Source organism: Triticum aestivum, chromosome 2D (genome assembly GCF_018294505.1).
Source record: "Triticum aestivum cultivar Chinese Spring chromosome 2D, IWGSC CS RefSeq v2.1, whole genome shotgun sequence".
NCBI lineage: Eukaryota > Viridiplantae > Streptophyta > Magnoliopsida > Poales > Poaceae > Triticum > Triticum aestivum.
In genome coordinates this window covers 176,707,109-176,778,560 of record NC_057799.1, presented here as the reverse complement: position 1 = coordinate 176,778,560, position 71,452 = coordinate 176,707,109, and the positions used below count along the sequence as shown (strand labels likewise).

General features: G+C 49.8%; 2 protein-coding genes across 2 annotated transcripts; one reads left to right on the top strand and one right to left on the bottom strand.

The window, feature by feature from the left end:
• The first annotated feature begins 36,639 nt into the window (after positions 1-36,639).
• LOC123049129 (obtusifoliol 14-alpha demethylase-like) lies at positions 36,640-38,464 on the top strand. Its single transcript, XM_044472119.1, has 2 exons — positions 36,640-37,099; positions 37,170-38,464. Exons 1-2 carry the CDS (start codon positions 36,686-36,688, stop codon positions 38,181-38,183), a joined length of 1,428 nt encoding a protein of 475 aa, XP_044328054.1. The 5' UTR covers positions 36,640-36,685; the 3' UTR covers positions 38,184-38,464.
• A 7,512-nt stretch (positions 38,465-45,976) lies between these two features.
• On the bottom strand, positions 45,977-65,325 carry LOC123052418 (uncharacterized protein At4g19900). Its single transcript, XM_044475590.1, has 5 exons — positions 63,976-65,325; positions 59,670-59,819; positions 48,362-48,499; positions 47,023-47,214; positions 45,977-46,496 (listed from the first exon to the last, which is right to left on the bottom strand). Exons 1-5 carry the CDS (start codon positions 65,151-65,153, stop codon positions 46,310-46,312), a joined length of 1,845 nt encoding a protein of 614 aa, XP_044331525.1. The 5' UTR covers positions 65,154-65,325; the 3' UTR covers positions 45,977-46,309.
• Between the last annotated feature and the right edge of the window lie 6,127 nt (positions 65,326-71,452).

Below are 71,452 nucleotides of genomic sequence, written 5' to 3'. Positions count from 1 at the left end.
TGCACTTTCCGAAGAAACAATTCCAAGTGAATGGTATTAATGTTAATGAAAAATCTCCGATAATCACTATTGGAAGTTTTCAACTACCTCTATCTACTATTAAAAAGAAATATGAAATGCTTATTGTTGGGGACATTCATATCCCCGTCGAGGTAACTTAGTGATTTACGAAAGTTCTTCGGTTTCATGTTAATCGAAAGTGGTTGTTAATAAGACCTGATCAACCTTATTAATGGATCATTTTTTAGAGGTATGAAGTTGATGAATTTAGTGAACACTACCTTTTGTCCCTACCTTTTATTTTCTGTTCCTACTAGTTAAATAAAATAAAATGCCATGTTTTCTCGGTTTTCTGAATTTCCCGTGCAATAAAAAATGACCCAAAAATAAAAGTCTTAGAATGCCCTGAAAATTTAATACAATTTTTTCTGAATATTTAAGAATTTCTGGTGCAAATAATATCATAGGGAGGTGCACCAGGTGGGCACAACCCACCTGGGTGCGCCAGGACCCCCAGGCGCGACCTGGTGGGTTGTGGTCCCCATGTGGGCCCTAACTTATCCCTTCACACCACATCATCACTTCCATTGCTCTCTCTCTCTCTCGTGTTCTTGTTCTCAAACCCGCGGATTTCGATCTCTTTGCTCGAAGCCCCGTTTCCGAAACTGTTTCGGGGGATTGTTGCTTGGTATGTGACTCCACCGTTTGTCCAATTAGTTTTTGTTTTAGTGGTTTACATTTGAATAATTAGCTACTCTTGGTGCTGCTGTAGATGAGCTTGCATGTTGAATTCTTAGAGTTCTAAGTAGTTTCAATGCTTTCTATGGCCTCTATGTATCCCTATGAGTAGTTGCTATCAATTGTACAAAGTTTTGTTGATAAATTTTTGTCACCCAACAATTTTCAGAAAATTGTACGTGAACATGATGAACCTATTTGGAAGGAGTTCTTCGAGGAGGAGATCCTCGGGGGCATCTTCTAGTGACAACTCTGCTCGCCGGTCTTATGTTGAACCAAGTGAAAGTTCCATTCAAGATGCCGCCACCAAAACATGCCTATGGCAATGCGATGATTATATGGTGTGTGTGGGCATTAAAGAGGAATTTGAGCAATATATTCACAATGCCGGTCTCGGTCCCTACATTTCAGATAAGTGCGATCAACACCACACTCTCACTGAATCATTTGTCAAAGAATTTAAATTTCATCCACGTGAGTCTAGGGTGTCGTTTAAACTGTATGAAAATCCATTCACCTTTTCACTAGAGAGATTTGCTCACCACTGCAAGCTCCCATTCTGGGGTTCGCTTGACGAACCACCGAGGGTTGAGTACCAATCATTCTTGACTAGTCTTTGCTACGGTGAGACGAGGGGAGTGACGCAAGGTAGAATAAAGAGTATTCATTTTCCCGCAATTCAGTACTTTGCTTTATTTAATGGAAAATGTATAGTAGGCAAGCAAGATTGTAGTACACTTTATGCTCCATACTTGAGCCTCATACGCACCGCTCTCACCGGTGATAGAAGTTATAATCTTGGGGCTATTTTTGCACGCAGGTTACAACACAACGCTAATAGTGGCTATTTCTATGGTGGAATTTATGCCACGAGTTTAGCGAGAGAGCTCGGTGTTTCACCTTTTCCCTTTGATCCTATTCTACCCACGCAGTATTTAGACTTTGATGCTATGAAAGGTCATAAGATCCTTAAAGGAGATATTCATAATTTCACCTATAATTTGTTGTTTAACCAAGCATCTGTTATGCACACATATTTGCCTGGGCTTGCTCTGTCTGATTATCACAGCAAGGGAAGATATTTCGTTCTTGAGAGCGAGGCCTGAGCCCACAACGTTGCGGTTGAGGCAGCACGGCAGGCTGAGGCATCTGCACCAAGAGCCTCCATGAGCTACCACTCCGACTACTATCCAAGCTACTGACCGCTTACCAAGTTAGGCCAAAAGCCTAAGCTTGGGGGTGTACGGTTTTCCACCGACATTACATTCATCTTCAAACATTTCATTCCAGTTGTCGGTGTCCACACTTTTCCATTGTATTATCCATGTTAAATTTATTTTCTCGCTTTCTTCTTGTGTGTTTGAAAAACCTTGGAAAAACCAAAAAAAAATAGTTGTAGTTAATTTACTTTATATGCATGTTTAGCTGTAGCACTAAAAAGAAAACCCAAAAAGATTTCCTTGTTCTTCTTTTGCTTGTTGGGAGCTTTCCCGTGTAAATAGTTTTTCTCGTTTTTTCTTTTCCCTTTTATTTGCTTGTTCAAGAAAACCAAAAACTCCAAAAACGTTTCAGTGTGTTTCTCTGAATTTCTTTTCTTTTTATTCGAGTTGTACCAAGGAGAAGACCATGATGAAATTGTTGAGTGGCTTTCATATGAATAATTGTTGATCTAATAAAGAGCCCATATTACCTTGTCTTCTCCTATTGAATAAAATGTTTGCAGATTCCAGCTTAGTCCACGGCACTCTTGCACTATTATTAATTTCCTATCGTTCGGTCGTGCAAGTGAAAGGCAATAATGTCGATGTTCGATGAACTGACCGTGGCAGAGAGAAACAGGTATGAACTCGAATTGTTCTGTTTTTGTAAATATGTTTAATCTAGTATCCATGATTTGGCCCATTATGATTAAACATGTTTGCAATGACAATTAGAGATTATAGTTTCTCATGCCATGCATAAGTAGCTGGGAGTGGATAATGATTTATCTTGGATATCAACATTGCGTTAAAATGATTGTGATGTAGTATGATGATATGGTATCCTCCTCTGAATGTTCGAGTGGCTTGACTTAGCACATGTTCATGCATGTATTTGAATCAAAACCAACATAGCCTCAATGATATTTATGTTCATGGTGTTCATATCCTACTCATGCTAGTGTCCAACGTTACTTATGCATGATGCATGTTCATGACCGTTGTTGCTCTCTAGCTGGCCACTTCTCAATCTATTTGCTAGCCTTCGCCTGTACTAAGTGGGAATTCTGCTTGTACATCAAAAACCTTGAACCCAAGTTATTCCAGATGAGTCCACCATACCTATCTATATGCGGTATTACCCTGTCGTCCTAAGTAAATTTGCATGTGCCACCTCTAAAAACTTCTAATAAATATCCTTTTTGTGTGCCTGGATAGTTCATGGAACGACAGGACATGGTCGGTATCTTCCATGCTAAGCGGGTTATTCTCATGTCGAGTGTTTATTCACTCGCCATAGGGATGCCCAGTCCCAAACTGCAAACAGAAAAAGCTTACAAATAATCAAACAAAAACTCCCAACCGAGTCAAAACCTTTAATTATATCGCTTGGGAACCGCCACTAGCGTGCTTAGCACGGAAGATATTGATAACTGATGGTCGTGAAGTAAACAAGAAGGGTGCATGTCTCAAAATATCATTTACCTCTGTTTAAAAACTTGATCTCTAGCACCTCTACAAATCACTGCTTCCCTTTGCGAAGGGACTATCTATTTACTTTTATGTTGTGTCATCACCTCCTAAAATAAGCGCCAGAACCTGAGAGCATTGTTGTCATGCTGATGCATTGTGTGTAGCTAGTGTTGGGTGCATCATGAATGGATCTTTTCTACCATGAATTACAATGTTTAGTTGCTGCTTGAACTTTGGAGGTGCTCTGCATTTATGTTTTGCGGTCTCAGAATGGGCTAGCGAGATACCACTGTTGTCATGTTATATCATGGTTGTTCTGATAACGTGTTGTCGTTTGAGATATCTTATTATTGCACGCTAGCTGATTATGTCATTGATATGTGTTAATACAATTTTTAAGATTTATTGTCGGCATGGTTAGTTATAATGTTGGCTGAAAACCTGGGTGATGTTTAAGCTTATTTATGAAACAAGAGAAAAAGAGTTCGTAAAAGTTTTTCTTTTTCACTTTCAGTTTAGCAACTGAATTGCTTGAGGACAAGCAATGGTTTAAGCTTGGGGCAGTTGATACGTCTCCATGTATCTACTTTTCCTATTGCTTTTCCTCTTGTTTTGGACTCTAATTTGCATGATTTGAATGAAACTAACCCCGGACTGACGTTGTTTTCAGCAGAACTACCATGGTGTTGTTTTTGTGCAGAAATAAAAGTTCTCGGAATGGAACGAAACTTTGCAAGGATTTTTTATATCAATAAAGAGAATTTCTAGAGCCAAGAGCCACCGGAGGGGGCACCTGGGTGGGCACAACCCACCAGGGCGCCCGCCCTCCCAGGCGCGCCCAGGTGGGTTGTCCCCACCTAGTGGCCCCGCAGACCCTGAAATCGACGCTATAAAATCCTATTTTTCCAGAAAGAATTATCGCGTTCCACGAGACGCAGCTGCCGTCACCTCCTATTCTTCATCGGGAGGCCATATCTGGAGTCCGTTTGGGGCTCCGGAGAGGGGGATCTTCGTTCTTCGTCATCACCAACCCTTCTCCATCGCTAATTCCATGATGCTCCCCACCGGGAGTGAGTAATTCCTTCATAGCCTCGCTAGTCGGTGAGGAGTTGGATGGGATTAATCATGTAATCGAGTTAGTTTTGTTAGGGCTTGATCCTAGTATCCATTATGTTCTAAGATTGATGTTGCTATGACTTTGCTAGGCTTAATGCTTGTCACTTTCGGCCCGGGTGCCATGATTTCAGATCTGAACCGTTTATGCTATCACCATTATATCTATGTTCTATATCCGATCTTGCAAGTTATAGTCACCTACTACATGTTATGATCCGGCAACCCCAGATTGATAATAGTCGGGACCACTCCCGGTGATGACCGTAGTTTGAGGAGTTCATGTAGTCACCGTGTGTTAATGCTTTGTTCCGGTTCTCTATTAAAAGGAGATCTTAATATCCCTTAGTTTCCAATTGGACCCTACTGCCACGGGAAGGTAGGACAAAAGATGTCATGCAAGTTCTTTCCATAAGCACGTATGACTATTTACGGAATACATGCCTACATTATATTTATGAACTGGAGCTAGTGCTGTATCGCCCTAGGTTATGACTATCACATGATGAATATCATCCAACAAATTACCGATCCAATGCCTACGAATTTATCTTATATTGTTTCTGCTAAGTTACTACTGCTATTGTTACTGTTGCACTTGCTACAAAACTACTACTATCACTGTTACCGTTACCATTGCTGCTGCTACTATTATCAAAACTACCTTATTACTTTGCTACTGATCACTTGCTGCAGATAATTAATCTCCACGTGTGGTTGAATTGAAAACTCGGCTGCTAATACTTGCAAATATACCTTGGCTCCCCTTGTGTCGAATCTATAAATTTGGGTTGAATACTCTACCCTCGAAAATTGTTGTGATCCCCTATACTTTTGGATTATCACAAGGTAGTATTTATTGGCGGCTGGAATCTAGATCGACGGGAAGAGTACACACGCCGATCGCCGGAATTTACGAGTACTGTAGTTTGAATTACATAGGATTCCCGCAGCAAAATCCGTGTGTGAACTTAATAGCTGACGGTTTCCAATACAGAATCGTGTCTGATTAATAACCCCCGCCACTCACCTACCAAAACTCGAGGCGTGAAATAGAGTGCCAATCGTGTGGGGGCCGGTTGTCTTGCCAGATCTTAACATTTTGTTTTTTGAACACCAGATATTTACATCGTCTGATGATTTTTTAAATCGCACACAAGTACACAAAAATATGTTTTTTCAAACCATTATGGTTAGCCATTGCATGTAGATGTAGTTCAAATTTGAATTACGGTCATTAAATGGCTAGAAAATTTCTTAAAGGTCAAATGACCCCAGAAAATTTCCAAATTTTCACATGATAGTTGTATTAGTGCACATTAAACATAGAAAAAAATTGAAGGTCGTAAGAGGAAGCTATCTCCCGTTCGTCATCAAACATGCATTGTTCCCTCTCGAAACCACGAGCCTTCTAGTGAGTTGCTCCAGTTTGTGAGGGTGTGTGTCCAAACTTTCGTCAAACAGGCCAATTTTTTAACCACATCATCTTGGTGGCATGACATTACATCAACCAAGTTTCATGTTTTTCTGATCATTTTTTAATTTTTGGAATTAAAATGCCATGGCACTCCATGCATGTGTCCATGCCGTGAGACCAATATGTTTGAAAATTCCTTCTAATTTACTTCACATGGAATTAACTCGCACACAAGTACACAAATATGATTTTTCAAACCATTATGGTTAACCGTTGCATGTAGATGTAGTTCAAATTTGAATTACATCATTAAATGGCTAGAAAAACACTTAAATGTCTTTAAAAGCTCAAATGACCCCTGAAATTTTCCAAATTTTCACATGACAGTTGTATTAGTGCACGTTAAACATAGAAAAACTTGAAGGTCGTGAGGGGAAGCTATCTCATGTTCGTCATCAAACATGCATTGTTCCCTCTCGGAACCACGAGCCTTCTAGTGAGTTGCTCCGGTTTGTGAGGGGTGTGTGTCAAACTTTTGTCAAACAGGCCAATTTTTTAACCACATCATCTTGGTGGCGTGACCTTACATCAAGCAAGATTTCATGTTTTTCTGATCATTTTTTAAATTTTTTGGAATTAAAATGCCATGACACTCCATGCATGTGTCCATGCCGTGAGACCAATATGTTTGAAAATTCCTTCTAATTTACTGCACATGGAATTAACTCGCACACAAGTACATAAATATGATTTTTCAAATCGTTATGGTTAGCTGTTGCATGTACATGTAGTTCAAATTTGAATTACGGTTATTAAATGGCTAGAAAATCACTTAAATTTCTTTAAAAGGTCAAATGACCCCTGAAATTTTCCAAATATTCACATGACAGTTGTATTAGTGCATGTTAAATGTAGAAAAAAATTAAAGGTCGTAAGGGGAAGCTATCTCCCGTTCGTCATCAAACGGGGATCCACGAGCCTTCTAGTGAGTTGCTTCGGTTTGTGAGGGGTGTGCATCCAAACTTTCGTCAAACATGCCAATATTTTTACCACATCATCTTGGTGGCATGACATTACAACAAGCAAGGTTTCATATGTTTCTGATCTTTTTTTAATTTTTTGGAATTTAAATGACATGGCACTCCATGCTTAATTGTGTCATAGCCATTAGACCAATATGTTTGAAAATTCCTTCCAATTTACTGCGCATGGAATTAAATCGCACACAAGTACACAAAATATGAATTTTCAGACCGTTATGGTTAGCTGTTGCATGTACATGTAGTTCAAATCTGAATTACGGTCATTAAATGGCTACAAAATCACTTAAATGTCTTAAAAAGTCAAATGACCCCTGAATTTTTCAAAAATTTGACAAGAAAGTTTTATTAGTACTACAAATTTTCTCGTACATTTAAAACACCATCCGTTGCCACTTTACTCCAAATTCGTCTTTCACTGCTAATAAAAAATATCCACAACGTCACACAGTTTTTTTGTAGGAACCGTTTGCGATGAAAATTTCTAGGTCTATTTAAGTCTTCCTCCTTAAGCTTCGCCGGTCGTCTGCACCAGTGCCGGCAACCCCCGAATCCACGAATACCGATCCCTGTTCCCGCCCCCCTTCTTGCAAAGATGATGCCGTGGAAACGCTTCGTGGAGGCCCATATGATGGCCGCGTCCTCCTCGAGCGTCGCCGCCTGCGCCGAGAGCGCGGCCGCCCGACTGCCGCCGCATCCACATTGAGCACGGATGCATCCGCCGAGAGGGCGTCTGCGGCAGCCGACAGGGCAGCTGCAGCAGCCGAGACGGCTGCAGCTGCTGCTACAGCGGTGGCTGCAAACGCCAAGAGTGCTCGAGCTGCCGTCCGTGCCGCCAATGTCGCCCTGGTCCGGGTCAAGTGCATGCACGCCAAGATCGAGGATGCGTACGCCAAGATATTCCAGGCCACCTCGGAATCCAGCATGCAACCCACGTCCGAAAAGGCGACGGTGGCCATGGAGCACCTGCTTCCTCATGAGATCGTGGATCGGGAGCTGGAGATGCAGGAGGCGACAAAGATCAAGGAGCGCCGGGAGGAGGAGTTGCGCGTGGCCGAGCTCGAGGTAGAGAAGAGTCTGTCCGTCAAGGAATCGGCGGTGGAGTACCAACGCGAGCTCTGGTGCAGCCACTACTACGAGTACTACAACCTTGAGGGCGGCGCGGAGGACGAGGACGCGGTTGACTTCAGCAGGGGGATGTGGAGTCCAACAATGGCGGCATGTCGCCAGGACAAGTCATCGACGTCTCATCTCACACCGGCGATGCATAGGCTGGCGCGGCGGTGGATTTGTTAAAATTATGTGTACTTAGGCTTTGTTTTTAATGCTGGTCTTTTGTTAGAGCACTAAAATTGCTTGATTTAGTAAGTGTGGTCTGTGTGTTGTACGCTCTTTTGGGTGCCCAAATTAGCAAGCGATGTTAAATTATGCAATGACGTACCCGGGGAAATTTCCACCAAAATTTGAATTATCAAACTCATCCCATGCACGTAAAGCAGAAGAATCGTTTGCGATGCACACAATCGTTCAAAGTGAATGGTGTTCGGCGGCACCGCGCGCAAAGTTTCCCTCCACATTTTGAAATTTTTGACCTACCGCCAAAACATCTACCCCCGCCCCCCCTTCTCCACCCCCTTTTCTTCCCGACCAGAAGTCACATTTCCCCTGTTTCCTCCTCCTTCGTTCCTAAGCTATAGCCACTTCCTCGCTTGCTTCCTCGCTCTCGCCGTCTCGCATCCTACCGTCGGGGTTGCCATGGTCTTCTTCAATGACCTCTCTAGCGGTTCCTCCAACGATGACGACTCCTTCACCACCCGGGTATGCCTCTCTTCTCTCTCTCGGGCTATGACTTAGAATGAAGGATTTTAACCCGGCGGTCGATTTGAGTCATTCTTCCTCTTGTAGCTCCCCAGGACCATCGGTTGCAACGAATGGAGCGGGGTGGCTGAAGATCTATCTGCTCGTTGTCACCATCAATCTCCATGCGTGAAGCTAGTTGCGTTTGAATCTGTGGACAGTGGTAGGAAGTTTCTGGCATGTGCAGAGAAGGTTAGACACTCTTTCGTTGTTACAAATCATTTTTTAGATGTGATTCAGACACTGTCACGGCCCCAACCCATTCATACCACACCTTCAACCAAACGCATCCTAAGACAGTGTCACAATTTGTACCTGGTATCTAAAAATGCTGCCATATCATCAGCGGTGCCATTAGAAAATTATTTGGCACCTCTTCAATAGTTTGTGCAGCCAACTTTGGTCCACACATCCGAGCAGCCAAGCAGTAAAATACTGAATCTTTATGGCACGAAGGAACTGGGCATCGGAGCAACTAGGTGCTCCGGAGTCCGGGTCCCTGATTTTTTCTGCTGCATCGGCTCGCCAGTGCAGGGCACCAGTGCGAGATGTAGCAATAGTTGAGTTTACACCGGTTTTGGCATAAATAGTGGACGGCCTTAGTTCTATTAGTTCTATGTTACTAAATTTGTGCATGTACACACCTGTTAGTATCAATTTGTTGTCATCCAAACACTATCGCTATGATGTTGCAGTTATATTTACCTTCCTCATAAAATGTTCAATTTGTTATTTATAGTACATGAGTAAGAACTTGTAGCGTTGTTGTAGTTAATTATAGCTTCTGATGTTTCAGAATTTGGTTGTTGTCTCAGTAGCAATTAATTCATTTGCACTTTGATCTTTATGAGAAGATATGTCATAATTAACCTGTTTCTTTAGTTTTTCAAAATAAGTATTGGTGATTTTCTATGTTGCTATAAACCCATTTCCCCTACAATTGTTACTGGTCTAGTTTTAAATGTTATAGGATGAATGGAGGTGTTCTTACTTGGAGTGGGTTGATCAAGAGTGGCCACAGTCTTTGAAGATGTGCCTAGCAAAGCTCTGGAGCATGTATGAGGAAGAGAACAGAGGTAGGCTTAGGGAAAGTGTTGTCAAAGCTAAAGAATATTTGAAGATGCGGGATAAAAAGAGGAAGGTGGAGAATGAACTCAGATTTTTTAAATCAGACTTTGCTAAGATGGTGTTGGCGAAGGAGGAGGCACTTTCCCAGTTGGCCAGTGCAAAACAAGCAGAGGTGGATAAGACGATCCTAGATGATCTCGATTAGGGAAATGAATATATTTTTCTAATATTTTTCTTATGAAGTTGAACTAGCTATATGTTGTACTGTGTTGTTTTCAGGTAGCTATCGTACTATGATGTTAAAATATATTTATGTGCCTGATATGAAATTGGCAAACAGTTGTTCGATATGAAATGTGAATTTGCGTAATACTGGGATTATTAATTGTAAACTAATAAACCTGCTAAATGGGTCATGGAACTTTGCATACGGTTCTAGAAGTAAAAGTGCTTGTGATGGATAGCCCAATGACACACAGTTTTCTTCATCAAATCGTGTGTGATGTAGTTGATAAAAGCAAATGGTTAACCAAGGCAGAGCGTGTGTGATAGTTACACCTATCACACACGAGCCTATACATAAAACTGTGCGGGATGTACATACGAACGGAAACGTTTTCCCTAGATTTACTGAGTGGGATGTACATAAGACCGCAAACATATTCCTTGGATTGACTGTGTGTGATATACATACGAACGGAAATGTTTTTCTGGGATTTACCGTGTGGGATGTACATACGAACAGAAACGATTGGGTTTCGAGGCCTCGCCCGATCGCACACGAACTCATTTTGCCCTAGCCTGTTGCCAGGAGGGCCTATCCCCGACGGTTTCTGAGTCGTGTGGGAAGGACCCCCTTATCGCCCACACTCACTTGGCGATGGTTCCCAATGTCGTCATGAAAATGGGTTAAAAACCATTTGTATAGCACCGATGCGTACCAGTGATATATCATGTTACTATTAGTGCTAACCTTTCAGAGCATGAAGAAAAGAGATTATTGAAAACCCTAAGGGAGCACTGTGCCGCTATTGGATATACTCTTGATGATCTTAAGGGCATTAGTCCCACTCTATGTCAGCATAAACTTAATATGGAACCAGATGCTAAACCAGTTGTTGATCACTAGCAATGATTAAATCCAAAGATGAAAGAAGTGGTAAGAAATTAAATATTAAAGCTTCTGGAAGCAGGTATAATCTACCCTATAGCTGATAGTAGATGGGTAAATCCCATTCATTGTGTCCCTAAGAAGGGAGGTATTACTGTTGTTCCTAATGATAAAAATGAACTTATTCCACAAAGAATTATCATAGGTTATAGAATGGTAATTGATTTTAGAAAATTAAACAAAGGTACTAGGAAAGATCATTATCCTTTACCTTTCATTGATCAAATGCTAGAAAGACTATCAAAACATACACATTTTTGCTTTTTAGATGGATACTCCGGTTTTTCCCAAATACCTATGTCACAAGAGGATCAAGAAAAAACTACTTTTACATGCCATTTTGGTACTTTTGCTTATAGACATATGCCTTTTGGTTTATGCAATGCACCTTCTGACTTTTGTGAAAAGATTGTTGAGGTTTTCATGGATGATTTCTCCGTATATGGAACTTCTTTTGATGATTGCTTAAGCATCCTTGATCAAGTTTTGTACAGATGTGAAGAAACTAATCTTGTCTGAATTGGGAGAAGTGGCACTTTATGGTGAACGAAGGTATTGTCTTGGGGCATACAATTTTCGAAAGAGGTATTGAAGTTGATAAAGTTAAAGTTGATGCAATTGAGAAAATGCCATGCTAAAGATATCAAAGGTATAAGAAGTTTCCTTGGTCATGCAAGTTTCTATAGGAGATTTATTAAATTATTCTCTAAAATTTCTAGGCCTCTTACTAATCTCTTGCAAAAAGATGTTCCATTTGTTTTTTATGATGATTGTGTAGAAACCTTTGAAATACCTAAGAAACTCTTAATCTCTGCACCTATTGTTCAACCACCTGATTGCAACCTACCCTTTGAAATTATGTGTGATGCAAGAGATTATGCTATCGGTGCTGTTCTAGGAGAAAGAGTTGATAAGAAATTAAATGTTATCCATTATGCTAGTAAAACTCTAGATAGTGCTCAAAGAAATTATGCTACTACTAAAAAAATAGCAGTTGTGTTTGCTTGTGATAAATTCAGATCTTACATTGTTGATTCCAAAGTAATTGTTCACACTGATCATGCTTCTATTAAATGCCTTATGGAAAAGAAAGATGCTAAACCTAGATTCATAGGTGGGTTCTTTTGCTACAAGAATTTGATTTACATATTACTGATAGGAAGGGAGCTAAGAATCCCATAGCAGACAACTTGTCTACGTTAGAAAATATTCTTAATGGCCCATTACTTGTTGATGATAGCTTTCCTGATCAAAAATTAGCTGTCATAAATGCTTCTCGTAGTACTCCATGGTATGCAGTCTATGCTAACTATATTGTTGCCAAATTTAGACCACCTAGTTTTACATACCAACGAAAGAAAAAGTTTTTCTATGATTTAATGCATTACTTCTAGGATGACCCACATCTATATAAAGAAGGAGTAGATGGTGTTATTAGACGTTGTATACCTGAGCATGAACAGGAGCAAATCCTACGAAAGTGCCACTCCGAGGCTTACGGAGGACACCATGTTGGAGACAGAACTTCCCACAAGGTATTACAATCTGGTTTTTATTGGCCTACTCTTTTCAAGGATGCTTGTAAGTTAGTCTTGTCTTGTGATGAATGTCAAAGAATTGGTAACATTAGTAGACGTCAGGAAATTCCTATGAATTATTCACTTGTTATTGAACCATTTGATGTTTGGGGATTTGATTATATGGGACCTTTCTCTTCCTCTAATGGGTACACACATATTTTAGTTGTTGTTGATTACGTTACTAAGTGGGTAGAAGCTATTCCAACTAGTAGTGTGCATCATAACACTTCTATTAAAATGCTTATAGAAGTTATTTTCCCGAGGTTTGGAGTCCCTAGATATTTACTGATGGGGGTTCACATTTTATTCATGGTGTTTTCCATAAATTGCTTGCTAATATGATGTTAACCATAGAATTGCATCTCCATATCATCCTCAGTCTAGTGGTCAAGTAGAATTAAGCAATAGAGAGAAAAAACTGATCTTGCAAAAGACTGTTAATAGATCTAGGAAGAATTGGTCTAAGAAACTCGATGATGCATTATGGGCCTATAGCACTACTTATAAAAATCATATGGGTATGTCTCCATATAAAATGGTTTATGTGAAAGCATGTCACTTACCTCTTGATTTGGAACATAAAGCTTATTGGGAAATTAAAGAACTCAACTATGACTTCAAACTTGCTGGTGAAAAGAGGTTGTTTGACATTAGCTCACCTGATGAATGGAGAACCCAAGCCTATGAAAATGCCAAATTGTTCAAAGGAAAGGTTAAAAGATGGCATGACAAAAGAATACAAAATCGGGAATTTAATGTAGATGACCAAGTCTTGCTATACAACTCCTGTTTAAGATTTTTCGCGGGAAAACTTCTCTCCAAATGGGAAGGTTCCTACATTATCGAAGAAGTTTATCGTTCCCGTGCCATCAAGATCAACAATGCCGAAGGCAATAACCCAAAGATGGTGAATGGGTAAAGAATCAAACATTATATCTCAGGTACGCCCATAATGTTGAAACTAATATTATTCATACCATAGCACCAGAGGAGTACATAAGGGAAACCTTCCAGGACGCTCCAGAACCTTGAAAAGGAATAGGTATGTGGTACCGTAAGTAAACCGACTCCAAAAGTTTCTCAAAAGCAATTTTACTCCGTTTTGGAATATTCAAAAATTTAGGAAAATAAAAAGTAGTCTAAAAAGTGCACGAGTAGGCGACAAGCCTGGGGGGCGCGCCTCCCAAGCTTGTGGCCCACTCGTGTACCTCACGGACTCCATTTTCTCCTAGAATACTTGTTTGGCACGGTAAAAATTCATTATATAATCTCCCAAAGGTATTGACCACCGTATCACGACAATATCATCTATTCTTGTTCCGAGCTATTTCTGCACCAGATTTAGAGCAAGATGTCTTTGCAAGAGTTGGTCGGGGAGAGTCGGGTGTCTCACCCAACACCAGATCCTAGAGCATACAGCGAAGCTAATCCCTTTGGGTGGTCAACGGAGGAAGAAATAGAAGACGAACTGAAAAGAGTGGATGCCATGGAAGAGGATCAAGAAGTCACTTCTCTCGCCCAACTTGGAGCTATGCATTTTGAACTCGATGACTCGATCATCCCAAATTCGGTCAAACCTCCTGGTGCTAAATTTATATCTTGCAATAACTTGAAAAGGAGTGTGTTGCTTCTTCCTCTGTAGCAATGATGCATCCGTGGGTGGACCGTGCTTTAACTGTCACCGGAAAGCTACAGAAGGAAATTATGGATCTCAAACAGCAAATCAATAAGCTCGAGGAGGAAGAGGAAAATCGCATCCTGAGGGGCATCGTTGCCAAGAATATCGCACCACCACCTCCGAAGAAGGATACTTGAGTACATGGGTATGGGCACTTCCCTTGGCTTATGACAAGCTTGGGGGAGGTACCCCGGTATCGTATCACCATCACACATTTATCTTTATCATTTATCTTAGTTCAATCCTTTTGGTTAAATCTTGATCTAGTAGAATAAAAGTTTTTAGTATGATCTAGTTTTTATGTTTTTGCTTTGTGTTCTATCTATGTAATCGAGTGTGAGGGTTATATAATGAAGATTAGTTTTGAGTTGAGGGCTTGGCTTTCTTGCTTTAATCTTGGAAAATAAAAAGAATAAAATAAATATAAAGATTATATAATAATCTTATGGAGAGTGACGACTTCTCATATAAGAAGTATGTCGGATGAAATTTGTTGAGGGTTGACAAACATAGTTTTTGGTCATTGATGCAATTATTAGGAGGTAATAAAGAAAGAGAGGTTTCACATATGAATACACTATCTTGGACATCTTTTGTGATTGTGAGAACTCATTAAAATATTATATGCTAATAAGTTGATGTTGGACAAGACAACATAATGAGTTATGTTTTCTTACATCCGAATACAAGTTATAATGTCCTGGATCCTCCAACATGTTGAGCTTGCTTTCTATCCCTTGCTAGCCAAAAATTCTGCACTAAGTAGAGATACTACTTGTGCATCCAAAACCCTTAACCCAGTTTTGCCATGAGAGTCCACTATATCTACCTATGGATTGAGTAAGATCCTTCAAGTAAGTTGTCATCGGTGCATGCGATAAAAATTGCTCTCTAAATATATATATATATGATCTTTAGTGTGGGGAAAATAAGCTTTATACGAACTTGTGATGGGGAAGAAATAAAAGCGACGGACTACATAATAAAGTTCTCTATCACAAGCGGCAATATAAAGTGATGTTCCATTGCATTAAGATTTCTTGCATCCAACCAAAAAGCGCATGACAACCTATGCTTCCCTCTGCGAAGGGTCTATCTTTTATTTTTACTTTCTACCCTTATGCAAGAGTCATGGTGATCTTCACCCTTCCTTTTATATTTTCTCTTGCTGGCAAACACTATGTGTTGGGGAAAGATCCAGACATACATATCCACTCGGATGTAGGTGAACATAAATTATTACTGTTGACGTTACCCTTGAGGTAAATGGTTGGGAGGCGAATCTATAAGCCCCTATATTCCTATGTGTTTGATTGAAGCTTTGATCTCATAAGGTATCGCATGAGTGTTAGCAATTATGAAAGATTAAATGATGGTTGTGTATGTGAACTTGCTAAATAAGATCTCTTACATTGACTCTTTCCTATGTTATGATAAATTGCAATTTCTTCAATGATCGAGATCATAGTTTTTTGTTTTTAATAAATTTTTTGGTTCATACTTTACCTCGTGAACGAATATCACTTTAGCATGAGAAGTTATATGATAATATCTATTGTTGTTCTAAAAGATGATCATGATGCCCTCATGTCCGTATTTAATTTTATCGACACCTCTATCTCTAAGCATGTGGTCATGATTATCGATTTCGGCATTCGCTTGAGGACAAGCAAGGTCTAAGCTTGGGAGAGTTCATATGTCCATTTTGCATCATGTTTTTATGTTGATATTTATTGCATTATGGATTGTTATTACACTTTAAGAGACAATTCTTATGCCTTTTCTCTCTTATTTTGAAAGGTTTACATGAAGAGGGAGAATGCTGATAGCTGGAATTCTGGACCGGAAAGGAGTAAATCTGAGATAACTATTCTGCACAACTCCAAATGTCCTGAAACTTTACAGAGAATTGTTTAGGAATATATAAAAATATTGGGCGAAGAAACAACAGAAGGGGACCCACCAGGTGGCCGCAAGCCTGGGGGCGCGCCCCCTGAGCTTGTGGGCCCCCTGGCGAGCCCCGGTGTCCATCTTATGCTATATGAAAGGTTTTGACCTAGAAAAAATGAGAAGGAAACTTTCGGGATGAAGCGCTGCCGTCTCGAGGCGGAACCTGGGCAGAAGCAATGTAGGGTTTCGGCGGAGCAATTCTGCTGGGAAAACTTCCCTCTGGGAGGGGAAAATCGAAGCCATCGTTATCACCATCGATCCTCTCATCGTGGGAGGGTCAATCTTCATCAACATCTTCACCAGCACCATCTCCTCTCAAACCCTAGTTCATCTCTTATATTCAATCTTTGCCGTAGAACCTCAGATTGGTACCTGTGGGTTGCTAGTTGTGTTGATTACTCTTTGTAGTTGATGCTAGTTGGTTTATTTGGTGAAAGATCGTATGTTCAGATTCTTAATGATATTCAATACCCCTCTGATCTTGAACATGAGCATGCTCTGTGTAGTTACGTTTGTTCCTGAGGACATGGGAGAAGTCTTGTTATAAGTAATCATGTGAATTTGGTATTCGTTCGATATTTCGATGAGATGTATGTTATCTTTCCTCTAGTGGTGTTATGTGAACGTCGACTACATGAAACTTCACCATGATTTGGGCCTAGGGGAAGGCATTGGGAAGTAATAATTAGATGATGGGTTGCTAGAGTGATAGAAGCTTAAACCCTAGTTTATACGTTGCTTCGTGAGGGGTTGATTTGGATGCACATGTTTCATGCTATGGTTAGATTTATCTTAATTCTTCTTTCATAGTTGTGGATGCTTGCGAGAGGGGTTAATCATATGTGGGAGGCTTGTCCAAGTAAGGACAGCACCCAAGCACCGGTCCACCCACATATCAAATTATTAAAGTAATGAACGCGAATCATATGAGCATGATGAAAACTAGCTTGACAATAATTCCCATGTGTCATCGGGAGTGCTTTGCTTTATATAGGAGTTTTCATCCAGGCTTATCCTTTGCTACAAAAAGGATTGGGCCACCTTGCTGAACCTTTGTTACTCTTGTTACTTGTTACCCGTTACGAATTATCTTACTACCAAACTATTTGTTATCGATTATTTCAGTGCTTGCTGAGAATACCTTGCTGAAAATCGCTTGTCATTTCCTTCTGCTTCTTGTTGGGTTTGACACTCTTACTTATCGAAAGGACTATGATAGATCCCCTATACTTGTGGGTCATCACACATCTCTTGTACGTTGAGAGTTATCGCTTGTCGAGACCTTACGGGACAGTACCTTGTTTTTACTTCGGCCATGCTTCCGTGCGGTGCCCCTCTCCTTAAAATGGGAGCAGGGGAGAAAGTGGACATGCATCAACTCGTTGTTCCACCGACCCCTCTCCGATGCTTGCGTCAGTCGGATGAGTTGGTGTATGGGGGTTGGCTTGGTTTAGGACGAGCAGACGTTGTGGTCTCCCCTAGAGATATAAGGGATGAATCGGGGCCGATCGAGAAGAGGGGGATACATCTCGTAAGCATACACGCGTGTGCACGCACACACATAGTCGTCGGGACTCAATGCAAGCCCGGCGTGGCGTGCGAACAGGAGAACGTTCAATGTTGTGCTACTGTCCAGCACTACCTCAGTGTTGTCTTGTCCCATCGAGGATGTGCCCCATATAGGAGTCTAGTCAAACACATCTTCACGCCAACACGGCTGACATGACAAGTGAGGGTCCCACGGAGGAGGACATGAAACAGAGAATATGGAAATGAGACCTGGTCTGACGACAACTAGCGGAGAGACATGCGTAAGGGTATACATCTAATTTATTTGTATTCCTTACTGGCACAAACCGAGTTTCTAAAGTTTTACTGACAACTGTCGGATTACGAGTTCCGGCGAACCCTAGAGGTTTGAACACTGGGGTGCGCACGAAGATCTCTCTCCCTCTAGCTCGCTCTCGCAACAATCTCAAGGCCTAGCTCGACGAACCCAAAGAACAAGTGACACGAGGGTTTATACTGGTTCGGGCCACCGTTGTGGTGTAATACCCTACTCCAGTGTGGTGTGGTGGATTGCCTTGTAGGCTGATGATGAAAAGTACAAGGGATGAACAGCCTCCTGAGGAGAGATGTTCTTGAGCTCGGTGAGCTTGTGTAGTGGCCTTGGTGGAATGGATCCAATCCAAGATGAGATCGCTACTATGGTGGTGGCTAGTCCTATTTATAGAGGCCCGGGTCCTCTTCCCAAATCTTAGGCGGGAAGGGATCCCACAACGGCCAAGTTTGAAGGGGGACAACTAGTACAAGCTATCCTGACAAAAGGTTGTCTTCGCCTGCCAAAGGCTCTGGTGGTGACGCCGTCATGGGCTCCGCGGTGACCTCCGTCCTGCTGGTCTTGGTCTCGTTGCACTGATATGGAAACCTTTGCCAGATGCCTCGGGACTCCTCGCCTGCGCTTGCCCCTTTAGCACCAAAGAGGAAACTGGCACTCTGCGCCCGCTAGCGCCCGCCTGGCCTTGGTCATCATGGCTCACGTCACGCGCACCTCGCGAGGTGCCCCTTGCCTTGATATCTCCGCTCCTCGGGAGCCAGCCTAGCGAGGCCGCCCCAGAGGAGGTCTTGGTGTCGTCCGCCTCGCGAGGGTCTTGATCGATCGCTGATGAAGATGGGCCGTACCAGGCCGCTGGTGGAGCCACGCCCTGGGCTGCAGGCAGGCAAGTCTGGGTACCCCTGTTCCCAGGACGCAGACAGTAGCCCCGGGCCCAAGGCGTGCTCGGACTTGGCTTCGAGGCGAAGCCAAAGGGCAAGTGTGGAGCGCCGCGGGCCCCAATAGCCTGCGGCCTTGATTGACGTGTGGTGACTGGTGGGTTGTGGGCTTCTTCGCTTCCCCATGCTGCCTCGGCAACCGCCCGACTTGACGAGTCCCTGCTGCATGCAGAAAAACCATCATTACCTGCGATCGTGGAGGCCGGCGGTTGGCCTTCTCCTGGCTATAAATAAGGAGAGGGGTGGAGCCCCCGTTGCTCATCTCTTCCTCCATTCTGCCTGCTTCTTCTTCTTCCTTGCTCCATCGTCTCGCCGCAACTCCCATGGCGCCGACCAAGAGACTCTCGGCTGCTAAGAAGGGGAAGGCTCGCCAAGAGGGGCCTGGCTCGTCGCCCCCGCAAGCACGTCGCAACTAGGGATGGCAACGGGGCCCCATACCCGCCAAACCCATGGGGATTTCATCTATTAGGGGGTGGGGATGGGCGAAAAACATCCCCATGGGGATATTTACCAAACTAATTTATTCCCCATAGGTTACAATGGGGATGGGGACGATATCCTATTCCCCAGACCCAATACCCATCGGGGACCCGGTTAGTAAGTGTGACACTGCGGTCAACCTTAAAATATTCACAAACAAACTTGCGAAGACAGAATTTTTTTCTAAAAAAACCTTAAACCTATCTCACGTCCTCACCTCAGCTGCCACCATGACCAAGAAGTCAGTACGACCTAGATATGCATTAGCAGGACAAGGACAACACCATTTATGTATGTTGATTATAGGGTGTCATATTATGTATATGAGTATTTGTTTATGGGGATGGGGACCCTAATGGGGCCCCGTTCCCCAGTGGGGAATGGGTATGGGGAAATTTCATCCCCAGTCATGTAAACGGGGATGGGGATGGGATGATAGGGAGTAGATGGGGATGGGGATGTTGTAGGTATCCCATAGGGGATTGTCCCCATTGCCATCCCTAGTCGCAACCCCAGCCGTGGCCCCTCGCGGGCGTGGACGGAGCTCCCCAGGGTCCGGCGCCGCCGTAGGCACCCGCGGCGGGGTCTCTTAACGCGGTAGAAGTCACTCGAGATGTGGCAGTCCCGCCCATGAGGGGAGGCGCGCCATGGTTGCCCGGCCTCCTCGGCCGCGCTTCCATTCGGCGGAGGTGCTGCCGAAGTTTGTCGTGTGGTCGGAGAACCCGGCTGGCACCTGGATTCAGCTTCCGCGCTTCTTCGTCGGCGACCTGCCGGCCACAGGTCCTGGGGGCCTCTGGCTGCAGGCCGACGGCTGCTGCAGCAAGGCTTCGTGGGTCGCGGTGGAGGTCTCTGTCGCGGGCAACGTAGCCCTGGCCCGCGGATGGCAGACGTTTGCCCGCGCGCGCGGTCTGGGCAGGCGGTGCACCCTCCACTTTAAGTACGACGGCTGCGCGACCCTCTTCGTGAGGGTGTTCTGGGAAGACGGCCGCGGCGCCGGGTGCTGCCCTGAAGACAATGATGGTGACGAAGTGCTCGGTCTAGGCGACGGCCGTGACGAGGATGAGGGTGAACTCGCCCTCGGCGACGGCCGCGGTTAGTCCGGCTATGGCAGCTCCTCCTCCAGCGAAAGCTCCAGCAGCGGCGGCTACGACCAGCCGCCACGCCGCCGGGCCTGCTTCGAGGACGCCGGTGGGTCGTCCCGTCATCGCGCCTCAGTGAAGCACGAGGAGGGCTCCGGCTGAGTCCGAGGGGCTGACCCTCGTGAGCAGTCGCGTCATAGGGGCCGCTTTTGCCTGTCCTTTCCTTCCCTTTCCTCATGCATCGCAAAACGAGTATGTGGCCCCGCGACGGCGTGTAATGAATTGTAATGCTTATGCTACTTTGTGATGTGTTTATTATTTCCGGGTTGTGTTGTGGAACCAGTGTCTTAAGCAAGCGTAGATGGGTAACTTAGCTGGGTACATCCGGTGTAGCTTCCAGCTCATGAGGGTGCGCGCCTCCTGGCGTCTGGTGGGGCTTTCCTGTTGCCGACCCGAGTGACCTTGCGAAGCTGCAAAATTTCGTTAGGAAATCCATGTCCCTGCTTGCGCGAACCCTCAAGCATGGGCTGATTATGGCCAGACGCACCACATCGCGGTACCCGTGGGGCACGGACCTAAAAGGGGAGTGCAACAATCATAAGCTCGAACGAGGGCGCTCCGCGGAGACCAGGGAAGTAGTGCACACGCACGCACACCCGTCCCGTAGCCCCCGCGCGGGGCGTGCGAGGGAGAGCGTCGGGCAACTGCCGCCCTCCCTGGCGCTATACAAAAACCAAGGAAAAACAGAGAGAATAGGGGGTCCAACCAAGTCCTCGAGAAATGCCAGAACTTCAAATTCCATTAAAAGGGGCGAACCAACTACAGAAAGCAAATGAACAGCCGCGTTCGGCACCTAGTCTAGTCTTCTCACCAGCGCGGAGCTAAGTGCTGCCACTAGGACGTGGGAGGGAGCCCCCGAGGCCCAAGGGCGGCTCTCCGGAGACTCCGGGGCGTGTACAGCCCCTCTCATTATTACGTGAGAGTGTCACGGGCGGAGACCTTCACAGGCACTGGGCCTTGCTTCATGGGTAGAACTTCCGGAGGTGCTGGATGTTCCAGGCGTTCTGGATGGGGATCCCGTCCTGCGTCTCCAGGTGCGCGGCGCCAGGCCTGGAGACACGGGCAATCCTAAACGGGCCCTCCCACATGGGTGAGAGCTTATGCAGCCCTTCCCTGGGGAGCACCCGCCTCAGGACGAGATCGCCCACCTCGAGTGTCCTGGAGTGGACGCTGCGACAGTGGTACCGCCGCAGCGCCTGTTGGTACCTTGCCACTCAGAGCTAGGCTTCACGGCGGCATTCCTCCCCCAGCACCAGGTCCATCCCCCGCATGGCGTCCTGATGCGTCTCATCAAACGCCAGGATCCGCGTGGAGTGATGTCTGACCTCGTGAGGGAGAACCTGTCGGATTTCGGATTCCGGCAAAACCCTTGAGGTTCGAACACTGGGGTGCGCACGAAGATCTCTCTCTCCCTAGACCGCTCTCGCAACAATCGCAAGGCCTAGCTAGACGAACCCAAAGAACGAGAGACACAAGAGTTTATACGGGTTCGGGCCACCAATGTGGTGTAATACCCTACTCCAGTGTGGTGTGGTGGATTGCTTCTTGGGCTGAGGATGAACAGTTACAAGGGACGAACAGCCTCCTGAGGAGAGGTGCTCTTGTGCTTGTGTGTAGCTATGGATGGAATGGCTTCGATCCAAGATGAGATGCCTCCTATGGTGGTGGCTAGTCCTATTTGTAGAGGCCTAGTCCTCTCCCCAAATATTAAGCGGGAAGGGATCCAACAACGGCCAAATTCGAAGGGAGACAACTAGTACAAGTTATCCTGACTAAAGGTGGTCTTCGCTTGCCAAAGGTTCTGGTGGTGACGCCGTCTTGGGCTCCACGGTGACCTCAGTCCTGTCGTCTTGCTGGTCTTGGTCTTGTTGCACCGATATGGAAACCTTTGCCTGATGCCTCGGGACTCCTCACCTACGCTTGCCTCTTTAGCACCAAAGAGGAAACGAGGACACTGTGCGCGCTCGCGCCCGCCTGGAGCCCGCCTGGCTCCAGTCGTCATGGCTTGCGTCACAGAAACCTCGCGAGCAGTCCCTTGCCTTGATCTCTCCGCCCCTCGCGAGCCAGCCTGGTGAGGCCGTCCCTGAGGAGGTCTTGTGTCATCTGCCTCGCGAGGCTCGGCCCCTCGGGAGGGTCTTGAGTGCTTGTTGGTGAAGATGGGCCGTACAGGGCCGCTGGTGGAGCCACGCCGTGGGCCACAGGTAGGCAAGTCTGGGGACCCCCATTCCCAGGACGCCGACAGTAGCCCCCGGGCCCAAGGCGCGCTCGGAGTTGGCTTAGAGGCGAAGCCAAAGGGCAAGTGCGGAGCGCCGCGGGCCCCAACAGCCTGCGGCCCCGCTTGACGCGTGGCGACTGATTGGACGTGGGCGGACCCGCTTCCCCACGCAGCCTTGATATCCGCCTGGCTAGGCGGCCACGGCATCCTACACAGTTATTTCCCCATTGTTGGCGACGCACTCCCCCAACTCCTCCGCTTCCTCGAAACTCGGCTTCTCCTCCCAGTCCGACCCGAGCTCAGTCCCCTCCATCGCCATGGCGCCGAACCGAACGGAGAAAGGGAAGAAGCCACTGTCCTCAGCCAGCCCGCCTCCGGCCGTCGAGCCCGCCGTCGGCCGATCACGGGTGCTCAATCAGGAGGCCATGGACAAGGTCCGCCCTGCGCTCGCCACCAACTTCAACGAATGGGGAGGGACGGTGGCCTGGCCTGCGTCCCGGGCTTCTGTTGATAGAACGACCACCGAGGTCCAATTCTTCATCGACGCCCTGTGGGCCGGCCTGGTTCCTCCCTTCTCCGCCTTCTTCAACGCCGTGCTTTCCCGTTACCAGATCCATATGCTGCACCTAGATCCCCAATCCGTCACCCTTCTTGCCGTCTTTGCCTTCGTCTGCGAGGCCATGGTGGGCATTGCCCCCTCCGTGGCCCTCCTGCGCCATTTCTTCTCGCTGCACCTGACCGGCCCCCTGTAGTCCTCGGGGTTCCTGAGCTTCCAGGCTGTGGCGGCGACGGCCGGCTCGGGGATCGACTTTCAACTCCCGCCGTCTGCGAGCGGGTTCTGGACGCGGTGGGTGTATGTGGATGTCGGAGTGCTCAGCCCCTTTCTCTTGCCTCCGTCGGCGCCCGCTGTCCCCAGCTCTGGCTGGGGCCACGAGAAGCTTGCGAGCCCCCGCCTCGCCTTCGTCTGGCTCCGGTTGAAGAGGCTGAAAGATCTTGGCTTGACTGCGCCCATGGTGGTGAAGGAGTTCCTCCGACGCCGCGTCGCCCCACTCCAGCGCCATTCTCAGCCGATGTGGGCCATGTCCGTTGGCCAGGATCACATGAGGCTTCAGGAGTCAGGGCTTCCGCTCGAGGCACGAAGAACGGTGCTCGAAGTCCTGACGGGCGACCCCTCGCCAGCCGATATGCCAGTAGAGGGCTGTCTCTTGTACTGGTGCTCAAACAAGGTGGAGTTCGCGAGGCAGATGCCCCCTTTCGATGAATGGGGGCTGCGTCCAGTCGGCCACGAGGGGCCCCACGAGAACCCTATCTCCATGGTTCCCCTCCTTGACGTCAGTGCCGAACTTACCCCAAGAGTGGATGCAGGGGGCAAGCACCGCCGGAGGCCGGAGGCGCGGGTGCTGAAGCGTCGACGTCGCTCGAGGCTCCTGAGGTGTCATCCCCGGGAGCCCGCAATTCTTGCCCTGGGGTGGCAGCTGAGGGGGCGACACAATCCGCTGCTCCTGAGGCCGAAGCCCCCGAGGCCTCAGCAGGCCATCGTGAGGCGGAGCCCGCGGTCTCTCCTCAACTCCGTGCTCCCGAGGTCGCCTCCTCGGGAGCCTCACCAGCCGCGCCCTGCGCTGGGTGCCGCTTCCAGCACTTCGGACGGCTCCATTTGGACTTCGACGTGCTCCGTAAGAGGACAGGGTCCCCAAGCTGCAGCAGTAATGCCTTCCGGCCGTTGAAGCAGAGGAAGTATATCGCCATAGACGAGTAAGTACCTTATTTTTGTAATTTCTCGAGCGCTGCTCCCCTCCTGACAGTGGCTCCTCAGGGTCCCTCCTGCTAAGGCCGCGGAGTCTCCCGAGAAGCAACCTCTTCCTACCTCGAGTCCTCCACTGGCCTTGAGCATCTCGAGCCAACTTGCCCTCCCCGGCGCGAGGCCGGTAGGGGAGGCAACCTCGCTGGCCTGGCGCCTTGGGCCCGCACCTTCGCCGTCTCTCCTTCGCGGCCTCGCCTGGGGTGCGGCAAGCGTGCCAAGGGCCCCTCCTCTGGTTGTGGACGGCGGCTGGGTGGCTTCGATCCTGGCTTCTTCCTCGAGCAACGAGCCTCTGGCCGCCCAGGCCTCGGCCGAAACCTGGTCGGCGACTTGGGAGGCGCCAGCCCCCAGCCCCCTGCTGAAAGGGGTGAGCCACTTCATGTCCCGCCTACAACCCCTGCTGTGGAGGACGAACTGGGTTGCGCGCTTAAGCTTGCGCACGAGTGGAGCGCCGTCCGCCATGAGCTCTTTCGGGAGGCAATGGGCGCGATGCGCCGGCTCGACGGAGAACTCGCGGATGTAGACACGCGCCTTGAAACCGAGGGTCTCCGGCTGGTGAAGGAGTGGCATCAACTGAAGGTGGCTATCAATCTTGGGCATCTTCAGCGTGAAGATGCCAATGCGAAGGCCGAGGCGTCCCTGGCAACCTCACGCGAGGCCAGTGCCCGAGCCTTGGAGGAGGTCAGGGAGGCAGACGGTCGCCGCGCGGTTGCTGAGGAGCGCACGCGGGAGCTCCAGGTCTTGAACGCCTCCTTGGAGCAGCAGGTGGATGCACGCAGAGCCGCCTTGGCGTCGATGAAGGGTGCACCGTCCGACGAGGAGGAGATCTCGAGGCGCGAGGAAGCACTGTTGCTGGAGGCCACAGAGCGCAGCCTCGGGCTTGAGCGGCTAGAGATGAGGGAGCGTCAGGTCGCCCAAGCAGAGGATGTTGTCTGCGCGGGCGAGGCTAAGGCCCAGGAGGAGGTCGACCGTCGGGTGGCCGAGGCTCGCGCAGATCTTATTGGTAGGTACGACCTGAAGCTGGAGCTTGTGGAAGCCGAAGCTGTGGGCAGGACTACTGCCCTCAGGTCAGAGTTGGTTGAGGCAGAACAGCGCGAGAAGGCCGCCGCAGCCACCCTGGTCTCAGTGCAGGCCGAGCTGGCCTCCGCCCGTGCCGAGCTGCTTTCTCTTCAGCGGCGGGTCGCTAGCGCCGAGTCCTTCACGCAGCAGAGCAGGGAGGAAGCGCTTCGGCGGCAGACGCTGGAGCGCGTGCACGCCCCCATGCTCCAAGACCTCAGGATTAAAGCCAACGCGGGGCTGGGCGCCGTTTGGGACGAACATGCCCCTCATCCCCACGCGAATGATTATGCCAGTCACCTCCGCTTTTTCACCGACGTGGTGACATGCCTGGAGAACCGATCCGAGAGGGCTCGCGAGCTTGTTGAAGAGAGGAGCCATGGCCTGCTCAGGCGTGCGTTCTCACGCGTCTTCAGCCACCTCCAAAATACCTACCCCAACTTCGATTTTGATGCCGCCATTGCCCCCGTACCCGAGGCCATCCAGGGTGACCTGGCGTGCTGGATGGAAGACAATGTGAATGCTCTAGTCAGGGCCTTCACCTCCGAGGACAACACGGTGGTGGTCGCGGCGGATGAAGGTGACATGGTCGACGATGGTGAGGGTGATGCTGGCAATAGTGATGGTGATGCCAGCGACGGCGACGCCAGCGACGCATCTGAGGGCGACCCGGAGGACGCAGTGAGCGACATGTCCGATTGAACCCGTGCTCCCTTGTCGTCGACCCTGCACGCGACAGCTCGGCACGGCCCTGGAAGTTGTAAGAGCATTTTTGGGAGGGGGAGCCCCTCATGTAAACAGATTACTACTTCTATTCCTTAGGCGAAGCTGGATATGTGTTTTCATGAGCCCGCAAGTCCCGGCACGAGTTTGCTGTTGTAATTTACCTTAGTCACGATGGGTTCCGAATCGACTCGTGAGGTCGTGAGTTTCTGAGGGGCCTGCCGATCCGTCCGAGAGGGCCTCGCGAGAAGCAAGCGCCAGCCATGGCAGGGCGTGCGTGCAGCGCGCGTGCGTTGTGCCCAGCCCCCGCTCGCGAGGGGCTCACGAGGGGGAGGCAGCTGGTGCGAACTCCGAATCGAGGTAAGAAACTAGATCGCAAGAAATCGCACGAACGAGAAACGACACCCCCCGCGCATGAAAATTCAACTTCAAACTTAAATCCAAGCCAGAAAATAGGGCTACAGAAAAGAGGTTAAAAGCAAATGGCCCCGTCCCGGCGCCTAGTCTAGTCTTATGGTCTTCCACCAGCGCGGAGCGTAGTGCCTCCACTAGGACGTGGACGGGAGCCCCCGAGGCCCGAGGGCGGCACTCCAGAGACTCTGAGGCATGTATAGCCCCACTCATTATTACGTGAGAGTGTCACGAGCGGAGACCTTCACAGGCGCGAGCCTTACTTCATATCGCCAAACGAGGGGCCCGCCTTGCGCCACCCTCAACCATCGTTGGGGCGTACGGAAACCAGGACGATGCCAAGGGGCAAAGGAGACGCCAGCGGCGCCCTCGGCGACCACGGGTCCTCTGTCGGGGGGCAGGCTCACCAGCACCTCCCCGGCAGAGGGCCTACCTCCGGGCGATGCCCTGCTCCGCGCGATGCGGGGAAGGGCCTTGCTCCCGGCTCCTTCCCTGCGGGCCCCAGTGCGCTCCTCCTAGTGGAAGGGGGGCTGACGAGCTGGGGCCGCCGTCTACCGCTGTGACCTGATCCACCTGCGACCCATGGTTAGCGTAAGCTTGCTCCTGAGAGGTTAGTGGCAGCTTGTAGCTGCTCTCGCCGGCATGGTTGGTGAGGCTCCCGGGCGGCTACTGGAAGGCCTCAGCTTCTAGCGCCTCCTCCTCCCAGCCTGGCTCGAGGAACGAGCCAGGGTCGTCTTCCGGCGTGTACTCCTGGGCCATCATGCGGGGCACGTAGGCCTCCGAGGCTGTCGCCCCGAAAACCTCACCGAAGTGCCCCACGCTCCACGTTGCCCGGCCCAGCGCGCTGCCCTGAGGATGGTAGGGCAGCATCCCGCCGGGGCCGTGGGTGGCAACGCTCGTGCCCGCGCTCATCGGAGGTGGCGCGGGTGCGACCGGGCGTCCGGCGCTGCTGGTCGCGCCGGTGTCGATGAAACCTCCTGGCGCGCCCGGGGGCACGCAGGCGCGGCGAGGCCCGCCATGCGATCCGGCCGCGGCCTGAGGCGTAAGCAAGGAGCAGAAGGGCGGTGCTCCCGTGGCCGCGGCGTCCAGTAGCTCGGCGACGCGCTCCAGCAATGCATCCCGGCCGCTCTCCATCAGTCGGCACCGCAGCAGCTCCCGTGCCACTGTGAGTGCGGCCCTCATGTTCGCCTGTTCCCGCCGGCTGTATGGCGCCGTTGCCGCGGCGTAGCTGGAGGCTCACGCTGCGGCCCGAGCGCACCGCGTGGTAAGGGTGGACGACGCTAAGCCGCGCCGCCAGCGCCCCGCATCGCTTGGCGGCGCGCGTGCCGCCCGGGGCGCGAGGTCGAGGTCTTCTTGGGTGGTCGGCGCCGTTCGGGCTGGGCAGGGCGCACAGTGGTCGGTGTTGGCCCTCAGGTCACCGGTCATCGTCGCTGCAGAGTACTGGCGAGCCTGCTGATGGAACAGAGGCTCCGGCGCACCCCTACCTGGCGTGCCAAATATCGGATTTCGGGTTCCGGCAAAACCCTTGAGGTTCGAACACTGGGGTGCGCATGAAGATCTCTCTCTCTCTTCCTAGACCGCTCTCGCAACAATCGCAAGGCCTAGCTAGACGAACCCAAAGAACGAGAGACACAAGAGTTTATACTGATTTGCGCCACCGATGTGGTGTAATACCCTACTCCAGTGTGGTGTGGTGGATTGCCTCTTGGACTGAGGATGAACAGTTACAAGGGACGAACAACCTCCTGAGGAGAGGTGCTCTTGTGCTTGTGTGTGGCTATGGATGGAATGGCTCCGATCCAAGATGAGATGCCTCCTATGGTGGTGGCTAGTCCTATTTATAGAGGCACTGGTCCTCTCCCCAAATATTGAGCGGGAAGGGATCCAACAACGGCCAAATTCGAAGGGAGACAACTAGTACAAGTTATATCCTGACTAAAGGTGGTCTTCGCCTGCCAAAGGTTCTGGTGGTGACGCCGTCTTGGGCTCCACGGTGACCTCCGTCCTGTCGTCCTGCTGATCTTGGTCTCGTTGCACCGATATGGAAACTTTTGCCTAATGCCTCGGGACTCCTCACCTGCGCTTGCCTCTTTAGCACCAAAGAGGAAACGAGGACACTGCACGCGTTGGCGCCCGCCTGGCTCCGGTCGTCATGGCTTGCGTCACAGAAACCTCGCGAGGAGTCCCTTGCCTCTTCGCCCCTCGCGAGCCGGCCTGGTGAGGTCGTCCCTCAGGAGGTCTTGTGTCGTCTGCCTTGCGAGGCTCGGCCCCTCGCGAGGGTCTTGAGTGCTTGCTGGTGAAGATGGGCCGTACAGGGCCGCTGGTGGAGCCACGCCGTGGGCCGCAGGCAGGCAAGTCTGGGGACCCCCGTTCCCAGGATGCCGACAGAACCGCTTCTGCTCCATTGACGAGGAAGAACAGGGTCTCGCCTGTTGGCTTGGTGGCGGTGGTGCGGATGGACCATAGCACGGACCGGAGTTCGTCGTGCTAGCCCCTGCCACAGGCCTCGAGCTTCTTCTTGAAGGTCCTAGTCTTGAGGCCCCTCAGGACCTCTGTGTTGGCGTGTTCGGCTTGACCATTGCTCCTGGGGTGTGTGACCGAAGCGTAGGAGATCTGCATTCCGAGGTTAGCACAATATGTCTTAAAGAGATTGCTAGTGAACTACGAGTCGTTGTCGGTGATGATGCGGTTAGGGACTCCGAACCGGCTCACGAGACCCTTGATGAACTTGACCGCGGACCCGGCTGGGATGGTGCGGACGGCTTCCACCTCCGCCCATTTGGTGAACTTGTCGATGGCGACGTAGACGTAACGGTAGCCCCCGGGCGCTCGAGGGAAGGGACCCAGGATATCCAGCCCCCAGACCGCGAATGGCCAGGAGAGTGGGATAGTCTAGAGGCCTTGAGCCGACTGGTGAATCTGCTTGGCATGGAATTGGCAGGCCTTGCAGGACCTCACCAGCTTGGCTGCGTCGTTGAGTGTCGTGGGCCAGTAGAAACCGCTGCGAAATGCCTTGCCAACCAAGGTGCGCGACGACGAGTGATGCCCGCAGTCCCCGGCGTGTATGTCAGCCAGTAGCTCACTCCCCTGCTTCCTGGAGATGCATCGCAAGGAAACATCATTTGGTCGTTTTCTGTAAAGCTCACCGTCCTGAATGCAATATGATGTAGCTTTCCAGGCCACACACTCTGCGTCCTCTTCTTTCCCCGGCAATGCTCCCTGCACTAGGTATGCCTTGAACTCCTCGGTCCAGCACCCCTCTTGAGGCTCGAGTGCCAGAAGCAGGCGTGCTCCCGAGGTCGGGCCACAGGTAGGAGCTCCCGAGGCTGGTGGCTAGGGGAGCTCCTCCTGAGGCGACGCCGGCCCCGCAGACGGAAGAGCTGCTGAAGGCTTGAAGAGTCGTTCTTCGAAGACACCGGGCTCCTGGGGCAGGCGCCTGGACGCCCTTTTGGTGATGTCGTCTGCTTCTTTGTTCGTGCCTCGAGGCACATGCTATAGCTCCAGGCCCAGGAATTGCTTCTCCATCTTGCGTACCCCCGCGAGGTACGCCTCCATGTGCTCGTCCCTCGGCTCATATACTTTGTTGGAGAAGTTAACAAGGAGCTGGGAGTCGCCCCTGATGGTGAGACGCTTCACCCCCAAGGCTGCCGCGGCCTTGAGGCCGGTGATCAATCCATCGTACTCTGCTATGTTGTTGGAGACCTTCTCGCCTCGCTGGAAGCAGAGCTGCACGGCGTAGTATAGCTTGTCTTGGGTAGGCGACATGATCACGGCTCCAGCCCCCGCGCCCTGGCATACAAATGCGCCGTCGAAGTACATGACCCAGCCATCTGGTGCTTCACTTCCCGGCGAGAGGGATCGGCCCTCACCCGCTTCGGGCTCTGGGGTGTCGGTCCATTCTGCCACAAAGTCGGCAAGTGCGGCTCCCTTGATGACCCTGGTTGTGCTGAACTCCAACTGAAATGCTTGTAGCTCGATGTTCACTCTTCCCGCAGCATTGGGGCTCCGTAGTACCCTCTCAAGTGGGTAACCTAAGATGACCTTAATCGGGTGACCTTGGAAGTAATGACGCAGCTTACGCGAGGCCACCAGGAGTGCCAGCAAGAGCTTCTGCGGCATGGGATATCGTGCCCTTACGTCTCATAACACCGTGCTGACGAAGTACACCAGATGCTCGATGAGGGTGGGAGCGTCGACGAAGCCTGCGGCTTCCGGGGGTTGCAGTGCCTCCTGAGGTGGGGGAACCTCCGGAGCTTGGTCGCCCGTCATGGCCTCCGCAGGCCCAAGAACACCGTCTTGGAGAGCCTGATCTTCTGTGGGTGCTGCCGTGGCTTTAGATGCGCCGTCTTTGTGCTGCACCATCCCGGCCGGAGGTACGGGATTACGCGGCGCGTCCTTGGCCTGACGCTCCTCCCGGACGGCTACCAATGCCGCGCTGGCTGAGTGGGGCGTGGCGGCCAAGTAGAGCACAAGGGGCTCGAGGGGACGAGGTGCCACCATCACCGGAGGGCTGGTCAAGTATCTCTTGAGGTCTTGAAATGCCAGGTCGGCCTCAGGGGTCCACTCGAATGGGCCCTTCTTTTTCATCAGCTTGAAGAACGGCAAGGCCCGCTCCCCCAATTTAGAGATGAAGCGCCCTAGCGAGGTCACGCAGCCCGCAAGCTCCTGCATTTCTTTGAGGGTTTGCGGCAGGCTCGTGTCTTCTATTGCCTTGACCTTCTCTGGGTTGGCCTCGATTCCCCGGTGCGACATGAGGAAGCCCAACAGCTTGCCCGAGGGGACACCAAACACGCACTTCTCCGGGTTGATCCGCAGATCCATCTGGCACGGGCTGGCAAAAGTCTCCTCTAGGTCCTGGATGAGGGTTCTCGCTTCCCGAGATTTTACCACAATGTCATCAACATAGGCTTCAGCGTTCCTCCCCAGTTGTTGACCCGGGGCGATGTGCATCAGCCGCTGGAAGGTCGCTCCAGCATTGCGTAGCCCGAACGGCATGCAGGTGTAGTAGTATACCCCACAAGGGGTCAAGAAGGCCGTCTTCTCCACGTCCTCCACCGCCATCTTGATCTGGTGGTAACCCGAGAACGCGTCTAGGAAACACAGCAGGTCGCACTCGACGGTGGAGTCGACGATCTGATCGATGTGCGGGAGAGGGAACGGATCTTGGGGGCAAGCCTTGTTGAGGTTGGTGAAGTCGACACACATGCGTTCCTTTCCACCTTTCTTGGGCATGACGACGGGGTTCGCCAGCCATTCCGGGTACCGGACCTCGCGAATGACACCTGCGGCTTCTAGCTTGCGAGTTTCCTGGACGATGAAGGACTGCTTTTCCGCGGACTGCCGCCGCGCCTTCTGCTTCACTGGGCGCACATTGGGGCACACCCTTAGATGGTGCTCGATTACTCCTCTGGGAACTCCCACCAGCTGCTTTGGCTCCCAGGAAAATACCTCCTTGTCCGCGTGCAAGAACTTTACCAATGCCTTCTCTTGGTCTAGGTCGAGGTTGGCGCCTATGGTGAAGGTAGCTCATGTGGATCCATCCTCCTCGACCAGCACTTGCTTCGTTTCGGCCCGATCCTGAGTGAATAGCTACTTCTTCTTTGTCGGCGCGGCCCCCTTAGCCCCTGGGGCGGCTTTGTCGGCCGGGCGTGCTGCCGCGGCGGCCCTGAAAGCGAGCTTGAGGGCCGTCAGAGCCTCCTTGGTGTCTCCAGCCACGGTGAGGATGCCGCTACTCCCTGGCATCTTCATGAGGTTGTAGGCCGGATGGGTCGCTGCCATGAACTGAGCCAGGACAGGGTACCCAAGGATGGCGTTGTAGGGGAGGCCGATGCGGGCGATGTCGAAGTCGACCAGCTCGGTGCCATAGTTGTCCCGGGTACCGAAGGTGACCGAGAGGCATATTTGGCCCAGGGGGCTGGTGGATCCACTACCAACCCCGGAGAAGGGCTTGTGGGGCGGAGCCTGCCGTGCGGTACGTGAAGCAAGCCACAAGCTTCCACGGAGAGCACGTTGAGGCCGGCTTCGCCGTCGATGAGGGTCTTGGTCACGGTGACGTGGCAGATGGTGGGCGTGCAAAGCATTGGGAGTGTGCCCAAGCCAGTGGTGGTAGCGGGGTGGTCCCCTGAGTCGAAGGTGACGTCGGCCTTGGGCGCCACCCATCCTGGAGGGGCTCCCTGCTGCACAGAGGCGGCGCCGATCTGGCGGAAGAACTTCTTGACGTGACGGTTGGAGGGCGGTGCTTGCGACCCGTCCAGGAGGGCTGCGACGGCGGCAGGCGCCGGCGCCGCGAAGCGTGTGACGAATAGGCCGAGCAGCTCCTCCCAAGAGGCCACTAAGGATCCTGGCAGGCTGAGCAGCCAGGCACGCGGCACGTCAGCGAGGGCCATGGGGAACCAATTGGCCATGACCTTTTCGTTGCCTCCAGCTCCCAAAACGGCCTCCTCGTATGCCAACAGGAACACCGACGGATCCGCCGCGTCGTCGTAGCGAGGTGGCATCTCCGGCTTGAACTTGGTTGGCCACTGCACCCGCCGTAAGGCGGGGGCAAGGGCCCTGAGCCCCATGGCACCGTGGCGGGAGTCCGTTGGTCCAGTTGGAGGAGCAATGCCAGCCATGGGGGTCGAACGTAGAGACGAAGTCGGTGAAGGAGTGAGGCTTCGGCGCACCCCTACCTGGCGCGCCAAATGTCGGATTACGGGTTCCGGCAAACCCTAGAGGTTCGAACACTGGGGTGCGCACGAAGATCTCTCTCTCCCTCTAGCTCGCTCTCGCAACAATCTCAAGGCCTAGCTCGATGAACCCAAAGAACAAGTGACACGAGGGTTTATACTGGTTCGGGCCACCGTTGTGGTGTAATACCCTACTCCAGTGTGGTGTGGTGGATTGCCTCGTAGGCTGATGAGAACAGTACAAGGGATGAACAGCCTCCTGAGGAGAGGTGTTCTTGAGCTCGGTCAGCTTGTGTGGTGTCCTTGGTGGAATGGATCCAATCCAAGATGAGATCGCTACTATGGTGGTGGCTAGTTCTATTTATAGAGGCCTGGGTCCTCTTCCCAAATCTTAGGCGGGAAGGGATCCCCACAACGGCCAAGTTTGAATAGGGACAACTAGTACAAGCTATCCTGACAAAAGTTGGTCTTCGCCTGCCAAAGGCTCTGGTGATGACGCCGTCATGGGCTCCGCGGTGACCTCCGTCCTGCCGTCCTGCTGGTGTTGGTCTCGTTGCATCGATATGGAAACCTTTGTCTGATGCCTCGGGACTCCTCGCCTGCGCTTGCCCCTTTAGCACCAAAGAGAAAACTGGCACTCTGCGCCCGCTGGCGCCCGCCTGGCCTTGGTCGTCATGGCTCACGTCACGCGCACCTCGCGAGGTGCCCCTTGCCTTGATATCTCCGCTCCTCGGGAGCCAGCCTAGCGAGGCCGCCCCACAGGAGGTCTTGGTGTCGTCCGCCTCGCGAGGCCTGGCCCCTCGCGAGGGTCTTGAGCGATCGCTCATGAAGATGGGCCGTACCAGGCCATTGATGGAGCCACGCCCTGGACCGCAGGCAGGTAAGTCTGGATACCCCCGTTACCAGGACGTCGACAACAACCATCGAACAACCGAAATAGTTAGTGGTATGAACCAGATTTTCCTTTTTTTAACCTAGTACAAATCTTTGCCGAGTAGTACCATGGAAAACAGTCAGTAAATTGTTTGCCGAGTTTTGATGAAAAAACACTTGTCAAACATGGCTTTGCTAAAACGGTATACACCGAGTGCGTTGTACCGAATGTAACACTCGACGAACCGTTTGCTGAGTGTTTTTGGCCTTTGTGGAGTGTACCTGCCGCTAGGCAAATAACTTGATTTCTGTAGCGGGAGATTGTTTTATCAACCATCAAACATTTCAGTGACGGCTCCAGGAATGAGCAAGGCCCCGGGCCATGCCCCGGCCTGCTTGGGCCTGGCACCGCCACTGGTACACTCCACCGGTTGTACTGGCAGTTAATTAACCACGTTTTGCTAAAAAAAACTAATTAACCACGTGGTATTGTTTACATGTGGTCGATCTCTTCGAATGCCTAGTGTACACGAGATAAGGACGAAATTAATTAACCCTGCGAACAACGAACTTCCTCCTCTACCTATAAATATCCGCGCCGGGCGTTCCCTACTTCTCCATCTCCCACTGCGTCATTTTGATCGCCGGGTAGCTCAGACAGAGGCTTTTTTCCGAACTGAAGCTCAGACAGAGGTGAGCGAAGAGTACCATCTATAAGGTAAAAACACGCATTAGATCCCTACACCAGCGCTTCACTTGCCATACCACCGGACACTACAAATTGCTTGAAGGCTAGAAGCAGCTGTGTTAGGTACGTATAAGCTCCGGTGAAACCCTTAGTGCATGCTTATATATGTCATGCATCCGTCGAAAAGGGCTATATGCACTCTCTGGGTTTGATGCAGGTCCTTTTCTAAAAATAAAAAAAGTTGGTCGGATTACCGTCTTATATATGTTCCATGGAATTATACCTAAAATGTTTGTGATAGAATTAAGCATGTATATGTAGCTCTCTTTTATCTCAAACAAATTCTTTGAATATTTTCTACCAATCTATATGCTACATAGACAGACCTCACTAGCAAGCATTAATAGCCATTTTTCTGCTCCCACAAAGAGGCAAATCACCAAAAATATTGTACTCTTGGATTCGCTAGGTTGATCTAGCAACCGCCATCTGGTGTAGAGACATGGAGAGCCTCTCTGTCAGCAGCATGTATTCGTGCATTATATGTGGATTTTAAATTTATCTCATTTAGTTATAGCATGTTAACTTTTTATTAAAAAAATGTTTTATTTTGTTCAGCAGAAATTTCTCACATGTTTTGAATCTTGACGGATGAGTTTATATTCAATGCAATATTTTGGGATTAAATCTGCAACTCCACGACTATATGTGGGATATCATCTGGTATATAAATATCTAGGATCAAAAAGCACATACATCTTAAATATACCGATAAGTTGTCACTTTTGGACAACCTCCTGCCTACAAAATATAACGGTGGACACCTATTTCTAAGACCCAATAAATTATAATATTATGAAAATAGATGTTAGCTTTTAGTTCAGCTGTCGGTAAGATACAGTTTGAGTTTATTATTATTTCCCTGGAGGCATAAGGGCCACTAGGGCAATTTACTTTATTGATTGATGGAGGCATGAGGCCATTGGGAAAATTGAACCATGTTTCTGGCAGTACTCCAGGTAGGTACAGAGAAAACATGGGACCACGAGTGCTAATAACAAACGGATGAATATCACCCGAAAAACTCTAAGAAAGTACACTAAAAACTTGCATCGCTATAATATAATGGAAACATTTTATGTCCGCAATATGGATATTCATTTTAGCATGGCAGCAAACAGAAGTGTTGCCATATGGATGTTTCAAAAACAACTTAATTAGTGATGGGGCAAGTACTGAATCATTTTACCATGTTTTTACCAAAAGTTTTAGATAACCGTGATGTAGCCATGCTATAGAGACTTGAGCAGGGTGATGCTAAATGGTATTTATATATAATTGTTTGGTAAAGTTACAAAACAGAGGGGTATAGCCCGCTATACCCGTGTTATACTAGCTGTTTGAGAAGGATGCCACTATTTGGCATAGCTCCTTATTTAAAACTATGGTTTTTATGGATTTTTTCTTTGCCAGAGTTCTTACGGTATTAGCTCCAATATCATCTGGATTGCGAACATGGAATTAGCAATAGTCCTCTGGGTAGCATGTTTTCCTATTTTCTTGGCAATCTTGTCGACAATGATGGCCCGACGACGACCGACGGTCTCCCAAACAACGAAGCGATCACCTTCTCCACCGCCCATGGCCCCAGGGGCTCCCCTTGTTGGGATCCTCCCGGCGCTTCTCGCCAAGGGCCCGCTGCAAGTGATTCGCAACGCCCACACGGAGATGGGGAGCGTGTTCACGGTGAGGCTGTTGCATCGCAAGGTGACCTTCCTGGTTGGGCCAGACGTGTCGAGCCATTTCTACCAAGGGCTGGACATGGAGATTAGCCAGGACGAGGTCTCCCGGTTCACCATTCCGACTTTCGGCCCCGGCGTCGCCTTCGACGTGGACTTCGCTACTCGTCGCGAGCAGTTCCGCTTCTTTGGTGACGCCATGAAGCCGGCCAAGCTCAGGACTTACGCCGGACTTATGGTGCGCGAAGTCGAGGTAAGAAATAAGATGATATGTCTAGTAGCCTTGATTTTCTTGTTAACTATTGCATATGTCACACATGCAGGAGTACTTTGCTAGATGGGGACAGTCCGGCACGGTTGACTTGAAGCAGGAGCTAGAGCACCTCGTCACGCTCGTAGCCAGCCGGTGCTTGTTCGGGGAGGAGGTCCGGGCCAAGATGTTCGGCGAAGTCGCAACGCACCTCCGTGAACTCAACGACGGCATGCGCCTCGTCACCATCATGTTCCCGCACCTGCCCATCCCGGCGCACCGCAGGCGCGACAGGGCGCGTGCTAGGCTCGGCGAGATATTCTCCGACATCGTCAGCTCCCGCAAAGCAAGCTACCCTGACGGCGGCCCCGACGACATGCTGCAATGCCTGATCGATTCCAGGTACAAAGACGGCCGCGCCACGACCGAGACGGAGGTCGTCGGGATGCTTGTCTCGGCGCTGTTCGCGGGGCAGCACACAAGCTCCAGCACGAGCACGTGGACCGGAGCGCGCCTCCTCGTGCGCGCCAACTCCGAGCACCTGCGCGCCGCCGTCCGGGAGCAGGAGCGGATCGTGGCACGGCACGGCGACCGCATGGACTACGAGGTCCTGCAGGAGATGGACACCCTCCACCGCTGCGTCAAGGAGGTTCTGCGGCTCCACCCGCCGGCGATGATGCTGCTGCGTCACGCGCGCCGGAGCTTCACCGTGCGGACCAGGGAGGGTGACGAGTACGAGATCCCGGAGGGGCGCACCGTCGCGAGCCCGCTGGTGCTCCACAACTGTCTCCCGCACGTGTACAGGGACCCGGAGAGGTACGAGCCGAACAGGTTCGGTCCGGGCAGAGGGGAGGACGGGGCCGGCGGAGCATTCTCATACACGGCGTTCGGTGGCGGGCGGCACGCCTGCGTCGGCGAGGCGTTCGCGTACATGCAGATCAAGGTGATATGGAGCCATCTGCTGAGGAACTTCGAGATGGAGATGGTGTCGCCGTTCCCCGAGACGGACTGGAACGTGGTCATGCCGGGGCCCAAGGGGAAGGCCATGGTCCGCTACAGCAGAAAGAGGATGTCAGCGGCCGCCTAAATCACGAGCTGATAGATGCGCTACGTGTATCTACTTCATGTTGCATGTTTACTTTCTCCTCGCACCAATAAATTGCCGTTCTAAAGTAAGTTAACTGTTGCGCTTGAATTAGGAGTACTGTATTTGTTCGACAAGCCAATGATGGAGCGCCTTTCGTGAGAGTGGCATGTATATACAGTGGTGACCGTGTGTGTGTACTATAGCTGAGCACTTTAAGACTTGTCAAGTTTTTTTTTTGCGGGGATGACTTGTCAAGTTATCATACCGCCTCTTGGCAAAATACTAGGTCGATCCGTTTTTATTTACTTCGCATACTAGCTTTGACTGAAGTCAAATTTTGTAAAGTTTGATCAAGTTTGAAGAAAACAGTGTGAACATTTACAGCAAAAATTTATATGACGTGAAAATATGTGGTGTATATATTACTAATATAATTTTCCTACAAAGTTTAAGTCCAAAAAATTCCAGGAATCTCAACACCAAACTGTGGACGCCGATGGTTCATTATTCTCAGGTGGTACAAGTATCTAGTCTGGTTGTATTGATTGGGTCAGCCCGCAATTGTGCTAATGTGAAATGCTCGTAAGAAACATGCAAAATGAGGCAGATTATAGATGGCGTTCCCTCGCCTATAAAAAATAAAAGAAGTTAAAAGGTCGTTTCCGATGTGTGTCCGTTTGAAGAAACTGTGCAAGTTTTTCAGGTGCGAAGATGTGTCATCATGACATTTTTGTAATTAATGATGTGAATCGGCCGACCGGCAGGCTCTCACGCCAGTAGAACGCACATGCTCAACGCGTCTCGTAGGGCCCACACCACTCCCTTTTCTGTGGACCGTGTGTGTGTGCACTTTGTTGTTGTTCTTTTAGGAAGACTATATCTAAACGCTTTGAAGACTTGACAATATATTATACCGTATCTTAGCAGAATATAAGACGTAAATTTGATTATAATTCAAAATTTTCTAATTCAACCAAGTTCATAAATAATATAAACATCTATAATACTAAATAAATGCACTGCCAACACCTGCAATTATGCTATGTGAAATGCCTGTAAAGAACATGCAAAATGAGGCAGATTATAGATGGTGTTCCCTCGCCTAAAAAAACAAAAGAAGTTAAAAGGTTGTTCCCGATGTGTGTTCGTCTGAAGGAAGTGTGCAAGTTTTTCTGATGCGAAGATGTGTCATCATAATTTTTTGTAATTAATGATGTGAATAGGCCGACCGGCAGACTCTCACGCCGGTATAACACACGCGCTCAACGTGTCTCATAAGGCCCACACCACTCCCTTTCCTGTGGACCGTGTGTGTGTGTGCACTTTGTTGGGGTTTTTTTCTTTTTTGAGGGAGACTATATCGAAACACTTTAAAGACTTGACAATATATAACAAAATATAAGACGTAAATTTGATTGTAATTCAAAATTTTCTAATTCAATCAAGTTCATAAATAATACTCTCATTTCTGTAAGAGGTTATTTTCAGGACTTGAACCCATGACCTCATGATCAGAAGACAGCAGCTTCACCACTGCGCCAAGGCTCCCCTATAATAATAAATAAATACACCACCAAAACATATTTCGTGGCAATATCCACGGCTACTGAATTCATATGCTACTAATAGTTTCTCTACAAACTTGGTCAAAAAATAATTTGTGACATTGTACAAAGTTTGCTATGCCTTGAAAAGGAATCCTTATTACCAGAGTTTCATCTCGAACACACAAGGGTTTATGAAGTTGTTTGCGGGGAAGCAGCACCAAAACAGTTCAGAGCACTGAGTTCGAATTGAAGCCTGCGCCAGTTCCTGCGATTAAGTTTTAATCATGTGACCTTCTTTTTTTCGAGAGTACGCAAAATGCGTACCTTAGCTTTATAGAAGATAGAAGGAATAATTACAAGAGGTTATGATCCGGTGCCCAGCCACAGGCCGCTGTCACCACTTCATCCACTCCACACACACAACGCGACTACTCTATGATATTGGGTTCTCCTCTTCCTCACGCTGCTGCCCACCGAAGAAATTCCTTATGGACTGCCTCAGCTACCTCCGCTTCCGAGGCCGTGGTGTTGTTGCGAAACACTCTGTCGTTCCTCTGTTTCCAAATGTTCCAGCATGCCGACGTGCATAGGGTATCGAAACCTTTGCGATCCCTCTTGATGATGCGCTTCCTGGAGGCCATCCACCAATCACCCAATGTATGGTCCCTAGTAGGCATGAGCTCAGTGTCGATGCCAAGTCTCCTGAAACTGAGAAACCATACTTGCCTGGCATACACACATTGCACGAGGAGGTGCTCGACCGTGTCCTCCTCCTACTCACACAGGAAGCAGGGCGAACTATGCTCTTGCAATCCATGCCTTTGCCTACGGTCAGATGTCCAAATCCTGTGTTGAAAAGCTAGCCACATGAAGATCTTACACGTTAGCGTAGCCCAATAACGCCAAACTGCCGAAGCACATTGAAACCGAACGCCTCCATGGCACATCATCTTGTAGGCGGAATTTGCTGAATAAGTGCCGCTAGCCTCCCACTGCCAGATTGGGACGTCCTCCATGTTTGGCCTTAGCTCCATTTGGAGCAATATCTCCCACATTCTTATGAACTGGTGCAGCTCCTCCGTGTTCATGTCACCCCTGATATCCTGGGTCCAAGCATGTAGGAGAAGCGCTTCATTGACCTTCCTCCTATTAACCACTTGCTTGCTTACCTTTCGAATGAGGAGTGGCGCGATCTCGCTGATGTTAGAACCATTGATCCAGCGATCTCTTCAGAAAAACACTTGTGAACCCTTGCCAACATTCCATTTTACCAAGCTATCGAATGCCTTAGTCACATCTTTGCCCGAGCTGAGGTTCAAGCCTTGCCAAGGTCGATCATTATCTGTCCGCTTCAACCACTCCCATCTTAACCTGAGCGCCAGTCCCTGTTTGTAAAGATCCATGACTCCAAGACCTCCCAACTCTTTGGGACGACACACCCTTTTCCAAGCAATCACGCACTTGCCTCCCTGAATCTCCTCAGTCCCAGCCCAAAAGAACGTGCGGCAACCCTTATCAATCTTCTCCAGCGCCCACTTGGGGGCCTCAGCCACGATCAGATGGTGTGTGGGCCGCGCGCGCACCACCTGATTAACAAGGATCAGGCGCCCCGGCCTAGTCACCATGCCACGTTGCCATCCTGGCATTAGCTTCAACACGCTGTCCACAATGGGCTGCCAGTCCGATCTGGTGAGTTGCTTGATCCCCAACTTGAGCCCTAGATATTTGATGGGAGACTTCTCCATCCGCCAAGGTAACACCTGACGAACCAGCTCCTCGTCCTCGTCGTCAGATCGGATCAACACAGCCGAGGACTTAGAGAAGTTGACCCTGAGACCCGATGCTTCACCAAAAATCGAGCGCACATCCTTGACGAACCAAAGGTCCGATCTCCAAGGCCGAATAAACATGATCACATCATCAGCGTACAGCGAGAGTCTTTGCATTGGCGTGCAGCCTGGCATCTTGCTAACCACATTCAATTCCTGTGCCTTGATCACCAGGGACGTGAGGACATCCATCGCAATGACAAACAGTAGCGGGGAAATGAAGTCCCCCTGCCTTAAACCACAAGCATGCATGAACTTCCTGCCTGCGCATCCATTGACCACCACTCGCGAGCTGGCAGTCCTGAGGAGAATCGAAATCCAGGATCTCCAAGTACTCGAGAAGCCCTTTGCCCTTAGCACCTCGAAAAGAAAAGGCCACGACAAGGAATCAAACGCGCGCGAGATATCCAACTTGAGCATTACTCCCTTCGTCCTCCTTTTGTGAAGTTTCCTTGCCATCTGTCTCACAAGCAAGAAGTTGTCGTGAATATTCCTTCCCTTGATGAAGGTCGATTGGTTCACGTGGACCAACTCACTCATACGCGGCCGCAACCGCGTTGCCAACAGCTTCGAGGCCATCTTCGGGATGCTATGCAGCAAACAGATTGGCCTAAACTCATTGATCTGGCAAGCATCCGGTTTTTTTGGAATTAGAGTGATCAGCGCCTGGTTGAGCCTCCCAAATCCACGCCCATTGTTGATAAAGATCTTGTGCATAGCAGCAATCACATCCCGCTTGACGATCGTCCATGCTTTCTGGAAGAAAATCCCAATAAAACCATCCGGCCCCGGCGCACGATCCGAGGGCATGTCCTTCACCACATTCCAAATTTCCTCCTCTTGAAAAACCATGTCTTGGTCAGCCAAATCTACTTGCTCGATGCCCAAGAACTCCAAATCCAGCGTGTGCTCGCGAGGCGCACAGGTGCCAAGGAACTCGCTATAAGCTTCGAAGAACGCCTCCTCCTTCCCAGTCTGATATGTTATAGTGCGCCCATCCACTGAGATCGCGGGTATGAAGTTTTTTGCCTTCCTCCCATTCGCCACCAAGTGGAATAACTTGGTATTGGCGTCGCCCTCCTGCAACCATCGTAGCCGGGATCGTTGCCTTGCTATAGTTCTTTCCAGTGAGGCCAATCCCAACACCAAAAGCTTCAGAGTTTGACGCAACCATCGTTCACCATCCGACAGCAAACGTCTCTCTTGAGCGCAATCCAAGCATAAGATTACCATATTCGCGAGCGCAATCTGGATCTTAATGTTCCCGACTTTCCGCTGCCCCCAAGCTGTTAGATGCTTCGCACAATTCCTAAGCAGCACATCCAACCTAACAAAAGGGTCCGTGATGCTCTCCTCACAAGTCCATCCATCGCGCACCGCATCCAAAAATCCGTCCAGCTTCACCCAAACCATCTCAAACCTGAATCTTTTCCGCGGTTGTAGCTGGTCTTCCATTGATAGAAACAGGGGACAGTGATCAGACGTATTGGTGGAGAGGGCCTGCAACAAACACTCCGGGTACGCGAGCTCCCAGTCCACCGACTCCAGGCCCGGTCGATCTTGGTCAAGGTGGGGTTTTCTCTCTCATTGCTCCATGTGAACCGCCTGCCATGTAGGAACAGCTCCTTGAGAGCATTGTCATCAACAAACCTCTTGAAACGACCCATTATTCTCCTGTCCAAGAGAGAGTTGTTTTTGTCCAAAGCATTCAGAATCATGTTGAAATCTCCCACTGCCATCCACGGCCTTGGGCAGAGACCTCGTCTAGCTGTCAGCTCCTCCATCATGGCAATCTTTTGCGCATCCTCTTGCGGTCCGTACACAACCGACAGCCACCAAGGTTGTCCCTCCCTAGGGGAAACGTAGCCCGTGATGAAGTTAGAATCCAGCACCGTGTTGGATATGGACACCTTCGAGGAGTCCCACGCAATAAAAATGCCCCCACGTGTATCAGACGAAGGAAGATACGCAAAACCATCATAAGCCGGCCCTAAGCACCACATGATAATGTAAGTGTCTACATGCACGAGCTTAGTCTCTAAAATACACCAAATAGCTACTTTCATCGAGTCAGCGAGCTCCCTAAGCGCATCCTTCTTTGCTGGGCTGTTGAGCCCTCTCACATTCCAGCAAACCATCTCCAGAGATGTGTACGACATTTGGAAGCAGGGGTGCTCCAATGTCCGTACCCGCCCGACCACTCTACGTGACCATCACACTCTCCATAGTACCGGTGAGGTTAACCGGCACTGTTTTCCCGAAGATGGCCGCTATCGCCTTGAGCTGAGGCTCGCGTAGCGGCGAGTCGAAGATGACCCGTAGCTGCTCCAACGCTCCATCCAAAACGGCGAGATCATCCTCCGCGATGCCAAAAGCTTTGAGCAGAACACTTTCTGCCGCCGAAGCCCTAGACTTGGTACGGTTGCTTGTACCCGTGGACCGTGTGTTGTGCCGCGGTGTGAACGGGTCTTGTCCCGAATGCACACCTCTCATGGACTCGATCTCCTTTAGAAGTGGTGGTGCCAATTTTTTCAGCAGGCCGGAGCAAAAGGTTTTGCCAATCACGTGACCTTCACGTTTAGCCCACGGGCTTGTAATAAAGGTAGCTCGTGCTATGGCTGCTCATGGTGCAAATGCACTGGAACCTCGCCTACTATGGGTGGAGTCAGTGCTAGTTGCGCAATCTGGTGATAGAAAATTTTAGCTTAGGCGACCGAAAAAAGCGTCGGCTTCAACCAACCCCGCCGCCGATCTCCTCTTCCCCAGCCCCTCGCCGGCGACCTCCTCCTCCACCTCCACAGCCCTATCCCCCCCCCCCCCCCTCTGCCTCCTGAGTCGCACGCGCGTGCGGCTCCGGAGGCCCCCCATCCCTCCGCGGCAGAGCTCCAGATCCGCGGCTCCTCAGCCGCTGCCGCCGCCGCCGGCGGCGGTGGTGGCGGCGCCCGGCCATCAAAGGCGGCGGGCAGGGGTGGCGCGCCCCGACGCACCTCCTTCGCGCGGGGGAGCTGCGTCTAGCGGGCGCCGCGGCGGCTGGCGGCGCGCTGCCTAGGCGCGAGCGGCGTGGTCTGGCGCGGCGTTCTTCTCGCGGGCGGCGCGGGGGCTCGCGGTGCGGTTGGAGGCACTGCGGGGGCACGGCGAGGGCGTTCGCCGGATCCTGGCGAGGAGCGCTACTGGTAGGTGGCTGCAGGTGGAGCGCCAGCAACGGCGGTGGCGGCGGCGTTGGATCAGCCATGGGGGCGGCGGCGCCGAGATGGCACTGCCAGGAAGGTGTCCTGGCGTGCAGCGGGCTTCCGGCCGCCTCCGTGTGAGGGGATCGCGGCGATGCCCCGATGGAGATGGCGCCGGAGTGAGGTTGGAGGGGCGGGCCAGATCCAATCTGGCGGCAGTCTCTCGGTGTCGATGAAGGCCGATGGAGCGGATCTGGCTTTTGCTCCGCTTGGAGGATGTGGTTGCTTCTCAACGGCGATGTTGGTGGAGGTCTGGTTCGCGCTCTCTCGGCAGTGCGGGTGGTGTTGGACCACGGCTACGCGGTTTCAGCGGATTTGCTGCGGTGACGGCGGTGCGAGGCTTCAGGAACCGTGCTGCTCGGTACCTCGTCGAAGTGGAGATGCGCAACATTACGGATGAAAATCCTGTCCGGTTTTGGCCGGCCGGCGTCGATGGCACCCGCGGGTGTCGTTCCCCTCTCTGGAGGCGACGTCGAGTGTGTCGCCATCTCCATCGTGCTTGATGTTGGCAGTTGTCTCCGGGCGAAAGCCTTGGTCCTCTGGAGCGGCATGATGGCGGCGTCTGCGACGTCGTTTCTCTGTTGGGAGCATCGTGCGAGGAGAATGAGTTTCCACTTGGCGCTCCTCCAGTGTTCGTCGTGGCCCTGACCGCTCACCTCCGGCGCTATGTATGGTCGTCGCGGATGAATCCAAAGGAAGCTGGAGTTGCTGTTCTTCGAAGGTGTTCGGCGTCGATCAAGACGCGGCGAGGTGTTTCAGTTTTGGGCAGGTTTTTCCGTGTTGTAGTTGTGTTGTTGTGTGTGGCTATCTTGAGGATAGCCGGATGTGGTGTTGTGCTACGCTCGTTGTTCGCAGCAAGTGGTAGATGTCATGTACTAATTTTCTCTCCTTCTATAAAGCTATGGTACGCAATTTGTGTACTCTCGAAAAAAGAAAATTTTAGCTTGGATGTGCTACAAACATATCCTTGGCCACTTTCAATCAAACAAGTCAAAAAATAGTTTGTCCGATTTGTGGAGCAGTGTAAGTTCAAGAAATAATTTGGTAGATTTGTTGAAACACAGAAAGCTGTTCTCAGTAACCTGCCATAATTTTTGCACTGTACTTCAGCATTCAAAAGATAAACATCAATAATTATTCCCTAATGATTTGCTGGATTGCAAGCAAGATATAAGTATAACAAGAAAAGATGAATATCAAAACACTCATTTACTCAAACCTCTTAATTTCAAATGCCCAAGTTGTTGAATTCAATATTTGCAGTAAGCAGATTTCCTATCAACACCAACAACAAAAGGGTCAAAGTCACCAAAATTGCACTTGGTTGTAGCATCACCACCGATACCCTGTTGAAAAGAATATATATCTACAATGCCACCATAATATTTTCCCCGTTACACTTTTTAGGCAGATTTCAACAGTATACTAGCCATATTTTGTACCCATTAGACTGGCGAATTTCTTCTGTATATGTATTCTAAACCAATATGAAGCTCGTCGTGGGAACTCCAGGTTGCTACCAACTATAGAACATCAAGGCAATGGAGACAGTAATGGTTAAGAATTCTCTCAACAAGACTGTTGGATTCAGGAACCAGAGAAGATGTAATGCTGTTCCAGAAGTGGAAAGTGGTAGAGTAGTTCAGAATCCTGGAAAACAGAGCATCATGTTGTGCTCTTTCAGCCGTACTGTCTGGTTCTGAGAAGTACCTGCAGTACATCAATACTGCAATGAGCATGCATACCACAAATTTAACCAGTACTATCTGAAGAAAAAAGGGTTACTTCATGTTTTTTGAAAACAAGTCCTTTAACAATCTTATATGCAAAGTAGTAAACTTCTTTCGCGGGGGTAAATGCTAAATGCTAAACTTTTGGAATGGTTGACATGCATCAAGTCCACAGACTGAATTTTGCAATAACTGTTCAGGACCAAGAAGCATATTAACAAACATTGCTGCAATTACAACTCGCAAGAGCATCAGAGTCGGAAAACATGAAAGCTATGTTCTGCAGTAGGAGACAACTTTGATGAAACAAAGGGGTGACAAGAGGAAAGAGTACTACAACATAAGTGTAAATATTTTAGTTGGTAAAGTTCATATTGCTGGTTGAGATCAAACCTTGATGTATAGACTAACAATTGTATAGCTTAGAGCAGAATATTACTTCCAAATAGTAAAGCTGAACAAATTGGCTGACCATGGAAGGACCAATGGATGGACAAACTACATACCTACTGATATCCGTAGAATTTATGGGGTAGAATGTAAATGAGGGTTCCAACTGTATCTCAAGGTGCTCCCTATTTGGATCACTGTCAGAATGATTTCTTATTACTCTTGTCATAAGTTCAGCACCATTCCACTGAATGAGAGTATCATCATATGTTGAATACCATTCCTTCAGGCACTCGAGCAAGAATGGGCTGCATCAGCAAAAGTAATGTATGAAACTACATGCATGAGTTAGAAGTATTAGAAGAGCTTGAGAATGTTAATTCATTATTCAAGCCATTGCATTTGACACCAAACCTCATAAAACACATTGTGCTACAATAAAATTTTGCATGTTCAAGTTGTTAATGCCTTGACAGAACATCCAAAATTATGATTTTAGGATTTTGTGTTGTACCTATTTGTGTCCCTGTTACATGATAGGATAGCATTAACTTTGTCTGATTTTAATTAAGCTAGCCACATTTCCCAACAACCAATACGGCTAGATGCGATTACAATACATATACTCCATATTAGTAAACATAGCTGTATTATACAACTCTAATGCTTATGACTAAAATATATCTATTAGATTTTTCCTTCAAATGTAGCAGTTATTGTCTGCACCGTTATAATCTACACCCACCAATAAGCACATCATTTCACCGAAGCTAGAAAATGACTTTTTAGCAACAAATCATTTCATCAAGACCTCCACATCATTGACTTTTTAGCAACAAATCATTTCACCGAAGCTAGAAAATGACGAGTCACTATAACGTGCAGTCGCCCTCCACATCATTCGATTGTTTTAGCAAAGAATTACTTCACTGAAGCTATAAAAACTAGTCGCTATAAAGTGCAATCACCTCTATATATATGGCGAGAATATGGAGATATTATTCTTATATATTCTTTTTTTCTAGAATATGCACAAGCGTGCATATCATCAATTAAAGGAGTGACAAAGAAACCAAGTTACATACACTGCCCTTTTTTTATTCTTTATAAGTTTATTGCTATAAATTCCCGCAACAACGTGTGGGTATTATCTAGTTTATCCAACTACCCTTAAAAAGAGATGGACTGCTAATATATAGTTGAACAATTCATGTCACTTCCTAATTTAAATTGAAAATTCAGGTATGTGAAATTCTGTCCTTTGAACATCTGCAAGCGTTGTGGCACGTCATTAATTGAATTACATACCAAGACAACAAGAAGTATGACCTAGACAGACCAAAATTGATGCCTAATTTGTACGCATGAATACATAGTATACCATTTGAGATGTAAGGGAAATAGGAATTAAAAAAGGAAATGGCTATATACGAGATCACATGATACTATCATTACCTCTGTTTTTCAAATGCCAATACAGCACCACTGAAACTGGAACCTCTAGAAACTTCTTTTACAGTACCAATAGAATTTCGGAGGGATTTCAATGGTTTGAGTACAATAATATCAGAGTCAAGGTATATACCACCATATCTGCATGCAGAACATAGATCATATATCAATACTTTGTCCTAAAAATAAGAAACTTGAAACTGTACTCATGATTACATTTATGTTCTCACGGCACCCGACTCCTCAACATTCAAGTTGTTATGTATGTATATATCCCTCCCCTATCTCCCTACAACCGTAGTACACCGCACAAGTATACACATATACCATTTTTGGGTCCAGTAAAAATTGGACGCTCGCTGAAAGAAAGTCTCGGGTAAAATTTAACAATTAACTATTTTTTCGTTGAGATCAAGGGAATGTTGACTACATGTAAAGCACATTTCAATCTTATGTTCTTTATTATCTATTCATCTACGAAAAAAGATAGGCAAAATACAGAGAACAGAGAACAGATGTTTACAGCTAAATCAGGATTGATTGTTAGTTTATGGCAGTCCAAGATGAAATTTGTTCTGTTTTGTTGTCCTATTTTAGGTGCTTGAATCTTCATGTCATGTGAAAATTTAGAAACAATTATGTTCTTTGGTTTATGACTATTTATGTAGTGCTATATGTTAGTTGTACATGCGCAGGGTGCGAAGGCGCATTTGACTCGACCAGTGTGAAGGGTAAGGAAGCTACCCGAGCCTAGGAGGATTCGCTTAGGTAGCTGGAACGTAGGGTCTTTGACAGGGAAGCTTCGGGAGCTAATTGATGCAGCGGTGAGTAGAGGTGTTGATATCCTTTACGTCCAAGAAACCAAATGGAGGGGACAGAAGACGAAGGAGGTGGAGGATACCGGCTTCAAGCTGTGGTACACGGGGACGGCTGCAAACAGAAATGGCGTAGGCATCTTGATCAACAAGAGCCTCAAGTATGGAGTGGTAGACGTCAAGAGACGTGGGGACCGGATTATCCTGGTCAAGCTGGTAGTTGGGGACTGTCGGATGTGGGGTTCCGGCAAACCCTTAAGGTTCGAACACTGGGGTGCGCACGAAGTCTCCCCCTCCTACCGATCTACGCTCTAGCTCACTAAGATCTCGCGGACGAACTCGACGAACTCGCAACACAGAAAGACACGAGGTTTATACTGGTTCGGGCCACCGTTGTGGTGTAATACCCTACTCCAGTGTGGTGGTGGTGGATTGCCTCTTGGGCTGAGGATGAACAGTACAAGGGAAGAACAGCCTCCTGAGGTTGAGGTGTTCTTGTGCGTATGAACTTGTGGCGTGAGGATTCGATCTGAACCAGTTCCGGATCAGTTGCCTCCTACTGAGGTGGCTAGCTCTACTTATATAGGCCCTGGTCCTCTTCCCAAATATTGAGCGGGAAGGGAGCCAACAACGGCGGGCAAATTTGAAGGGGGACAGCTAGTACAAGCTATCCTGACAAAAGCGGTCTCCGCCTGCGAAAAGCTCTGGGGTGACGCCGTCTTGGGCTCCACGATGACCTCCGCCTTGCCGTCCTCCTGGTCTTGGTCTCGTTGCATCAATATGGCAACCTTTGCCTGATGCCTCGGTACTCTTCGCCTGCGCTGGCCTCCTTAGCACCGAAGAGGAAATAGGAACGCTGCGCGCATTGGCGCCCGCCTGGTACCGCTCGTCATGGCTCACGTCACGAGAGCCTCGTGAGGTTTGCCTTGCCTTGACATCTCCGCTCCTCGTGAGCCTGCCTGGCTAGGCTACTCCAGAGGAGGTCTTGCGTCGTCCGCCTCGCGAGGCTTGGACCCTCGCGAGGTTCTTGGGTGCCTTGTTGACGAAGATGGGCCGTACGGCTTGCTGCTTGGCCACGCTGTGGGCCGCAGGCAGGCAAGTCTGGGGACCCCCGTTCCCAGAACACCGACAGTAGCCCCCGGGCCCAAGGTGCGCTCGGGCTTGGCTTCGCGGCGAAGCCAAGGGTCAAGTTCGGAGCACCGCGGGCCCCAACAGGCCTGCGGCCTCGGTCGACGCGTGGCGGTTGATTGGACGTGGGCGTCTCCGCTTCCCCACGCTGCCTCGGCAACTGCACGACTTGACAAGTCCCTGCGACATGCAAGGAAAACCATCATTACCTGCGATCGTGGGAGACGCCGTTTGCCTGCTCTTGCTATAAATGGGGAGGGGGCGGAGCCCCCGTTGCCCATCTCTTCCTCCTTGCTTCGTCCTCCTTGCTCCACTGCTGACAACAATGGCGCCCATTAGAAGGTTTTCCACCGAAGAGAAAGGAAAAGCTCCCTGTGACGATCCGGGGCCACTTCCACCGAAGAAGAGGTCGATCCATCGCCGTGATGAAGCGGCAATGCAGGTGGTGATGAGGCCTTGGTGCGAGCGGCCTCCTCCGGGGTACCTGCTACCCTTGTACGCCCGAGCCGAGGGCTCGGGAGGTTGGAGCGACGTGCAGAGCCGCTGCGCCACGTGCCGTCGCCCCTAGGGTCCACGCCACGGACTCCTCGCGCGAGTTGGTGCTGTGGGCGCCGATGCCTCCAAGCTCCTGGATCCGCTTCCCGCGGTTCTTCTCCGACGAGATGCCGCCGAGGGGGCCTCTCGAGCTCTGGCTGCAGCATGCCAACTGCAGCGCTCCGGCGACCGGAGCGGAGATCGAAGCGGTCCCCACCGGCAAGATCTTCATGACTCGCGGCTGGGGCGAGATCACGCGGGTCTGCCGTGCGAGGGGAGCCCTCGCGATTCACTTCGAGTACGACAGCGCCTCCACGCTCTTCTTCAAGGTCTTCGACGCCGAGGGCCGCCGCCTGGAGTGCTGCCCTGGGGAGGAGCGCCAGACCGACGCGCGCCCCGCCCGCAGCTACTCCAACAGCAGTAGCCCTTGGGAGTCCGGCAGCTCTCCTGAGCTTTACGAGACTCCGGAGACGAGCGACGACAGCTACGTGCCCCCGAGCTCTCGCCGCGCTCGGAGCAGGGTTGCGGCGTCCGGCCGTCGCCGCTGATCTGGATGGGGTTGGCGCCGGCCTCCCGTGGCCCACTGTTGATGATGGCATCTACCACGGAAGGGTGTAGATAGGATTCCCCTTAGTGTCAGCTTTTGTTTCCTGCGAAGAATCATGAATCACCCCGTGGGGGCATGTAAGGGTCTGTAATGTCTTTGGTGCTTATCTTCCTTGTTATGAAAACTTGGTGAGTGCATGTCCCGTTAAGGCTTGGTCCCCCCTTTCTTTCCTCGCGATGGCTTGTTGCTCTACGCTGACAGGTCCCGGTCCCCAGGCAGGCTACAGCCGTCGCTGGTATGCCAGGTCGCGTGCCGTGGTCAAGGCCAGGAGGTGTGCGGCCCGAGGTCCAGTAAGAGCCCTTGAGGCGTGATGCTCAGGAGGAAAGAAAGGAAAATGACTTGGCCACAACGGGGCTGCGGCACGGCGCGAATGACCATTAGGCCCAGATATTTAGCCGATCCTGGGGCGAAACTTATCTTGCTGACTTCACGGTGATTCCTGATGTTGCGCTAGGGCTGCGCGCCAATTCGCGTGGCATAGCCAGGTCGGCCCATACGAGTTCCTCTCCCCTCATGCTCTCCTTAGTGCTCTACGTCCTCAGGTCCCGGCCCTCGAGCGAGCTCAGTCGCCGCTGGTATGCCAGGTCGCGATGCCGTGGTCAAGGCCAAGGGGTGAGGGCTGAAGAGCCAGTAAGAGTTCCTGAGTCGCGATGCTCAGGAGCCCCCCTTTTAACGCGCAAGCGAATTGCACGAGAGAAAGAGACTCGCGGTGCCGCCTGCTATCCTTCCCTCGGGATCCCTGTGAGCAGGCACAAGAAGAAACATGGTTTGCCGTTACAGCTGTTAGCCTGCCGCTGGCTGCTCTGGGTGAGGTGAAGGCACTGAGGGCCTGGTGAGGTGACGTGCGCGGTGCGTGCCGCGAGCCAGAGCTCGACGACTCAGATTTGTCAGTGTGGCAGGGACGGACCCATGCACCAGCGCCGTGCCTGTGTGAAGGCCCCCGGGGGAGGCGATGATCGAGCAGGTGATAGCCGTTGGCAGGTTAAGCATGAAGAGCAGGTCAACTTGGATAAATGCAGAAAGATACGTCACCGGGTCTGGCCCGAGCGGCTCAGGGATGATGCAGCCCGAGGGGCGCCCCCAGCAAGGTAAGCTAAAGACTTAAGCAAAAGGGATACATGCCACAGTGACGGACCCATGTGGCCTGGGAATAATGCAGCCCGTGGGGCGCTCCCAGCTTAAACGAACTTGGAAGGTATCACCTGGTTCTGTAGACGAAGTAGAGTTGGTGCAGCTGAAGCCGCGCGTTGAAGTAATGGCTCCTCATGAGCCACCAGGACCCTGAGCCTCGGGAGGCTCCGGAGGTTCAGGAGGTTCCCTGAAGACCGTCTCCATCTTCTCCAGGACGGCGTGGAACCTGGCCTCCTGAGCTGCCAGGACTTGCCGCATGTTGCGCTGATAGGCCGTCGCCACGCTCGGCAAGCCGAAGGGCATGCGAACGTAGCTGTGTGGTGGGCCCTCACAGCGGCCCACACGCAATGGCCAGAAGCGCTCCTGAGATGCGGCCCTGTTGAGCCCTGGGACGTCGACGCAGACACGCAGCCCGGCATCCTCGCCTGGATGGGGAGCTACGCCTTGTGAGCGGCTGTGGCCGCGCATGGCTCTTGCTTCTTGCAGTTCCTGGGTGGCCTTGGTGATGAACTCCTGGGTGGTGGGCACTCCTTGCCCTGTGCTCTCCTGAGGAAAGTGTGCCGTGAGGCACGCTTCCAAGTGGTGCCCAAGCGCCTCCCTCGTGAGGTTGGCAAGGTCTGAGGCTCTCCGGAAGAGAGCCCCCGAGCCCTGCCTGAGGAGGGCGTCGGGCGCGCTTTCCTATGCGGTGGAGGGAGGCGCCCCTGGAGCGGGCGCTGGTCCTGATGAGGCTCCTGCCGCGACACCATCCTCTTGAGGTCCTGTGCGGCGCGGCAACTTCTTCTTGGGGATGGTCTCCGGAGGGCCTTCACTTCTGCTGTCGGGGTTGTCGATTGCCGCGGCTTGAAAGGCGCGCTCAAGGGAGCACACCGCATCCCTCTCTTCACACGGGACAGTGATGATCCCTCCACTTCCTGGCATCTTGAGAACGTTGTAGCCGTGATGAGTGACTGCCATGAACTTGGCCAGGGCTGGATACCCGAGGATGGCATTGTACGGCAGGAGGATGTGCGCGACGTCGAAGTTGATGAGCTCGGTGCGATAGTTCTTGCGCTCCCCGAAGGTGACAGGCAGGCGGACTTGCCCTATCGGTGTGGTGGAACCGTCGGTCACTCCTAAGAAAGGCTTGGTTGGCTAGAGCTACTCATATGGCACTTGGAGGTTGTCGAACGTGTCGACGGACAGGACGTTGAGCCCTGCGCCGCCGTCGATGAGAGTCTTGGTGACTTGCACATTGCTGATGACGGGAGCACAGCATAGGGAGGGCGCCAGCGGTGGCTACGCACTTGAGCTGATCTGCCGAGTTTAAGGTGATGACACATTGGGACCACCTGAGCGGGCACGTGGCCTCGAGCTTGGGGAGCACCGCGTTCACCTCGCGAGCGAACTGTTTGAAGATGCGTTGAGAGGCTGGGGCCTGGGCACCGCCCAAGATGCAGGCGATCGCACACGGCTCCTGGAAGCCCCCAGCCCCCTCGTCCTGGTGGTGGTCGTCGTTCCTTCTTGGTGGTGGCAGCGGGGGAAGACCGGCATTGCCCTGGGGGCGATCCTCACGAGGCGGGTCCCTCCAGGCGCCCTCGCGAGGTTGATCCTGCCAGCGGTCCTCACGAGGCCGGTCGCGCCACTCCTGGCGCGGGCCACGGTCGTCCCAGCGTCCGCCTCCGCGTCCTCCTCCGCGGCCGTAGCCCCGATCGTTGCGCTCGGGGCGTCGACCGTAGCGTCCTTCCCGTATGGCTCTGAGCTCTTGACAGTCGCTGGTGTTGTGGGTGTTCAGGTTGTGGAAGGCGCAGAACGGTCGGCCGTTCTTGGATGACTCGGGCTGATCTCTGCCTCGCTTGGTGTCGGGCTCCGCTGCGAGCACTACCGCCTCTTTGCGCTTCACGTCCTTGGCCTTGGCCTTCTTCTCCTCCGCTCCTGCAGCTGGCAGCTCAAGGAGAGAGAGGCGCCCCTCCTCAGCTCTTGCGCACTTGGCCGCCAGGTTGAACAGCTCCTAAGATGTGCAGAGCTCCTCGTGGATAGCGAGCTCTTCCTTCATCTTGACGTCACGGACGCCGTCCGAGAACGCGGAGATGATGGCTTCGTCCGTGACCTTGGGGATCTTGAGGCGGGTGTTGTTGAAGCGCTGGATGTACTTCTGGAGGGTCTCTCCTGGTTGTTGCTTGAGCGGCGTAGATCACCCGCGGCCGATGGGCGGTCGCGAGTGCCCTGGAAGTTGGCGACGAAGCGGTCGCGCATCTCGTCCCAGGAGAAGATCGAGCCGTGCTGCTGGTTCAGGAGCCAGGAGTGGGCCCCATCCTTGAGAGCCATGGGAAACCAGTTCGCCATGACTTTTTCGTCGCCGCTGGCCGCTTCGATGCTCAGCTCATAGAGCTGCAGGAACTCCGCGGGGTCGGCGGTGCCGTCGTAGCAGGAGGCAGATCTGGCTTGAACTTGCCTGGCTAGGCGACGCTACGCAGTTCGGGGGTGAAGGTGCGGCAGCCGACCATGGTCGCCGGGGCCCGCTTCTGAGGTGGAGCTTGGTCTTGGCGAGGTCCGCGCTGCGCCGCTGCATGCGGCACGCGGTCTTGACGAGGTGGCGCGGGGAGCGCCGGTGCAGCTTCTCGCGGCCGCGGGATTTCTTGGCAGCTTCTTTCTTCACGCGCGAGCGCCGGGCCCGGTGGATCATGCCGCGGAGGCGCGCGCCTTGGTGCCAAGGCACCGTCTTGGGGTTGAGGTGGTGGAGGCACGCCATGAGCCCAGTCGCCCGCGGCCGGTTGAGGAGGAGGCAGAGAGTGGGACGGCGCCGGAGAGCCCCTGCGGCGCGGACGAGCTCGGCGACGCGGTCGAGCCACTCCTCATAGAGGTCGTCGACGGGGCGGTAACGCAGGAGCTCGTTCGTCGCGATGAGCGCGGCCCGTGCCTCCATGGGAGCGCGGTGCGCGTGAGATGAAGAACCGGCAGGGGTAAGTGATGGAGTAGCGGTGCGGCCGTCTTGCCGCACCGAAGGATGCAGCGAGGACGCCTGCTGCTCGTTCCCCGCCGGGCCGGTGGCAGCGTTGGCAGCGGGAGACGGAGAACGACGAGGTGGCCCGCCTACGGGAGCCGTCTGAGCGACGCGGGCGGAGAGGGCAGCCCGACGCTCAGCTCGAGCACGGCGAGCGTCCGCCATGGAAACGACGGAACGATGGAGCAACGAACTGATGGAAGGGAAACTACGGCGCACCCCTACCTAGCGCGCCAAATGTCGGATATGGGGTTCCGGCAAACCCTTAAGGTTCGAACACTGGGGTGCGCACGAAGTCTCTCCCTCCTACCGATCTACGCTCTAGCTCGCTAAAATCTCGCGGACGAACTCGACGAACTCGCAACACAGAAAGACACGAGGTTTATACTGGTTCGGGCCACCGTTGTGGTGTAATACCCTACTCCAGTGTGGTGGTGGTGGATTGCCTCTTGGGCTGAGGATGAACAGTACAAGGGAAGAACAGCCTCCTGAGGTTGAGGTGTTCTTGTGCGTATGAACTTGTGGCGTGAGGATTCGATCTGAACCAGTTCCGGATCAGTTGCCTCCTACTGTGGTGGCTAGCTCTACTTATATAGGCCCTGGTCCTCTTCCCAAATATTGAGCGGGAAGGGAGCCAACAACGGCGGGCAAATTTGAAGGGGGACAGCTAGTACAAGCTATCCTGACAAAAGCGGTCTTCGCCTGCGAAAAGCTCTGAGGTGACGCCGTCTTGGGCTCCACGATGACCTCCGCCTTGCCGTCCTCCTGGTCTTGGTCTCGTTGCACCAATATGGCAACCTTTGCCTGATGCCTCGGTACTCTTCGCCTGCGCTGGCCTCCTTAGCACCGAAGAGGAAATAGGAATGCTGCGCGCATTGGCGCCCGCCTGGTACCGCTCGTCATGGCTCATGTCACGAGAGCCTCGTGAGGTTTGCCTTGCCTTGATATCTCCGCTCCTCGTGAGCCTGCCTGGCTAGGCTACTCCAGAGGAGGTCTTGCGTCGTCCGCCTCGCGAGGCTTGGACCCTCGCGAGGGTCTTGGGTGCCTTGTTGACGAAGATGGGTCATACGGCCTGCTGCTTGGCCACGCTGTGGGCCGCAGGCAGGCAAGTCTGGGGACCCCCGTTCCCAGAACGCCGACAGGGACTTAGTTCTCAATGTTATCAGCGCGTATGCCCCGCGAGTAGGCCACAATGAAAACACCAAGAGGGAGTTCTGGGAAGGCCTGGAAGACATGGTTAGGAGTGTACCGATTGGCGAGAAGCTCTTCATAGGAGGAGACCCCAATGGCCATGTGGGTATATCTAACACAGGTTTTGAACGGGTGCATGGGGGCTTTGGCTATGGTATCAGGAATCAAGAAGGAGAAGATGTCTTAAGTTTTGCTCTGGCCTACGGCATGATTGTAGCTAACACCCTCTTTAAAAAGAGAGAATCACATCTCGTGACTTTTAGTAGTGGCCAACACTCTAGCCAGATTGATTTCATCCTCTCGAGAAGAGAAGATAGGCGTGTGTGCCTAGACTGTAAGATGATACCTAGAGAGAGTGTTGTACCACAACATAAGCTGGTGGTTGCTGACTTCCGCTTTCGGATTCGTGTCCAGCGGGATAAGCATGCGAAAGTCGCTAGAACGAAGTGATGGAAGCTCAAGGGGGAGGTAGCTCAGGCGTTCAAGGAGAGGGTCATTAAGGAGGGCCCTTGGGAGGAAGGAGAGGATGCGGAGAATGTGTGAATGAAGATGGCGACTTGCATTCATAAGGTGGCCTCGGAGGAGTTTGGAGTGTCCAGGGGAAGGAGAAGCGAAGATAAGGATACCTGGTGGTGGAATGATGATGTCCAAAAGGCGATTAAAGAGAAGAAAGATTGTTTCAAACGCCTATACCTGGATAAGAGTGCAGACAACATAGAGAAGTACAAGATGGCGAAGAAGGCCGCAAAGCGAGCTGTCAGTGAAGCAAGGGGTCGGGCGTATGAGGACCTCTACCAACGGTTAGGCACGAAGGAAGGCGAAAGGGACATCTATAAGATGGCCAAGATCCGAGAGAGGAAGACAGGGATATTGGCCAAGTTAAATGCATCAAGGACGGAACAGACTAACTCTTGGTGAAGGACGAGGAGATTAAGCATAGATGGCGGGAGTACTTCGACAAGTTGTTCAATGGGGAGAATGAGAGTTCTACCATTGAACTAGACGGCTCCTTTGATGAGACCAGCATGCGTTTTGTGCGGCGAATCCAGGAGTCTGAGGTCAAGGAGGCTTTAAAAAGGATGAAAGGAGGCAAGGCGATGGGCCCTGATTGTATCCCCATTGAGGTGTGGAAAGGCCTCGGGGACATAGCGATAGTATGGCTAACCAAGCTTTTCAACCTCATTTTTCGGGCAAACAAGATGCCAGAAGAATGGAGATGGAGTATATTAGTACCAATCTTCAAGAACAAGGGGGATGTTCATAGTTGTACTAATTACCGTGGAATTAAGCTGATGGTCCATACAATGAAGCTATGGGAGAGTCATTGAGCACCGCTTAAGAAGAATGACAGGCGTGACCAAAAATCAGTTTGGTTTCATGCCTGGGAGGTCGACCATGGAAGCCATTTCTTGGTACGACACCTCATGGAGAGATACAGGGAGCAAAAGGACTTGCATAAGATGGTCATTGACTTGGAGAAGGCCTATGATAAGATACCGCGGAATGTCATGTGGTGGGCCTTGGAGAAACACAAAGTCCCAGCAAAGTACATTACCCTCATCAAGGACATGTACGATAATGTTGTGACAAGTGTTCGAACAAGTGATGTCGCCACTGATGACTTCCCGATTAAGATAGGACTGCATCAGGGGTCAGCTTTGAGCCCTTATCTTTTTGCCTTGGTGATGGATGAGGTCACAAGGGATATATAAGGAGATATCCCATGGTGTATGCTCTTTGCGGATGATGTGGTGCTAGTTGACGATAGTCGGACGGGGGTAAATAGGAAGTTAGTTATGGAGACAAACCTTGGAATCGAAAGGGTTTAGGCTTAGTAGAACTATAAAACCAAGTACATGATGTGCGGTTTCAGTACTACTAGGTGTGAGAAGGAGGTTAGCCTTGATGGGCAGGTGGTGCCTCAGAAGGACACCTTTCGATATTTGGGGTCAATACTGCAGGAGGATGGGGGTATTGATGAAGATGTGAACCATCGAATCAAAGCCGAATGGATGAAGTGGCGCCAAGCTTCTGGCATTCTCTGTGATAAGAGAGTGCCACAGAAGCTAAAAGGCAAGTTCTACAGGACGGCGGTTCGACTTGCAATGTTGTATGGCGCTGAGTGTTGGCCGACTAAAAGGCAACATGTTCAACAGTTAGGTGTGGCGGAGATGCGTATGTTGAGATGGATGTGTGGACACACGAGGAAGGATCGAGTCCGGAATGATGATATACTAGTAGAGTTGGGGTAGCACCCATTGAAGAGAAGCTTGTCCAACATCGTTTGAGATGGTTTGGGCATATTCAGCGCAGGCCTCCAGAAGCTCCAATGCATAGTGGACGGCTAAAGTGTGCGGAGAATGTGAAGAGAAGTCGGGGTAGACCGAATTTTACATGGGAGGAGTCCGTTAAAAGAGACCTGAAGGATTGGAGTGTCACCAAAGAACTAGATATGGACAGGGATACGTGGAAGCTTGCTATCCATGTGCAGAGCCATGAGTTGATCGCGAGATCTTATGGGTTTCACCTCTAGCCTACCCCAACTTGTTTGGGACTAAAGGCTTTGTTGTTGTTTGTTATATGTTAGTTGTACACTTGTATTTTTAAGTTCTAACTGATCTGGAGTGCTGTTAGATTTAACAACTAACTGTTCATCTGCTTTCAATGGCAATGGGGGTAAACTGTTTCCAAATGAAAGGCTCTTTTCGTAACTCTAACTGTTCTACCTGACTATTCATTGCTAGTGTATTCACTTGACTACTCATTGCTGGTGCAGATTCATCCACAACTCTATATGGATATAATACCTTTTGAAAAGCATAATAGTTCCATTTTTTCTCTAGATAATTTTAACAGGCTGTCAAATAAACTATGCATGTAATCAAGAAATGTTGGCACTAGTATGTAGTGCTATTATTTTCTTACCTGTACAGAGCAGCAAGGCGTACTAGCTCACTGTAATGCAAGGGGTAATTTACTGTTTTCCGCCATTCATACCACACCGATGCAAAAATGTGGGTTGGTGTGCCCTCCAAAAGTTCATCAAGATTCGGCACTGCAACTGCAACCTTGTGTCTGAAAGAGGAGAAATTAATTATGAGTGATGATGCTGAGACAACTGTAGCGAAAACAATTATTCATAAGATCTACAACATGAAATGCACATTATATTGGTGGTCATATATACACTAAATACAAGACGGTGTTCAGAATATTGAGTACATATATTCTAAGCAAATAGACATTCTAGCTTGGCTGTATGATTTAGTGAGAATTTAACTGTGGGCACATGATTTGGCTTCTTCACATGGTAGATACTACTCCCTCTGTAACTTGATATAAGACGTTCTTTGACATTATCACTGTGTCAAAAAAGGTCTTATATTAAGTTACAGAGAGTTACTAACAACACAAATCGATGTCCTACTTGTGTCTTAGCTGAAAGCTTGACAAGGCCTATGTAGTGTATTTGGACACCCAACCACTCACATGTAGAATGGGGCATTCAAAACCAGACAGGGATTCCTTCTCCTAGGGTTGCTCTGAGGGTCCAGTCCGCCTTAAAAACTAAAAAATGAACTGCCACTAAAAAATGGTGAAAAAAGGGGGCATAACTAAGAAGACCTTCCGAGCTACAAATTTCGCAGGAGTATTACAAACAAGTAAAGAAGATGCATGACATTGCATGGTGCACAAACACCAAATAAGATCAACAAATTGTAACAGAGCTCAGTGTATCTGTCTCTTGACTGTAGGTCACTGTATAAACATGGCGCGGAAGGGAGCAGACAAATATGGAACACATCAATATTCACGGCAAAGGAGGGTGTTGTAGACAAACTAATACGGGGGAACAACTTGCAGAAGAGGGGGAACAAAAAGCGGTCACATGGCTTGGGCTTCCCTGTAAACAGGTAGCCATGGACATTCAGCAACAAGGTAAACATCCTTTGGCGAGAGGTCGGATGGCAACACATGAAGCTGAATGAAGCCATATGAAGGGGGGCACCAGTCAAGGGAGAAATTGGTCAGCAGTTGAGGGAGAAACGAGTCTAGAATGGTCAAGGAAGACGACGACAGAACTTTACACACTATGGACTATATCAATCCTTGAACTCAAAGATAGATGGGGCACCATTCTTATAGGCAGTAGCCCTAACAACGTAACTACAATAATGTGGATTCTAACTGCAGATAAATTGGAACTACTAATCAACCAAACGTACAACTAATGGACTTTCTGCTGCTAGTTGTTGGTACTTGGATTGCTTGCCCATATGGCTGGACAGGTGCATGCGTACAACAGAATCATCATCAAACAGAAAAAGAATCCTCTCCAAACTAATTGAACATGTCTATCTGAATAGCCATTACGGCTGCAGCATCTTTCATTGTTCCCATGGGCTGTAGCTAGTATAGCTGATGTTTCACATGTTTACAACACAAGTATAGATGATATCTTAGAAGGATGTCATTTCGGCGCAGAAAACACATCTGTCCATGGATGGCAAGTGAAAAAAATATCGCTTTTGAAATGTTATAAGATGCAATGACTATTCGGAAGATCTCAAATGTCTGGTAATCAAGCAATAAGTCACCAAAGGAAACCAGCCAGTCTGATGCCTAAGCGCCTAAAGCGGGCATATTAGTAAGGCGCTGCCAGGGCGCCTTATCGCCTAAGCGATGCCTAAGCGTCTAAGGCAGGACGCCTTATAAACAATGCAGCCACTGAAATAAAAGATAGAAAATTTCAGATGGTAGATAATTTAAAATGATCCAATACTTATGCTACTTACTTTATAGGCGGGTATTTAGTTGTACATATGTAATACACTCCATCAGTAAAAACCACCTTCTCTTGGTAAATCATTAGTTATTCATCTAAAGAGCTTCCAATATATTACCTTGTAAAATTCGTGATATGGTGTATGCTTTAAACAAATACTCGAGCACAGAAAGAATGTGAACAGATTAGCTATGATTTGGGAAACGATCCCTTCCAGTCGATCGGACAAGTCTTGCGCCAGTCGAGTGTGCGTCGTTCGATTCCATCAGATCGTACACTCCATATCCACGCAAATCGGTCCAGCGATGCTCACGCCGCCTCGCTCGTGTAGCAGCATGTGTTCGGTGGGACCCACGAAAGAAGTCTTCGTCTGTGTCTTATCCGTTCCGGGCCACGCGCATCCACCCGTTTCCTTTCTTCCCCAGCTTCTGGTTGTGACCACGGCTAAGAAGGGTGCTGCAACCGCGACGCGCATATGCTGGAACCGGCACTCGCCGTTGCTGCAACCAGCTACGGCGATGCCTATGGCGGAGGACCAACTGGCCGAGGATGCTACGACCGGTGGACTGGTTGCTGGAACCGACAGCGCGATTTGCTGCATAGGGGGTGGAACCACGTGGGCACCAGCGCTGCAACTGTCAAGCCGGCAAGGGGCCCCGGCGAGCCAACGAGCGGCGCCATGGAGCTACAAGCTGGAGGCCACGGGGGAGACGACCAAGCAGGGGCTAGGAGAAACTGCCGCTAGCAAGAAGAGGGCATGCACGAAGGCGTAGCGGCTGAATCCTGTGGTTACGAGCGCGCACATCATGTGGCTGCACGGCGACCGGCCAAAATTTGGGCCGGTCGTCCGGCGCCTAGCTCTCCCCCTATGGTTTGCTCTTTTTGGAATGGTAATCGAGCAATAAGTCACCAAAGGACACCAGCCATTGAAACAAAGAGCCTTCACGATGATTCACTAATTGATGCTGTTTACTTTTGTTGGGTATTCAGTTGTCCATATATGTGTTTGTATCCATTGGTAAAAAAACATGAGCTTCCAGTATATTAACCATGTAAAATTCATGGTATGGTGTATGATTTACATATAAATACTGCGGCACAAACTCCAGAAAAAACAGGCGCGCATTAATTGAGTATTGCTCTTTGCAGAATGTTCCTTGGGATTCCAGACCATCAATTACGTATTTACGGACTACTAGAGAATGGATCTTGCTGACCTAATATGCAGATTACAACCATCAAATGACCTTTTGAAGTGGATAAATCTAGAAAAGCAAGCAAAGTTGCAGCAAACAACTACGTTGGATAGCAAATAGCAAAGGTTAAAGCACCTAAAGGTGCATCATTTGTGATATTTAAGGAAGTTAATTAATTCAGACTAGGTCTGATCTGTATCATACACCATAGCTAGCTGAGATATCACTTGATGTGCCAATGCTAACAGAGCTGGGGAGCAGTAATCTAAGAGGTGAGGGCATGTTTTTATGCTTGTACAACTAATCCAGCCAATGTTAATAGTATAGGTAAACAGAATATAATACTTTAAACACTCAGTTAGAATCTTGTGTGGTGCTGACCAAACATGCAAACGCAAGCACAAGAATGTACCGTTATCCTACTCATGTATACTTTATTGGATGGCTTGGGGTTCAATTAGTAATTTATTCTGGGGTTAGTAAGGAATAATCTGGGAGGATAAGAACACAATAAACTTCCTCCCTCCGTTCCTAAATATTTGTCTTTCTAGAGATTTCAACAAGTGACTACATACGGAGCAAAATGAGTGAATCTACACTCTAAAATATGTCTATATACACCCGTATGTGATAGTCCATTTGAAATCTGTAAAAAGACAAATATTTAGGAACGGAGGGAGTATACGCTAAGGAGTAAAATAGCGAAGACAATATTCTGCACAGGTGTGGACCTAAGCCACTTTTAATCCAAGGGTTAGAAAAGAGAATGACCATGTGAAGGGTGGGATTCGAAATGCAATGACAGAGACTAGAGATTTCAATTCCCTTCGACGACAGTTTCTACTAAGTACATGTACATTTATGCCAGCAATAGTTCTAAAACATGGTGTTCTTTCCCCAGAAGTGACACATTTCCTCAAATAGCTGGTAAATATAGTAGTACAAAGAAAGAAAAATACCGTGTAGCACCAAGTGGTTCTAGTTCTAGTTACTTCACGCTTTCATGTTGGAAGTATTATCTTTCCGTCGTTTGTTATTCACAGTTGGCTGATCTCATTAATTAAATACTACTCCCTCCGTTCCAAAATAGATGACCCAACTTTGTACTAAAGTTAGTACAAAGTTGGGTCATCTATTTTGGAACGGAGGGAGTAGTTATTACGAACACTACAAAGTTGTATGACTTCAGCTGTCACTCGCAAATTAAATCTAAAGAAGCATCAGTGAATGAGCAGGTTATGAAACATACCCTTCCTTCACAAACTCATGGAAGGCCTCCAGCTCCAGCATCTCCGACAGCATGACCACACAGGCATCAGGATGCTGCAGGAGCAAGCTCTCGAGCCCACGCTGGTGCCGAACACCATACGCCCACTGAGGGCTGTTCCATACCATGAACACCCTCAGGGAGCACTTGCCATGCTCAAAGAACCTTTCCATGAACTCTGAGAACCCCAAATGTGGATCAATTCCTGGAAAGTGTCCCCACCTCCTAACTTCTTCCGGCTCCTCCTTCAGAATGGCTCCTATTCCATGCTCATTGTCGGACGACTTGAGGCTCCGCCGGGCAAAATTCTTGGATGAGTCTTTCTCAATTTCTGAGATGAGCAACCGCTGCACCATGCGGTCGCCACGGGTGAGTGAAGTGAGACCAGGACTGTCCGGGTCCTGGAGCAGAGGGTGGTTGCGAGGATTGAGGAACTCCAAGTTGGACCTGAGCATCCGATCGCGCCGGAGGTAGTCCGCCTTCCCCTCCAGCCACCGCGCCCAACCAGAGCGGAGCCGCGTCTCGCTACGGCCGGAGGCGGGCTTGAGGAGCAGCGCGTCCTCAATGCCGCTGATGGACGAGATCTCCACCCGCAGCTCCAGATCCACAGGCTCGTCGTCGGATCCAAAGGAGGCGGCGGCGATCCGACGCGGGGAGTCCAAGTGGGGGAACCCCACGGGCGGGGAGTCGCCAGCGGGGGGGAGGCGGAAGGGGAGGCGGGCGACGCCGGCGGCGTGGTCCCAGAGGAAGGACGCGGCGGTGGCGGAGGCGGGCACGTCGTCGGCCGCGTCGGTGACGGCGGAGGAGTCGTCCTCGTCGAGCACGTCGAGCTCGTCGATGCGGTCGTCGTCGGGGTTGGTAGCCGCGGCGCCCTCGGTGGCGGCAGCGGTGGTCACGGCGGCGAGGGTGAGGTCGGGGTCGAGCGCGGCGGCCACAGGGTCGTCGTCGTCGTCCGCGAGGAGAGCGGTGGAGTTGGTGGCGGCGGAGTCGGTGGCGGAGGAGCGGGACGAGGAGGAGAGCGGGAAGGGCGAGGAGGAGGAGAGGCGGGAGTGGAGGACGGCGAGGGAGAGGAGCAGGAGCAGCGCCGCGGCGACGGCGCAGAGCTGCGGGCCGAGGCCGGAGCGCCGCCGCGCGGGGTGCGAGTGGGAGCGCGGCAGCATGTCGCGGTTGGAGGGACCCTCTCCCCTCTCTCCCTGCAACCGCAAGGCTCCGCCGCGCGCGCCTGTAGCTGCGTTTTCTTGGTGTTTAAACCATGCCCGGTGACTCTAGCTAGTCGAACTGTCACAGTCGCGCGGCCTCACCAACCTTTGGCTACAACTATCCTCTTTGGACAGGGAGCTGACCGTATGAACAGGGGAATAAGCTCGCTTTTGATGCACACATTCATCTTGGTCCCTTGACAGCCTGTTTGGCAACTTTTCACATAACCCAAATGTGGCACTTATCAACTTCGCCCACGCTTCTATCACCCTCCATCGCGATTTAGGATTTTTAGAGCGGCGAGCGGTGCCATGTCATGTTTTGGGAGCGTTCGGTGCGAACGACGCACGACCGAACGAGTCTCTTATCCACTCCCCCATACACTCTGCCGCTCACTTTTCTCCCCTTCATCTCGAGCTCATGCGGGGGCTGCCCCGTCGGCATATTCGAAGACCACGGCGAGGAGCTCGTGTGGGGTGGCTGTGTGGGCGGCTTACTCGAAGACCGCGGCGAAGGTGCTGCTCCCGGAGCGCGAGCACCATGGCGAGGAGCTCGTGTGTGGGCGGCTGCGCCGGTGGCTTACTCGGAGACCGCGGCAGAGGTGCTGCTCCTGGAGACCGAGGCGGGGAGGAGTGGCGAGAAGGAGATGGGGGCCGATGCGTTTGAAGACGGGGGCCGCCCCTGCTACTGCCCCGTGTGTTGGGGCGGCTTCGGCAACGCAGCAGGAGGCCACGTCAAGGATCTGCGCGAGCACAGAGTGGAGGTGGTTGCGCGGGGAGCGCGCGGGGAGCGCGCGGCGGCGGCAGCTCTGGCGAAGAGGAGCGGCGGGAAGGCGATGGGGCGCGGGCGCGATGCGGTCGGCGACAAAAGGCGCCCCTGCTACTGCACTGGGTGCTGACGCAGGTACGAGAGCGCTGTGGTCCGGGATGGAGCATGTCGACGTTCGTCTCCGACGCCTCCGTGCGCCGCGAGCTCCGCGGCCTACTCCAATGGCTTCCTCGTGTCCAAACCTCCACGCTCCGTGCAACGCGAGCTCCGGGAGCATCCGCAGCGTGACCAAGAGGACCAACGCAACAGTGGAGGGCACTTTGGAGGAGCAACATTGGGGTGTGGAAGCAGCAGCATAGGGCAGGGCGGCTCCACAGGCAGCAACAGGGGGCAGTTTGTGCTCAGGTGGATTCATGCAAGGACATGAGAAGCATTTTAGATTTTATCCTTCATGAATGTGAATTTCACGCATAATCTGTCATGCAAAATTCATAGATATTTTCTAATTTTGCCTTCATGTATGAAAACAAAAAAATTGTAAATTTGCCATGTCGCACACCCTCGCACCTGCACACACGCAGGTGCAGCGGCCGCCCCGATCTGCTCTGGTAGCCCGACGAGGATGCCGCTATTCGTGTTCGCAACCAAAGCATCCACACCAGTGCACGCCAAGTCTGACGCAGCATCACTTTTCGCCTCATGGGAAATTTAAGAGATAATGTTCTCAAAAATCATGGCAATTTTTTGCGAAGTAGCATGCCACATTTCACAATAATATGTGTGCTTGTCTTCCATTTTTCACTTTGTACGTTGATGATGACCAGATTAAGCATGGCAAATCTTAAGAGAATTGTTAGCTATTGCTTAATTAAGATGGTCACGAACATGGCAAACTTGCAATGGCAACTTAAGGTATTCAAAATCTTGGCAACCTAAGATGTTCAAAAACACGGCAAAGTTGCCATGGCTACTAAAATCAGTAAATTTTATAGATGTGTTTTTTGTCATGGCAACTAGAAGCCTGTGTTGCCATGACTCGTTGTGTCTTTTGCCATTTCCATCCAAAGGATGTTGCCATGGCAATTACAAATTAGTTTGAGAACAGGGCAAGTTTGATATTTTCAAATTTGTTGCCATGGCAAATTTATTTTACTAACCCTGGCAATGACATCTTTCTGACCATGGCATTTATTATTATATGAACCATGGCAAATTCATACTTCATAACATGGAAAATTTATTTATTTTACGGGGCATGGCAATTGTAGTTTACAAGGCATGGCAAATTCATACTTCATAACATGGCAAATGTAGTCATGGAAAAAGAACCTTTTTAACTTTTTGTGATGTCACCAATACAAAACTTGCCATGTCAATAAACTTAAAACTTTTGCCATGTTACCAGAACAATTTTTGCCATGGCAAGAAAACTTTTTAAAACTTTTTGTGATGTCACCAGCACAAAACTTGCCATGGCAATAAACTTACAACTTTTGACATGTCATCAATACAAAATTTTCCAAGTTACCAAAACAATTTTTGCCATGGCAAATTTATTTTACTAACCATGGAAAAGACGGCATCCTGACCATGGCAGTTTTATTATTTGAACCATGGCAAACTTATTTATTTTATGGGGCATGGCAAATTCATACTTCATAACATGGCAAATGTAGTCATGGCAAAAAAATCTTTTTTATGTGATGTCACCAATACAAAACTTTCCATGACAATAAATTTAGAACTTCTGCCATGTTACCAAAACAATTTTTTGCCATGGCAATTTTTTTTAAAAAAAACTTTTTGTGATGTCACCAACACAAAACTTGCCATGGCAATAAACTTACAACCTTTGCCATGTCATCAATACAAATTTTGCCATGTTACCAAAACAATTTTTGCCATGGCAAAAAATCTTTTAATTTTTTTGCCATGGCATTTAAAGTTAAAATGCCATGGCAATTTTAATATACATTTTATGCCATGGCAATTTTTAATCATAATTTGTGTTACTTTTCATACATGAAAAATTTCTTTTATGCATGGCAAGTTTTAAATATGCATCTGTCGTGGTATTTGTCGGTACTAATTTTTTTGCGTAATGTTCATTCTACTCATTTGTATTTCTTGGCCATGACATTTTTTCGAACATAATTTTGTTGCCATGGCAATTTCTGGAATTGCTTTTAACGACACAACATAAAAAAAGGTGATTTTTTCCATGGCAAATTCGTGGCCCACTTCAGGTTTTTTTTCACCCATGGCATTTTTGCCACTATTTTGTATAGGATTTCATATAGGTTTTGCCACGTATAATGGCAAATTTTCATAACATGTCAAATTCATTTTTTTTGTTCACATGGAAAATTCCATTTTTTGTCACATGGCATTTTATATATTTTTTTGGTCACCTGAAAGTGGATCAGCAACATTGGCATTTTTAAAGCAAACTTATTTTTATGGCAAGGAGTCCCTTTTTCTCTTTCATTTTTTTATTGTTTTTTGTTGCATTTTTTGACCTTTTCTGTTTTTTTTGTGCTTTTTATTCATGTCTGGAAAAGAGGCCCAACAATATGGGCTGTTAGGCCTTTTTTAGATCGTGCTGGTGGGGGTCGTTCGGGCCGGAGGGGTTCTGCCATCGAACGACTTTGTCTGGTAGAACGTGCATCCTTGAGCGAGCGAGTCATTCGTGAAGAGAAACAAGAAAGATTGAAGTGAATGGAGTGATCTTTATTGATTGATTTATCCAGGCTTTTATATGTCTTGAATGGATGTTTACAGCGTCGATTACAAGAGGCGTCGCATCGTTTAGAAAAGGTGCGGCGACGGTTCGGAAAGACACGACAACGGTTCGCTATACTGCGTCTGGACAATGCCAGGATTCTAACCACCGGCTAGAATATTCTAGGAATCTGCTAATCGCCTAATTAACCTAATATTAATACTATTAGATTCCTAACACTCCCCCTTGGACAGCGCTGTTTTAATCTTCAGTGTCTTGAGAATCTACATATATCTTGAGTATCAAAAGTCTTGTGTCCTCCTGATAGTCCTTGCTATTATAATTTTGACAATCTTTAATCTTATACTATTTATGTCCCTGGAGGAAATATAAGAGAAACTATAGAAATTTGATATATCGTTAGTATATTTAATCACTTATTTGAAACCACATGAGAAATCCGTTGGAAAGCTCATAAGTTTAGTTCTAAGAAATTTCTCCCCCTGAACATTGCAAATTTCGTAGTCGTCTCATACCAATGCCATGAATGCATTTTTGAAATGCTGCTCCTGGTAAAGACTTAGTGAACAAATCCGCAAGATTGTCACAAGATTTTGTTTGCAAAATATTAATCTCTCCATCTTTCTGTAATTCATGAGGAAAAAATAATTTTGGAGAGATATGTTTTGTGATATTACTTTTAATATATCCCATATGCATTTGAGCAACACATGCAGCATTATCTTCATAGATAATGGTTGGTGATTGTAATGAACCAATACCGCATGATGTCTGAATATGATCTATCACTCTGCGGAGCCATACACATTCTCGTGAGGCTTCGAATAATGCAATTATTTCAGAGTGATTAGTGGAAGTAGCTACTAAAGTCTGTTTTGTTGAATTCCATGAAATAGCAGTTCCACCATATAAAAATACAAACCCTGTCTGTGACCTGGCATTATGGGGATCAGAAAGATATCCAGCATCACAATAACCAATCAGGGTCATGTCTTGATTTTTACGATAGAATAAACCAAGATCTTTAGTACCTTCTAAATATCTGAAGATATTATTTACTCCTGTCCAATGGCGTTTTGTTGGAGCTGCACTATGTTGGGCGAGTAAATATACTGCAAAGGCAATATCTGGTCTAGTACAATTTGCAAGGTACATTAGTGCTCCTATGGCACTTAGGTATGGAAACTCAGGTCCCAATACCTCCTCGTTATCATCCCTTGGTCTAAAAGGATCCTTGTTCATATCAAGGGATCTGACAACCGTAGGTGTTTTGGATGGATATGATTTATCCATGTTGAATTTTTCCAAAATTTTCTGAATGTAAGCGGGTTGATAAACGAGTATTCCTGAGGGAAATTGCTCAAGTTGTATACCTAAGCAGAATCTGGTTCTTCCCAAATCTTTCATCTCAAACTCCGTCATTAAATGATTGCGTGCTACAGTTATATCTGATGCGTTGCCAATGATGTTGAGATCATCAACATATACTGAGATGATGCAAAATCCCTTTGAGGATTTCTTTATAAATACGCATGGGCAATCATTGTTATTCGAGTACCCTTTACTGACAAGGAACTTACTGAGTCGGTTATACCACATTTTACCCGACTGCTTCAAGCCATAGAGTGACTTTTGTAGTTTTACACAATACATGTGCGATTTCTATTTGGATTCGGAATTTTAAGTCCATCAGGAGCTTTCATATAAATTTCCGCATCGAGTGACCCATATAGATAAGCGGTCACCACATCCATTAACTGCATTTGTAGATTCATTTGTACTGCCAAAGATATTAAGTATCGAAATGTAATTCCATTCATACAAGAGAATATGTATCGTCGTAGTCAATACCGGGTCTCTGTGTAAACCCTTGAGCTACTAGTCTCGCTTTATATCTCACCACCTCATTGTTTTCATTCCTTTTTCGAACAAAAACGCATTTAGCTCCCACAGGGAAGACTTTATGAGGAGTAGGCATTATTTTAGGAAATACCTCTCTTTTGTTAAGCGAGTGTAATTCTGCCTCAATTGCTTCCTTCCATTTAGGCCAATCCGAGCGCTTGAGGCACTCTTTCATAGATTTTGGCTCTGGATCCAGTTGAAGGGTTTCAGCAATTTTCGAGGAGAAATCTGTGTCGACAACTGTAGTGCTTCTATTGTATGTTTCTCTTGAATCAATATAATTTATGGATATTTCATTAATTTCTTCAGGCTCCGTATGATTTCCCATAACAACGGAGTCTGATTGTTTCGATACCCCAACATTATAATTTGTGTGCACATTTATGTTGGGTTCTTGATGTTGAACATCAACTTGGTGTCCATCAACTTGAGGTTGATTTGCATTTACTGTCATAGATTTTGATTTTCTTTGTTTCCGCGGAGGCTTTAGAGAAACCTTTTCCGCTGTGACCAGATTTCTCCCCCTTTTATTTGTAATTGGGAGTTGAGTAGTTTTATTTGGTACCTCTACTCGTTCTGGTGCATTAACTGCGGGGATATAAGATTTAGTGACACCTTTGTGATCACTAAATGCGTCTGGCAGGTTATTTGCAAAGTGTTGCAAATCTATAATTTTCTGAACTTCAGATTCAGATTCTTTAGTACGTGGATCTAAGGACTGAATGCCTGTTGCATTCCAATCTATTTCCTGGCATTCTTTGTGGTTTGTTTCTCCCCCTAATGCCGGGAAATGGTCCTCATCAAAAATTGAGTCAGCGTACCGGGCTGTGAATAGGTCCCCTGTTA

Bases quoted from the DNA above. Each gene is read 5' to 3' on its own strand.
- LOC123049129 (XM_044472119.1), top strand. From the start codon at position 36,686: ATGATGGCCCGACGACGACCGACGGTCTCCCAAACAACGAAGCGATCA. The intron at 37,100-37,169 runs GTAAGAAATAAG...TCACACATGCAG, and splicing joins TTATGGTGCGCGAAGTCGAG to GAGTACTTTGCTAGATGGGG.
- LOC123052418 (XM_044475590.1), bottom strand. From the start codon at position 65,153: ATGCTGCCGCGCTCCCACTCGCACCCCGCGCGGCGGCGCTCCGGCCTC. The intron at 59,820-63,975 runs GTATGTTTCATA...CTCCTCTTTCAG, and splicing joins CATGAGTTTGTGAAGGAAGG to ACACAAGGTTGCAGTTGCAG. The intron at 48,500-59,669 runs GTAAGAAAATAA...TTCTGCATGCAG, and splicing joins CGCCTTGCTGCTCTGTACAG to ATATGGTGGTATATACCTTG.